Genomic DNA, 72,089 nt, shown 5'->3' on the forward strand with positions numbered 1-72,089 from the left:
ATATGAAGGTGATTCAAATTCATCATCATCACTATCACTATCACAATCATCATTGTTAGCATGATCATCACTACTACTATCATCATCATTTGATATCTTTCGTTCACCCTTGGCCATAAGGCATAGGTGTGTAGAGGATGATAGCGGTGGTGTCGATGAAGATGATGAAGAGTCAATCACAATGGCGGCCACCTTCTCATTATCACTATCATTATCAGATGAGCAACTTGATGAATCAATGTCCGTGAGCCAATCACCGACGATGTATGCCTTCCCACTTTTCTTCTTCTTGCCATTGTTCTTCTTGTGTGGCTTGTTTTTCTTCTTCTCATCTTCTTCTTCATTACTTAAGTCATCTTTCTTGCCCTTGTACTTGTTCTTATACTTGTCTTTCTTGGGCTTTATGCATTGGTGTGCTAGATGACCAAGTTATCCATAATTGTAGCAATCCATCTCCAAGATTGACTTCCTTCTAGAGCTAGTGAAGAACTTCTTTTTTTTGCCATCAAACTTGATGCCACTCTTGTTAAGCTTCTTTAGCATCTTGGCGGTTCTTCTCACCATGAGAGCAAGACTTGCATCATCAATTTCATCATCACTCGAGCTCTCATACTCAAGCCTTGCTTTGCCCTTCTCTTGGCTAGCTTTGAATGCTAAGTCCTTGTCTTTCTTCTTAGTAGAGGATGAGCCATCTTGTGGTGTGATGTGCATGTACATCTCATGAGCATTGATCTTTCCCAAGATTTGTGTTGTGTAGCGGTGAAAAGATCACCTTGATGAAGCGCGGTCATAATATGCCCATATTTATCAATGAGGAGAACACTCAAGATCTTTCTTATAACATTGGATGGTTGCATTTGAGTGAGTCCAAGCCCATTGACTTCCTCTACAAGAACATTCAAGCGTGAGTATATTTTATTAGCACTCTCTTTAGGAAGCATTTCAAATGAATTTAGCTTTTCATGACAAGATGATAGCGTTCCTCACGCTTGCTCTTTGTGCCCTCATGGAGCGCACAAATATCCGACCATAGTGCATGGGTGTCTTTGTGGTTCCTCACCCGGTTGAACACATCTTTGCAAAGGCCTCTAAAGATGATGTTTCGAGCCTTTACATTCCATTTCTCGTAATTTACCTCATCGCCTTGTAGGTGTGTGGCATCCCAAGGTTTTGGGAAACCTTGTAAGGCGGCTCTAAGTATTCCAACATCTAGAGCTTCTAGATACGCATCCATGCGGATTTTCCAATATGGAAAATCATCCCCCTCAAAGATAGGAGGAGGTCCATCCCTGTGAGACATCTTTCTCTAGGCGGTTAAGCCTAAATACGTGAGGACGAGGCTTTGATACCAATTGAAAGGATCAAGATGCCCAAGAGGGGGGGGTGAATTGGGCTAATTCTAAATTTCTTTCAATAATTAAGCCCTACTGTTAGCCCAACTTCACCCCTTGTGCCTAGAAAGTGTTTCTAATGTTCTACCACATAAAAAGACTTACAACCTAAGTTCCAATCCTACTCTAACATGGAAATTATATGAATGTAAAGACAAGAATTAAATTGCTCAAAGTAAAGAGAGAAGGAGGAACGTGGCGATGTTTTGCCAATGTATCGGAGAGTCACCACTCCCCACTAGTCCTCGTTGGAGCACCTGTGCAAGGGTGTAGCTCCTCTTTGATCCGTGCAAGGATCAAGTGCTCTCTACGGGTTGATTCTTTGACACTCTGTCGCAGTGAATCACCCACAACCACTCACAACTTGAGTTGGGTCATCCACAAGCTCCGCCGGATGATCACCAAGCTCACAATCACCACCAAACCGTCTAGGTGATGGCGATCACCAAGAGTAACAAGCATAAACTTTCACTTGACCACGACAAGCATAATAAGAAGGGTGGATGCATACTTTGCTACTCTTGCTTTCACTAATGAGGTCTCACTCTTGGATTGTCAAATCTCAATCACCTCACTAGGACCTTGCTCTTCTTGGCACTCTCAAGGGTGTTTCTCAGCTGTTGGAATGAGCAAAAGTACCCCCTCACACGAATGAAGAAAGTATTTATACACCTGTGTTCAAAACAAACCGTTATGTGCCTCTACGGGGTGACCGGGCGCTCCGGTCATATTGACTGGACGCTACGGCCAGTTCTCCCCGAACTCCAGTGTTTAAGTTGTGATCAGACGCTGAACGGTGTCCGGTCAGCACTGACCGAACGCGTCCAGTCATGATTTTTCCTCTCTGGAACCTTACTAGAGTCGACCAGACACTGCACCCAGCGTCCGGTCACTCACCTCTCAGCGTCCGATCACACCAGACGAAATCACCTTGATCAAATGAATTGACCGGACTCTACGCCAGCGTTCGGTCAGTATTTGACCATCCATTCACTTCCAACTCTCAATCATACGTGAATGAAGTTTGCTCCAATGGATCTAAGGGCTTTTTAGGAGCTACCTAGTGCTAGATTTAGCAAGTGTGCACCACACCTAACTCACTAAACTCATTTAGGTCAAGCTACCCGTCCATACCCCCCTTAATAGCACGACCAAAGAAAAAACAAAGTCCTAAACTACTCTAAGTGTCTCCTCAACACCAAACGACACTTAGAACTAGTCCATCCTTAACCTTGTCGTCCATCCTTTGAAAACCGAAACGATGTCCATCGTAGGGGCATGACCACCATGATAGCCCAATCAATCTCCATTACCATGACCTAACTTAATTGCCTCTGCAAAATACATGTTAGTCACAGTAATCACGTATTGACATTAATCACTGAAACCCAACTAGAGGCCTAGATGCTTTCAACTATTGATGCCTTAGAGGCACATGGGGGGAGTCTTACCATATTTGTCTGGTATGAGAGTTGATGGCGCCCACAACACTGTAGGAGAAAATATCGGCGCCTACAATACTGCTTGCGTTCTATCATGCTAGGGAGGTCGTAGGGTACTGTCCTGTAGATGTACAAGGTACGGTCCTTGGTATTATGGTTGACTTGAGTGTGCTGCCTTACTCTCTTCATCCGTTTCCTGGTCCTTACCGAGTGGGCGTCCCCGATTGGTTAGTCCCAGTCGGCTCTGATTGCGCCAGTCAGAGAGGAGCTGTGGGCAAGGGTTCAACGCATTCTCGGTCGGAGAAGCGGGTCAGAGTCGAAAGTGATGTTTTGGCCAGGCCTTCCGGTCGGAGAGGCCATCTGGTGGCGGGCTAGGGTTGGAAGCCAGGCCCTCCAGTCGGAGAGGCAGACCAGAGTCGAAAGTGGGCGTCGTTTCTCCTCGGTCAGGCCTTCCGGTCAGAGAATAGATTGTTCTTCTGGCCTGTCGCTTAGGTGTTTGAGCCGGCCTAAGAGTTGCGCGTCGTTCGTAATGTTGTCTGCTGGGCTGAGCCTTTGCTGGGAAACCGATCCATGAGGGACCCCGAGTTTATGAACCCGACACAAATTGTCTCTACAAACTTTTCAGAAACTTTTTTGGCTTTTTCCTAGAATTTGTTCCCACTTTTCTACTAGCATAATCTAATTTTTAGTAGCTCCAAGATATCTTTTTATGAGCTCTAAATACCGAGAATTTTCCCAGAATTTTTCGGAGCTTTCGGAGCGATTTTCGTGGCTAAAATATCAATTTTGGACTTTTCTGAAATTATTTTGTTCTTGAAATTATTTAAATCCAAAAATAATAATATCTCATTTTTCCACTGGCCTCAAACCCTATCGCTATATATATGTCGGTGTTGTGCTCGACGTGCTGATTCCATATCTAAAATCCTTTTTTCGAGCTACCACTTCTAACGCGCTACATCTAGCGCCAAATTTCCGACCAGTTAGGTTTCCAGCGAGCTTTTCCGGCCACCTCGGACGTCTCCGGCGAAACCCACCACCGCCACAAGGTAGCTCTTGTCATTCTCTACGCCGTAGTGTATTTGTTTGTATCAATCCTTCACCGTATGATCATTTCCGTTCGTTTCTTTATCTTCCGGTGAACTTTCCGGCGAACCTCCCTTGACGACCACGAAGCTTCTTCGTCTCCGGCCGCGATCTCCCTGTGCCGCCCGCTCCTCGTTGCAAGTCGCGTGCGCGCCGGTATTGCGCAGCAGCTGCCTGCCTCCCGTAGCCTCCGCCATGCCGCCGCCAGACGCCGCGCTCTGCAAGGCTGCGGCCGGCCCAACGCTTTGCGTGCGTGGCCACGCTCTCTGCTGGCCCAACCGGAGGGGCCCTCCCGCGCGTTGGCCATCGCACCACCGGCAGCCGGCGGACGAACCGCCCCCTCCCAAGAAGCCCCACGGCCGTGAAGGCCCCTGCAGGATACGGCCATGGCCATGGAGGTCACATACGTTCTGCACATATCTTCCAAGAAAGAAGATGCTGGTAATTACGAAATTGCCACTTGATCTTTCTAATCTCAACCGTTTAACTGTTTTAACTCCGATTTAGTTCGTTCTTATTGCGATAGGATCGTGCCGATGCGAGCTACATGTTAGTGTTGATATTTACCATAGGGAAATTTTGGGCTGGCACACTAGGAAAATGTTGTTTTGGCTGCGGCACACCGCCAACTGCGTTATTGGCTGAGATACATTGCGAATTCAGGTTCCTTTGTTGTAACACACCGCGCGCAGTAAACAATCATTTTTCCTTGTTTTGGACAGAGAACATTAGGTGACTGTACGAGTTTGCCCCTGGCTGAGTCAAGTGGTGCGACCCAACCCAATAAGCCCCACCCGGTCGCTGCCTCATCCCCCACACCGTCTTCTTCTTCCCCAGTCGGTCGTCTTCCTCTCTTCTCTCTCTCGCTCTTGTCCCGTGAAACCCTAGCACTCGATGCACCGACAGGAGGGGAAGATGGCTTCGAGCTCGAAGACAGAGGCTGCCTCGAGCACGCCATCTTTGGACGCGTTTAGGGATGGCACAAGCAACCTTCCCCTGGTCGATTGCAGCAAGTGTGGAGCTCAGTTGATTGGTCTAGTGTCAAAGCAGGACAAGAGCTTTGGGCAGAGGTTCTACAAGTGTCCTCTAATTAACCATGTAAGTTGGTAGATCTGCAATTTTATCCGCCTATTGATGTAGTTGTATGGCCGATTTCATCTGAGCATTGTTCCTCATCTTCTTTTGTTAGTTCTACATGTGGGAGGACCAATACGTTGAGTACCTCATCGGCAAATCCAAGCTTCCACGATGTTTCTCAAAGATCGGTAGAGGGTCGCCGTCTCTGGGCTTGACTCAAGCCATGGATCCAAGGATGTCCTCTCAGGAGCTGATTCAAGCCATGGAGTCTTTGAAGGAATCAATTGGAGGATGCACTACCCTATTAGAAAGCACAACCGCATCTATGAAGGATGCACATGCCGCTTTGAAGAAAATTGTTGATGGCAATCAGTCAATAGGGAGCAACATCGACAAGATAGGCGATCGTTTGCTTGTTTTAGGTCTAGCAATTATGTTCATTGTAGTGCTACTTCTCTTGGTGGTGTTAGTGAAGTGAGCATTGATTTGTCAGAGTTAATGTAGGCATCCTGTATGAACTTTTAGTTGATGTCTATCACTTATGTCTCCCTTATGTGTCAATGAATGCTATTGTATGTTCTGATGTTCTAATTTGGTTGTCAATGAGTGTATGTGTTTTAGTGCATGGCAACTACAAAATAGATCAAGTGCAAGTCAATCTAGTCTTAACATTACAAGCCATCAAGTTTGGCTTCGAGCCAAGTTACATAACAGCGACAAGTCTAAATTTAAGCCTTCAAGTTTGGCTTATAGCCAAGTCACATAACAACGAAAAGTCTGAATTTAGGCCAATTATGGTTGATTACATTACAAAGGCTACAAAAGCATAGTTCTAGACAACATTAGAAGTCATCTTCCAAAAGCATCATCAGCAGGTTGCAAACACTACACTTGCAATTATTTCACTCAACAAGCACATCCATCACCAGCTGCTTCTTGGCCTTGCCCAGATCTTTCTTCGGCTGCACCTTGTCTCCCTTGCATTGTTTTGCCTTTTTTCCATTCACTCCCTTTGTACTCTGTCCATCAGTGGATTCTGCACCATCTCTTTCCATCTTCCTCTTGCGACTGTTAACAAATGAAAGACATTAGTACAGTAGAAGCAAATTGTTACAAGTTCAAGGGTAGTGAGATATGTAACCTCCTAGTGTTGCCTGCAGGACTGTTGGTTAGTAGTGGGGCTATAATGGTGATGGAACATGCTCTAGTTTGGGATTGTTGGGTTGATGCAGTGCTTGCAGCCTTTGTCTTTTTGTTCCTCTCTTTTTTTGGCTTAGGTGCGGCTGGAGGTGGAGCATCACTGTCATACACTGTCTCATTGTAAGTCTTCATCATGTGACCAAATTGTCCACACCTCTTGCACTATCTCATTCCACTGGTTCTCCCTCCTTCTTCTGCACCCTTCATCCTTCTTGTTCTAGGTCTGCCAGCTGCCCTCTTTAGGATTGGTGGCCATAGTTTGAAACCCATGTCTACCTTGGGCCATTGGTTCCTATCTGTCATAGGCATTACAATTCCGGCATATGCCTTCTTGAACACATCAACAGAGTAGTAGTCATCAATATAGTCCTCTGCACTCTTGTTTCTCAGTGAGTTAATGAAGCAAAGGGCATGAGTGCAGGGGAGCCCAGTGATCTGCCACCTATTACAACTACATGTTCTGTTATCTAGATCAATAGTGTGTCTCCAGGTCTTCAGCTCTTTAGTTGTGCCTTGAATCTCAGCTGTGTTGTTGTGTCCTCTATGAATGACATAGTTCAGGTTTCTGCTTTTTGCATTCAGATCTTTAGTTACATGAGGAAGGATCTTGTCTATCATCTTGTTGGATAACCTTCTTCTAAGGTCATGCTTCTCCATGATCATCTGCCTTATCCTGTCCATCAGTGGGATGACTGGTTGTGCTTTCTCCTTTCTGATCCAACTATTAAATGTCTCTACAATATTGTTTGTGACATAGTCACACTTGCTATCCAGTGAGAATCTCCACCTGTTCCACAAATGTTTGTGGTTCTCCTCTATCCATTTTATTGCATTTGGAGAAGCTTTCTGCATGGTCTTGTAGTGATGCTCATAGTGCTTCTTGTTAAAAGCTCTACATGCAGGCCAAAGGTGTTTCTTGAAAACAGCCCCTCTATACCTCTTCTGAAAGTTCTTCACTAGATGCCTCATACACTCTCTATGTTCCACTCCATTTGAAAACATAGCTGTAACTACACTATCTATACCCTTGCCTGCATCTATGGATATCACAAGTCCAGGAGGTGAGCCTATTGCAGTCTGAAGCTTTTCAAAAAACCACTTCCAGCTATCTGTGGACTCTGACTCAAACACCCCATATGCAACTGGAAATAGCCAGCCGTGACCATCAACTGCTGAAGCTGATGCCAATTGACCCCTCCACCTTCCTGTCAAAACAGTGGAGTCAACACCTAAAAATGGCCTGCAGCCATTGAGAAACCCATCTACACAAGCCTTCAATGCAATAAACATCCTAGTAAACCTCATCTTTTTACCAACAGGAGCATACTCTATCTCCACTATGCTTCCAGGGTTGGTCCTCTCTACCTCTGCTTTGAAACTAAAAGCATCAGCAAAATTGTCATTCCACTTTCCCATTATTTGCTCTAGAGCCAACCTTCTCCCATCCCAAACCACGTAGTAAGATAGCATGATCTTGAACTTCTTCTCTAAATCTTTCTTTAGTTCTGCAGCTCCAGTATTTGGTTGATCCCTAAGAATGTCAATGACTCTGTCTCTGACCCATTTGTTGGTAGCCATGCAGTTCTGGTCAAGCTTGGAAGTGCTAGCACAGTTATGCTTAGCATGGAGCTTTTTTATCTGCAACAAAAAAGAAGGGCTAAATCAACTTACAAGGGCATGAAACAAACAATACACCACATATAACTGTAAATTACATAGTTAAAAGCAGGTATGGTGACCTGCCATGTCTTGCCATCCTGCAGCTCAGAAGCATGAATCCTCCACCTACACTTCTTCTTTTTGCTATTTCTGCCCTTGCAGAACCCTCTGTACCTTTTAGCCTCACTATAATGTGCATCAATTTCAAACTCATTAAGAACAGCAAACTGCCTAATTGCCCTCTTAAAAGTATCTCCATCTTCAAATGTGACACCAAGAGCAATGGTTGGGTTCTCCAGGTCAGTCACATGTTCAACAATCTCACATCCAGCTTCATCATCAACAAAAAGGTCATCCAACTCACTACAGTCACCATCAGTTGATTGCCCCTCATGTTCTAGCTGTTCTTCAACATCAGATAAATACGGATGCTCATCATTTAGACCCACATATTCTACCTCATCCTCATCCCATGGTTCCTCGTCATCTGAGAGATCCCTTTTCCTTCCCTTACCTCTCTTAGACTTAGCCTTGGTTTTGGTAGTCCCTGTCTCTGCATTGTTAGCTACGACATCTTCTGTCTCATCCTCAGCAACATACTCAATCAAAGCCAGAGGGAGGGGCTCTGTGGCAACACTAGCACTGCCGACATGGTGTGTAGAAGGTTCAACAGATACACTTTGGCTGTGCTCAACTGTCACTGTGTCATAAACTGCCACAAACAGAGGCAACCTCCTCATCTCCCAATACAGGTCCATTGCATCCATCAAGCTGGCATCAGAAGTTACATTGGTGAAAGCGGACACAGTCCTGTTCCAATAGCAAACTGATATTCCTTGATTCGAACCATGCTTCACTCTCTTTGCTATTTCATCTTTTATGTCCATCAAGTTGGTTGAATCACGATCAACAATAAGCTCAAGATTTGAATCTGGGTGCACTACATGACTACCATCATCGCAAACCTCGACATAATTTGGAACGCGCGCAGCAATTCTGCACGCCGAACTACTATCCATCCTAAAACAAATGAAAAAAATGGTAGAGAACAATGAAAAGTGATTCATAATTGCAACCCTAAATCGACCCTAAATCGACCGCGGCTTTAACGCATATTGATAACGCCAAATAGAACCAAATCACTTGATGGAGATACACTGAAATAGTTAATTGAACAACTTGCACATCAAATGGACAAAAATGCTTACCCTTCTGGAACCCAACCAAGATTTAGGCCCTTCGATTGCCATTCATTCCTCGGTCCCAAGCGATTCCTATGTTTCTCTGGTGCCATCTCGTCCAACTCCTCTGCTTGGATCTATGGACACATAGCTGCGGAGAGGAAGGTGGCGCCGATTGTGGACAAGGAGGGAGCGCGGGTGCGGAGAGGAGGGCGATGGCTAAACTGGTGGCGGCGGTGAGACTGATGGCGGCCAGGGATGGGGAATTGCAAGAGCAGCTAGGTCAACCAGGCAAGTCAAGTCGACCCAGGGGCACCCATTGTCATTTCCAAAAAGTTCTCTGTCCAAAACCAGGGAAAATGATTGTTTACTGCGCGCGGTGTGTTACAACAAAGAAACCCGAATTCGCAATGTGTCTCAGCCAATAACATAGTTGGCGGTGTGCCACAGCCAAAACAACGTTTCCCCAGTGTGCCAGCCCAAAATTTCCCTTTACCATATCATATGTTTTTGAATATTATGATTTAAATCTTAATTTGATTAATATTTATGCAGACACGTTTATAAATAAAAGCAACATAGATTATATACATCGCTCTTTTACAAATAAGTTTTTAACGTGATCAATTGCTAACATAATCATATTTCTAAATTATAATTTGTTTAGCTGAACCCACGTCACATTCAGTTATAGTAGATGCTCTCACATTTTAATCTTTTGCAAGCTATAGTTTGAGTGACTTAAATAAATATAAGACATATATATAGAAATAAAGCGTGACTAGATTTAGCTCAGTTTCTAATTAAACTGTATAGTGACTAATCTGAATTAATAATTTACACATTGTTTTGTTTAATTAAAATAAATCAAGTATGTAGGCTTTTCTATTCTTTTATAATATAAAACTTTCGGTAGTCATTTTAACGATAGTTCCGTTTACGTCGTTTATTGTAATCTTGTGACCATAGCACCTAGCTCTCTTTAAGTACGTTGTTTTACCTTGTGTGGTGTACTGTTCTTAGTTGCTTTTATGTGTTACTTGTATGTTTGTCTATATATGGTGCTTGCTACAAGTAGAATTAGAACCATTTGTAAGCGCTGAAGATCAAAAGATGAAGATTAGAATTGAAGCAAAGTATGAGGAATTTTGAGCAAGACAAGTATAATATGAGGCTTTCTCGTTACCTAATAACATTATAATAATCTTTTCATATGCATGTGTCCAATATGATAAAACATTAAGAATCTTACCTAGTATACTTTTGTTACCTTGTTCCTTGTTACCTACTGGGTTTATGTATATGGGTAGTTCTTGCTAGTTGCTCTACTGTAATGATGAAACCTCCATAATATTGGCTAATGGCATATGCATTAGTGTTTAAAATGTGCTTAGCAACATGGAATCATAAGGACTTATCTGTCAGTAAAATCCAGGACTTACGGTACAACCATGAATGTTACGTGGTTCTAGCTTTAGTTTAGTAGGACATTTTCTAGCTTGTTAGTGGTTACCCGAAAGAACGCAAAAGGGGCTTGCCGAGCTGGGTATAGTGCAGCCTCGATTCCTAAGAGTACTTCTGCATGAGTGTGCCTTTCGAAAGGAGGGCACTATATCCCCTTGCTGATTGGAAACCTGTAGCGGCCACTAACTTGTTAGATAAACCTTTGAAAGACATCATAGTGAACCCTGCCGATCTTCTTTAGAAGCGGGTCAAGAGATTAGCTACCTCGGGCGAAAGGGTAAATCATGGCTCATGGTGAAAGTGCACAACCTCTGCAGAATATAAAATTGTTATAACAGCCGTACTCACAGTCACGAGCGGTTTGAAAAACTCACAGAATTATGGGTTCTTATTGTACTATGGGCATGTTTGCTTGTGCTATTCAGCCGGTTTTAATCCACACAAATCAGTCGTGGAACCGTGTTTTTCTCTCACAACAAATCAACCGTACAAATCCAGCCGAACATGTTTAATCATTATTGTCATATTGCCATTGTTTATGATCATGTGAAAACTGGAGCTTAAGCATAATTTAGCAACTCAGGTTCTAATGATAAAACTTGATCTACTAAAATTGCTTATCGCAGTTCAGCCGTGTTAAACCTTTTGAGCTTACATCCTCTCATATTATGCTTGTTAAGCGGTGGTTTGCTTATGCTCGCTTTACTTTTCAATTATTTTGAAAAAATCCCGGATAGATACTAGATGGTGGAGCTAATGAGTTTTCTGAGAAGTGCTAGGCGTATGGACCCCCAGTCAACCGTCCCTGTGGTGTTTGGAAGCCTCGCTTGAAGATTAGAATTTATATGATTCCGCTACTTTGATACAAGCTTTGTCTCTATGTAAGTGATAATGTTATATTGTTATTCGTTATGTAATAAAGCACTGCCTTTTGATACTATTGTAATTTGTCGTTATATGTGTGATTTGACTTCCTAGATACACATATGGTGTACATCTAATTTTGTTCTTAAAACTGGGCGTGACAGCCTCCAATGGCAAATTGCAAATAATATAGTAGTCAGATCATTTAAAGGTGTTTTAATCACCATGGCTGCGTATGATTTCAATTCAATGTGCCCATTCTGCTCATTAACATTTTCATGAGCTAGTCTATCTCTCTGAATGGTCTAGCAGTGCAAGTAATTTCATTTCCAAGTGTTCCTTTTATACCTCTGCTTTACACACGACAAAATTGCTATTGTTATCTTTGTTTGCTTAGACCAAAATTCTTCTTTTTTTTCTAAAAGAAGAAAATAGCGCATAATAATTTTCAGATAAAGGATCTAATGCATAAGACCAGGTTTATTGTCTAAATAAATGATATATCACACATTCACACTAGATTACTCAAGTGGCACTATAGTACATTGTGCCTTGAATGGCAGATTGCACACAATAGCAGTTAGGTAAGCCAAAGATGCTTCAATCACCATTGTTGTGTATGGGTTTTGTGGTGTGCATTATGCTCATTTAGATTTCCCTGGGCTAGGGAAACATGCTGTGATTGATCTAGCAGTTAAAGTAACATTGTTTCCAAGATAGTTCCTTCTATACCCTTTGCTTAAGCCAAGTTCTACATAGGGATTCAATGCATAACTAAATTCCTATACATTGTCTTCAATAGTTATATACTGGACTAGAAACCATCAGCAAAACATCTACGATCACAGACTAATGCAAAAACATGTCACCTAAAGGATGTACATTGCATTCAAAGGGTGAGCTGGGTAGCCATGATACTGCCGATACAAAGAAATACCTTTGTCATCAAACAAGCCAAACTCTATCAACAAGCACCCTTGCACCACATAGAGAAGGAAGTTCCGCCAGTAGCCCATTACAACTTTGGTATTCTTAGTTAAAGGAAAGCAGACTTGATTTATGTGCCTGAAAAAACAGGATAGAAGTTTCAGCATATTTTAATGATGTTGATACTATATGAAATGTTCATGTTGGCCATTTGCAAAGGCTAGTGATACAGATTAAACACAATTTGCCATAACAATGTCACAACTCGCGACAAACATCACTGAAGTGGAGTTGGTAGATAAACGTAATTGTACAAAGTTTGTTGTCAATAACACTACCTGTTATGACAATACAGTTGGGTATAGCATCAGTGATGCTAAATAGCATAGTTCACTATTTGAAGGCAAAAATGCAGCGGGGAATACAAGGAACTCGCACTACTGTAGTGTAGTAGGCAATATTCGGAATAACAAGTCTCGTTAACCAACACAACTGCTCAGGATAGCCACAAAATAAATGGTCATTTAGGCATATAGAACCTTAGGGGTGCAAGCGGGGCAGGCTGCGACAGCGGACGGTCCTTTTTGCGGGCTGTGTGGACACCTGCCACACAAACGCTTGCAAACCGCATGCACCCGGCGGGTCTAGCGGCAGTCTGCAAAGCCCACTTCAGCCCGCTATAGCACATTCCTATCTAATGGTGGCATACTGGCATATCGAGGCATAACTTGAGCTAGAACCAGCACATTCAAAATAAAATAAAATAAAATAAAATAACATCTGGCACAGTATTATCCATATATTGTAAGTCCATAAAAATCATTAGGCGCTGAGGATACAAAATGGGTGCATGTCTTAATCCATCGTGTAAAGATTTTAATTTCTTTTATGAACCTTAAACCATATTTACATGCTCCAGCGTAGCAAATTGTACAGTAACTCTGTAAGCAAATAGCAGTGATTCTCTTGAGGTACAGAAGAAGGGATCTATTGCAGAGATTTGACGAATAAAACCAACATGAAACTCTTCAGAGTTCAGACAATATGCTACCAGCTTCAGGAACTTAAAAAAATGACTAAAGGCAGAGATAATAAAAAAAATCTTGCATTCATAAATCAACTTTAACTAATAATGTTTGGACAGAGTCAGGATCATGCCAAGAAACAACTTATTGCGCCTCATCAGCTGCACACCTACTACACTGTACTAGATAGTATTAGTAACAAATTCTAGTATTAGTAACAAACCAGCAGGTCAATCATTGTTCGTAACAACCAGGCGCTAGGCTTCAAGTGTTCACTGCTTTTGAAAAATGCAACCACATGGGAGGCAATTTAATTTGAACCCTGCAGCACAGATCACTCTAAGAGGATATATAGAGTCTATCCAGCCTAATAAGTCCTCCAGTAAACTATCCGAAAGGAGAAAATAAAGTACATGCAGTTAGCATTAGTATACATTTTGTCCTTTTACTTCTCTTGCAAATGTTTTACGTGAATACGTGATGTTTAGAATTTGCATATTAGCACAGAAAGCAGGAAATTCACACAGAAATAAATCTAAAATTTGGAAAGAAACAGAAATGGATTAAGTGAGATGGACATAGATCAGGCATTTGTTGCTTGTAGCTTCTTCAGTCATACTCCAATGGGAATCAGCAGGATTGATACCAACTCCATGTATCCAGCATAGCAACCCAACAAAGAAAACGAATGCAGGGACCCTTCTATTATTCCCATTCAGACTTGGAAGCCGTCGATTATTTGAAACAAATTGATACTTGTCTGCTGAGTCAATGCAGTCGGCACACATGGCAACATTTATCAGGGTCTTTCATCTCTTCACAACAACTATAACAAGAAACACACTAGAGTAATAGGCCCTGGCATAGTTCAATCTAGGCTTTTGTTTTTTAATATTAAATGAAAAAAAGGCCTGGTCTGTTATGACTGCTTCTCTGATATCGTTGTGATGATTCTAGCTGCTCTGCAGTTTCTGAACAAACCTACACGATGGATCACAATCTGGATACCAGCAGCAAGGGGGGAGAGGTTACCAGGATGAGGTCACAGTCAGAGTAGTCCTTGCTGCTGCTGCTGCGCACACTTTTGGGCTTAACCTGGAAGATTGAAGCAAGCATTAATTTTGCAAGATCCACAGATCAAGGAAATCAGATAAGGAATGAGAAGATGAACACCAAAGGGGATACAGTGCATACCTGGGAGAAGTTGTGTAGAGACCTTGCCATGATGTAATTGAGCCACAGGCAACAGGAGATAGGTGTTACCACAGGGCTCAGTGACAGTGTGAGGCAGTGGTGGAGGCGACGATGCTCCTCAGAGTCGCACGCAAGCGAGCAGAGGGAGGTGAAGGACGGGCGATGGGAGTCCGAGCCTCTTTGAGGGCCTGTGCACGAATGAGCGGGCTTTGCTGATTGTCCACTTGTGTTAGCAGTACGGTCCACTTCAATCCACAACAGAAAAACAAGCTGCCCGCAGGGCTTTTTTTGCGGGGCAGCCTAAGCAGGCTTGTGGGCAGGCCCGTGCCGCTTGCATCCCTATGGAACCTCCAGAATCTTGTAATGCCTTTTTATACCAGGTTAGACTAATTAGCTAACACACTTGGAAAATTTAAAACAAATGAGACAGATAGTATAAGTGAGAATTATTGCAAACCATTGTCAATGGCTGGGTTATGATTGTGGACATTATTATTAATATCACCAAATAAATTGATGCTCTCCGTTTTCAATTCCACATTTACTCATATGCTAGGTAATCCAGATAGACTCATTAAAAATTTGAATATGATACAATTATTTCTTAAAAGAATAGTCACAAATCACAATCATCTACAAACTCTCAATAATTATGAGTTGTCTATTGTCTTCCACAAAAATGCGCAAAGACCCCTTTCTTAATGACATGCAACACCATTATATTGAATGTGTTGGCTGAAGCATTTCTGCCTTTGTTGTAATAAACATAGCAACTATACATAATCTAGTTTGGTTTTGGATTACTAACTTTCAAGCAGGAACAACACAAAATTGCAAAACAAAAAAAAAACATATTACCTTCTAACAAACTCCACAAATATGATTTTTTTCAGAGTTTGTAAAGATCCATCCATACAGCAGATAATTAAAAAGATCCTGACCAGTGCATATAGCTTGAGTTGAATCTCTTGCTCTCATGTCAACCCAATCCATTTCTTGAAATTTATTGCTGCTTCTCGCCTTTTTAGTTGTGCTTCTGTTTGCACCTTGGGAGCCTTACCTTTGTACAATGTTCTGTGGTATTTAAGCCACAATGACTTGTATTTGTATTTGTCTATAAACATCTCTCTTTTCTCCATCATCTCTGTAACTTCCATGGCTCGAAGGAAGAAACCACCTCTCACAAAGCAATACAGCAGAGAGTCTAAGAGCTCCTGATCAAATTTCATAGAACTTGAACTAGCCAGAAGTTTCATTTCACCCCACAAATCTGTCACTTCCACATATTTGCCACCAATGGCAGCATAAGCAGTTATTAAAGAATGAAAAGTTTGTGCATTTGGCACATGGCCAGAAGCTCGCATCTTGTTCAGTGCTCTGTGAGCATCATGCATCAATCTCTTCTTGCAGAAGAAATGGATAACATTATTCCATTCATGAACAGCATGATCAACCATATGACCACTCCTGACTTCCTCCACTAGCTTGGTCATCAAAGCAGCTTCATTGTCATCTGAGCCTTGCACTAATCTCTGAAATTCCTTGTGACCATCTTTCAGAACATTCAAATTCTTTAATTCTTTAAAAAGATGGAGAGCACCTGTGGTGTTACTGTGATTCACCCTAGATTGTATCAAATCCTCATAGCAGCTTGCATCAAGCTGAATGCCAGCTTGTTGAGCATCCTTCAAAAGTGCAGTTATGTCATCTTCATGTTGTCCCTCTTTGCAATAGGCTTTTAGGAGTGATGAATAAATGGATGAACCAACCCTAATTCCAGAAAATCTCATTTCATCCAGAAGATCATGTGCTTGCTCTAATAACCCAAGAGAAATGCATGCATTTATCACTTGAACAACAAAGGAGCTTTCAACAGAAACAGGAGAATCTTCTTTGCTTGCTTTCACAAGAAACGATGCCAATGCACTGATCTTATCTGCTTCCAGAAAAGCTTTAACAAGCTTGGCATACATTGTTTCAGTTGGATGGAGAATGCCATGCTCAGATTTCACCAGTCCAACCTGTTCCTGCAGCTCATCTGTTAATAGCCTGACTAATTCTCTTGCATCCAATTCAAGTCTCGCAAAGCTGTTGTCTTTGAAGAATGAAGCATAACTTAGCATTTGGCTATTAGAAGAGCATGGGTTTTCAGCATCAGTTTTCTCATAAGGAAAATAAAATTTTCTATTTTCAACAGCTTCAAGAACGGCTTTAGCTGCTTCCAATGACCGCTTTGCATTCTTACCTTTCCTAAGCATATCCAACACCATATCAACTGCATGATCCAAATGTCCAAATTTCAAATGACAGGAGAGCAGGCAATCATAAAACTGCCTGAACTCTGATTCACTAAGACCACAAGCTTCATCAACATGCCTCTTTAACTTCTGAATCTCATCTCTGCGCCCATTCCTTTCATATATGTGAGCCATAACAATCAACAAGTTGACTTCAGGCTTCACCCCTATCCTAGGCATTAGTTCAAGAAGCTGCTCTGCTTTTCTTGTAGTGCCAAACAAGAGGGATGCAGTCAAAACTATGTTGAATGTAAATGAATTGGGTTTCATTGATAGCAAAGGACGGTTACTCTTCTTCCGTGGATCAACTCTATTATTCTGGAAAAGATAACCAAGCTCCATTATGAGGTCTGCACCGAGAAATGCACCAGTGTTAGTTTGACACATATGAGCTAAAATTGCCGACCATGCTGCAACAGGTGGGTATGCTTCCATCTTTACCAACTTCCTCACAACATTTATAGCAAGATCAGGCAGAGCACAGCGTGCAAGACTGAGGGATAGGTAAATTAGGGGTTCCTTATCCAACAATTCTTGCTTCTCTTCAAATGCATGACTAACCACATTGTAGGACTGCTTAAGCCGGTGAGGATCACAGCTCTCTGCCAAGCCAGTGATGAGCTTGCTCAAAACAGACTTTCTTGGAAGTCCATCCATGTGAACATGCTTCTCATAAGCCCTCCATGCATCGTCAAATCTCTGCTGATCAATTGCATTCTCTATTTCCAATGCTAGCTGAGATGGATCATGAGCTTGGACTAGAATAGTTCCTGTCACAGTGGAAAAGCAAGCACCACAACTACCAATATTTAGCTCTGGTTTCAAGATTTTTGTACTATTATCCCTACTTTGGTTAGTCCCATGACACTTGGAGTCGACGTAGTGTGGGCTGTCACGAGCAAACAAACGTCGTGGACCAACAAGTAATGAAGATACAGCATGGCTTGAATAATATCTTGAACTTCCAACACAAAGCATTTTCCTGCAACATATAACTAGGGTCAAACAGAATGAACTCAAAACAATGAGTCAATGCTATTTTTGAATGCAGCAGGTTACACCGTTAGAATCGATGGACTTCAATAATACCCCATCTCAACTGCTAGGACAGTAAGCGAAACAAGGGGAATACAGCAGGAAATCAGAACGCTACGTAGCGAGACAAACAACTGAAACTGGGCAGATGACACAGCCAATTTAGCTAAAGGGGTACATTGCAACCAAAGTGGCTTTACAAGGGTAGCCATATATGAAAAAACTTTCCATGTTAATGTTCACATCATAATTGGTTTAGCACTCTGTAATGGGAATGTATCTTTTTGGGCCAGTTTGGCTCCTGCTGCACGTCGCTGTGCCGCAAGTCTGACCGCGCCACAAGTGTGGCGAAAAAAACAAAACCACACATTTGGCAAGAATCAGCATAGGAATACACAGTGAAGGGCGCAATGTAGGACTTTCAGCACACACGAGATGTGGCATGCCACAGTTTGGTCATGGCGTGCTGCGGCCATGAGCCAAACAGGTCCTTTGGGTGAAACTAAACTGCTGCTACACCTCGGGTAGACTGATAATGCCCCTGAAGAAGAAAAGCCTAAATGAAACAAGGACGGGTAGGACAGTTCATCTTCTTCATGCTGCACTTTTAGGCCTTGTTTGTTGTAGCTGCAGATTGTAAAAATTAGCTTCTACATTGCTGATAGTTAAAAGCTAGCTTGTAATAAGTTGGACTGTAACTTGTAAGAGGGTTTGATTGCTGTTTTGTTGTGCAACTGTCTATAATAACCCCAGCTGTTCTGAGTTTATATTAGTTGGAATCCTAGGCCAGGATAGTAACGCGAAGAGAGGCAGAGGAAGACCGAAGTTGACTTGGGTAGAGGCAATAAAAGGAGACTTGAAAGGATGGAATATACCCAAAGACTTAGCCTTAGATAGGAGTGCTTGGAAGACAACTATTCACGTGCCTGAACCTTGATTGCTTCTGCTGGGTTTCAACTCTAGCCTACCCCAACTTGTTTGGGACTTAAAGGCTTTGTTGTTGTTGTTGTTGTTGTTGTTGTATCCTTTTGTATCATTGTTTTCCATATTTTCTCAGACTCCCACATGTTTGAATTACGATTTTTTTTTCCAATTGAAATATCAAATGGTATGCCATTCCCACAATAGTACCTTTGTCCTTACAAATGGCCTCTCATGAAAACTACTGTCTCAAAGGCATAGCAAAAAAAGCTCATATTGTTTGAGCACATCCTGTTGACTACATGCAATCTTAAATATAATCTCATCCCCATATCCCACTACTTTCACTTGAACTCATCTACAAACAAATTTACAAAAAGTTACAGGTAAAAGTAGATAATAGCTTGTTTTATGAAACAACTATTTGTTGGAGGTAACACAGACTTGATCAGCCTGAAAAACCACACACCCCAGGCCATCTCCTTGATTATATATAGAGATAGACATTGCATTGATTACAAACAGCTCACTAGAGCATAGCTAATCAGATAGGTGCCTTGGCAGCCGTACACACCTCTTGGGCTGCCCAAGGTCTTTAATGACTGTAATTAACTAGCATAGTTATCTAGGAAGTGCTTAGGAAGCCGGGCTTATTAACTACATTTCTCCCCCTAAGACCTGCTTCAACTAATCTTGATCTCCTTGATCCCAATCCTGCTCCTCATCTCTTCCAGCTTGGTTTTGCCCAAGGCTTTAGTCAGTATATCAGCGAGCTGATCTGCAGTGGGAATGAACTCTGTCTTGATGCTACCTTCTTCCACACAATCTCTGATGAAATGATGCTTGATTCTAATATGCTTGCTCCTGTCATGGAAAACAGGATTCTTTGCCAAAGCCAGAGCAGACTTATTGTCTACTCTGAGTTCCACCACCTCAACTTTTCTTCCCAACAAATCTGCAAACAGTCTTGACAACCACAAAGCTTGGGTTGCAGCTGTTGTCATCGCCACATATTCAGCCTCACAGCTAGACAGAGCAACAACTCTCTGTTTGACAGACTGCCAGCTGACCAGGCTGGTTCCAAGGAAGAACAAACATCCAGTTGTGCTTTTGCTTGAATCAACATCTCCAGCCAAATCTGAATCACTGTAACCCACAAACCTTGCTTTGCCTGTTGTTCTGGTGTAGCAGAGCCCATGATCTAGAGTACCAGCCAGGTATCTCAAGATCCTCTTCACATCCTGAAGATGTTCAGTTGTTGGCTTCTCCAGAAATCTGCTAACATACCCTACAGCGAAAGCCAAATATGGTCTTGTGTGCACTAGGTATCTCAAGCTGCCAACCAGTCTTCTGTACTGAGTTGGATTTACTTCCTTTGCTGTGCTTTCCTTGCTCAATTTCAACCTTTCTTCTATGGGTGTGGTGGCTGGATTACAACATGCCATACCACCAAGCTCAAGTATCTTCTTAGCATAATGGGTTTGCTTCAGAGTGATGCTCCCCTCTGATTGTCTCACCTCAACTCCCAGATAGAAAGACAGAAGACCCAAATCACTCATTTCAAAGGTTTGCTTCATCTTTGCCTTGAAAGCTTCAATCTTCTGCTGATTGACTCCTGTGATGATCAAATCATCAACATAGACTCCAATTACCAGTAGGGAGTCACCTGATCCCTTCCTGTACATAGCAGCTTCATACACATTCTGCTCAAAACCCATCTGCTTGAGAGTCAAGTCAAGCTTGGCATTCCATGCCCGAGGAGCCTGTCTTAGGCCATACAGAGCCTTGTGCAGCCAGTACACTTTCTTCTCCTCTCCTGGTACTACAAAACCTGAAGGCTGTGTAACATAAACCTCCTCCTGGAGTTCTCCATTCAAAAATGCAGACTTCACATCCATGTGATGTACTGCCCATCCCTCTTGTGCTGCTAGGGCAAGCAAAACACGCACTGATTCCATCCTTGCAACCGGTGCAAAAGCATCTTCATAATCAACTCCTTCCTGCTGCACAAAACCACGGGCCACAAGTCTTGCCTTGTGCCTAATTACAGCTCCATGTTCATCCTTCTTCAGCTTAAACACCCATTTCAGTGAAATTGGACGGTGACCAGGACGGGGAGAAACAAGTTCCCAAGTCCCATTCCGCTCTACTGATCTCAGCTCCTCCTTCATCGCTGCTTGCCAATCTGGATCATCTTTGGCTTCTTCATAGCTTGTAGGCTCACCAGAATGGGTGAGATTCAGTTCTGCAAACAGCCGCTGCGCCGGCGGAGGGGTTGGCTGATCACCAATAATGTCATGAATCTTCCGATAGCGGAGTTCTTCATCGTCGTGGCAGGCATCCACCCTTTCATCATCATCCTCCAGGGGGGTCACATGCTCAACCTGAGGACTTGCTAGAGCTGGTGTAGGTGTTCTGGGCGACGCAGGCGCCTCTGCCTCCGCTGCGGGCTCCTCTGCTTCCGCTGCAGGCTCTCCTGCATTCACCGGAGAGAAACCAGGCGATGCAGGATGTGGCGGAGGAGATAGTGAAGGCGACGCTGAACTTCCTGTTTCAGGGAGTTCCTCCGCCCATGGGAATTCAACAGTAAACTCACTGCTCGCTGCTTCTGGTGTGCCTGCTGCCGGTGATGCCCAGTCCCAGCCGCGGCCTTCGTCGAACACCACATCGCGGCTGACACGCACGCGCTGGGACACTGGATCATAGATACGGTATGCCTTGGCCCCTTCCGCATAGCCGATAAACACGCCAGCCTCGCCGCGGTCATCGAGCTTGCGAAGCTGAGTAAGCCGCCGGGTATAAGCCACACAGCCAAAGACCTTGAGGTGGCCGACTGTTGGTGCCCGGCCGTGCCACGCCTCATAAGGAGTGGCATTCTTCAGCGCCTTCGTCGGGGATCGATTCAGAATGTGCACAGCCGTCATCACAGCCTCCCCCCAAAACCGAGAGGGCATCTGGCGTTGCTTGAGCAAAGCTCGTGCCATGGCCACCACTGTTTGGTTCCTGCGCTCAACAACACCGTTCTGTTGCGGTGAATAAGGGGCACTGAAATGCCGTTTAATACCTTCATCAGCGCAGTATGCAGTAAACTCCGCGACAGTGAATTCGCCGCCATTGTCGGTGCACAGGACCTTCAACTTGCGCCCGCTTTCCACCTCTGCTGCCACCTTGACCTTCTTAATTGCTTCTGCTGCTGCGTCCTTGGATGGCAGCAACACAGCCCACATAAAGCGGGTGGCGTCATCGACGAGCAGCAAGATATAACGGTTGCCCGCCGGTGTCGCTGGCGTGACCGGACCGCACAGGTCACCGTGCACCAGCTCAAGCTGACTCTGGGCACGGTATGCTGCTGCAGCCGGAAAAGAACGCCGCCTCTGCTTGGTGGTAACGCAGGTGTCACACACCTGCTCAACATGGTCAACCACCGGCATCCCGCGCGCCATCTCCTCCTTGCTGAGTCGCCGGAGTGCGTCGAAGTGCAGATGGCCGAAACGCTCGTGCCACTGCCACGCCTCTTCATCCTTGCGTGCCGCGAGACAGAGAGGTTGTGCAGCCTCAAGATGCAGAATATACAACCTATTCTTCCCTCTGTGTACCTTGGCGAGCAGACGGCGGCTCTTGTCCCAAATGCGAAGCACGCCATCGTCAATCACAACCTTGGATCCTCCTTCATCAAGCTGTCCCAGACTTAGGATAGAGTTCTTCAGCGCCGGAATGAAGTAGACGCCATGAAGAACCCTCTGCTCACCGGTCTTGGCTTGGAAAACAATAGACCCGACGCCCTTGATTTCTACCTTCGACGCGTCCCCGAACCGGACCGTTCCTCGAACGCCAGTGTTCAGATCAGCAAAGAACTCTTGGCGCCCGGTCATGTGATGCGTCGCGCCGGAGTCCAGGTACCAGCCGCTGTCCACCTCTTCTTCGTCCACGCCGAGATAGGCGCGAGCACGTGGCTCGGAGAACTCGACGTGCTGCGCCGTGTAGCTGTGCGCCAGCGTGCTCTGTTCCAAGCTAATGAAGCCATGTGCCAGAAACAGAGCGCCATCTTCATCGCACTCGGCGTACTGGGCGCGCGCCTCATGCCTTCCTTGGTTCCCGCCACGCTGCCCAGCCTGATTTCCGCCGCCACGACCTCCACCACGATTGCCACCACCGCGGCCAGCACGGTTTCCACCTCCACCGCCGCGCTCTGCATCTTCACAGCGCGGCTGGGGACACTCACGTGCCCAGTGGCCCTCCTGGTTGCAGTTGAGGCAGGTGTTGGGGCCGACGCGGCCAGCAACATTGCCATCTCCTCGTCCGCCACCACGTCCACCGCCTCTGCCTCGTCCTCGTCCACCACCGCGGCTACGTCCACCGCCACCGCGCTGGTTCCTGAATCCAGAACCACCGGCATCATCTCCCTTCTTCTCCTTCCTCCAGCGCACTCTCCACTGCTCCTCGGTGTACAGCAGCTTGCCGTTGATGGCCACCGGCTCGGTCAGCGCTTGTTCCTCGCGATTATCCACCGCCTTGAGCCTTCCAGTCATCTCCTCAAGAGTGAGCGCCTCAAAGTCGAGGAACTGCTCAATGGCGACAACAATCTGCGTGTACTTGGCTGGCACCGTGCGCAGAAACTTCTCCACCACACGCTCCTCAGTGATGTCCTTGTCACCATGAATGACAAGCTGCTGGTGCAGAGTTGACAGACGCAGGGCGAAATCCTCCACTTGCTCGCCGGGGTTGACGCCGATGTTCTCCCAATCGCGGCGTAGGCGCTGCAGCGTTGCTCGACGGACCCGGTCCACGCCGATGCGAGTCGCAGCGATGGCGTCCCATGCCTCCTTCGCCGTAGCCTTGTCGAGGAGTGGGATGCCCATCTCCTTGGGCACGGCCCCGACAATCACCTCCAGTGCACGCCTGTCATCGCGAAACTGGACAGGGCCGCCCTCGATGGCGTCCCAGAGATCGCGCGCCTGCATCCTCAGCTTCATGGTCTGACTCCACTCGTAGTAGTTCGACTTGTCCAGCATCGGCCACGATGTGCTGCTACCGGAGTCGCGGTACACCACTCTGCCGTGCGGTGATTCGTAGCGACCTCCGCCGCGGCCGCGCCTCCGGTCCCGCAGTGGTGACTGTGAGCGCCTCCTGTCTCGCGACGGAGTCCGCAGCCCCCGATTCCTGCTCTCCGCCTCCTCTTCCTCCTCCTCTGCATCCTCTTCTTCTCCCTTCTCAGCAGCAATTTCGGCCCGCAGCTCCTGCGCCGTCCTTGCTGCCGCCTCTGCAGCAGCCGCCGCCTGCTTTGCTGCCTGGACTGCCAGCGCTGCTGCTCCTCTGCAGCCTTCAAGCGCGCGGCACGGCCGGAGGAGTCGCCCAGCTCTCCATCGCCGGTTCCCTTGGCCTTGAGCCTGGCAGCGCGCTCAGCAGAGGTCGACATGGGGTGGAGAAGGTGAGGAGTTGGCCTCGTGGCTCTCTGGTGTCTAACCTAGCTCTGATACCAAATGTTGGAGGTAACACAGACTTGATCAGCCTGAAAAACCACACACCCCAGGTCGTCTCCTTGATTATATATAGAGATAGACATTGCATTGATTACAAACAGCTCACTAGAGCATAGCTAATCAGATAGGTGCCTTGGCAGCCGTACACACCTCTTGGGCTGCCCAAGGTCTTTAATGACTGTAATTAACTAGCATAGTTATCTAGGAAGTGCTTAGGAAGCATGGCTTATTAACTACACTATTATCAATGACGGTTGCAGGGTATTACAACAAAGTCTGATCTGACTCTTGAGCATAATTTTAAAGCATGGTTTTTGAGGCGTTGCGGCGTCCTGTGGCGCTGGGGGTACGCCTGGACGCCTAGACACCTTCTAGGTGACGCCTAGGCGATGTGGCGTAACTAAAACCCTGTGGCATCCTGCGGCGCCTGGGGACGCCTCAACGCCTAGGCGACGTCAAAAACCATGTTTTGAAGACACTGAATCTTCTCTTATATCTTCGAAATGTTTGAACATGATTTTCAAATAGCTTTCTGATACTACTGCTTGTGCTGTGACAGTTGAGACACAGTCAGCTGCGGTGTCCCAGGGAAATATGATTTGCAATAAGAAAAAGGACAAAAGCAAGGTTCAGTATTGATAGTTAGGGATCTATTTCTTTTTCTTTTGTTCGGTTAACAATCATAGCAGGTTAAGAATTGCCAATTTAGCTGATGGGCAGAACATAAAATTGGAATGGGTGCTGCTCCTGATTGATCTTAACCAATGGTGCATCCAGAAGCGGACCGGGAAAGGGGGGGGGGGGGGGGGGGGGGGGGGGGGGGCGTGGCTAATTCGAGCTTTTCTCAAAAGCAAAAGTGAGCACTTGGGGTCATGCGTACATGGCCGGTGCCTAACTCCATTTTGGCTATAAGCGCAGCAGCAACTATGACTTTTTGATGTAGGATTCCTGCTGGTTTTCTTTCACATTTTTCAGAGAACAAAAGTATTGAGCTGAACTAGGTAGTCCGTGCATTGTAACTAGTAGCGGTGGATAGTATTGGTACCTATTGGTCAGCAATTCCTTCGTCTAAACATATGAATTGTTTGTCAAAGTATATGTCAGAAACCATATCATCAATATACAAACGGCCACTTCTTTGTTACTGGGGATTGGGGCATTACCTTGAACGCGTCCTCATCGTCTCCAATATATATCGGGAAGACATTATTAATGTCAGCAAAACCTTGAGGAAACCATGGCAGGCAAATTATTTAGCACCTCATCAGCAGTGAGCAATTTCATGGCTCCAAAACCCAAATCCAAAAGGCAGGATTTGAAAGAGAAAAGATATGCACTCACCGAGAGACTCAAGCAAGAACTGAATGGCGTTGCCCTTGTCCCACTTGATGGAAGGCCAGATCTCCAAGAGTCGTCGGAGGAGGAGGGCGGCCGGGCGGGACCGCGGGGGCGACCTGGCCCTGGCGCCTGGCGGCCTGGGCACCAGCTGGCCGTGGCCGGCAGTAGGCGGGGCGGCGGGCGGCGGGCAGGACTGCAGGAGGCAGCGTGCCGGCTTGGGGAGGAAAGGAGAAGGGGCAGGCAGCGCCGGACGCCGGAAGCGGACGTGGCGACCGGGCGAGCGGGACTGCAGGACTGGCGCGGAAGCGGACGCGGAGTCGGGAGGGGGTGCGGCTGCCGGCTGGTGCGTTGTGGGCTGGTGGCTAGGTCTGGGAAGGGGTTACGAGTTGGGCTGTGGAGGGGAGTGTTGGGCTGGGTCTGAAGACCTCCTCCTAAATCTTTTGGCCCACGACCGGGGCTCCAGCCCTCCGCGCACACCACCACCACCCAGATCCACCCCTGACCTTATACATACAAACCTAATAATTGACTAGTACTATCAATTTTCAGAACCTAGTAATGGAATTGATTCTGCTCCTAAAAGACCAATGTCACTTAAAATGAAATCCATGAGGCAAATGAGAAAGAAACGTACATGGTTAGCCGGGATGTAGCTCGGGCGAGGCACTCCACGCGCTTCGAGTGGGGCGGAGAGGTTCCTCCAGAGCAGTGGGATGGCGCGGGCAAGAGCTTTGGGAGGCGCGCGTCGTCAGCATAGGACCTTGTCGCCCATCTGATTGGAAGAATGCGGGAGGGGAGGGGGGTGTCGGCAGGACGAGGCGCCGAGAGGAGGGCGAAGCGGCGTGGACTGACGGAGAGGGGTCGGTCGTCGGTCCGTGCGATGTTGGAAGCACAATTTGTACTAGCCCCCCAATTGGCGGCTTGGGGAATGTAGCTAGCACATGTCTGTTTGTTCAAAAGCCCCCTAAACCTTTTCAAGTCCAGGGTTGGCCAAAACTTGAGGACCACAGTCCCTAAAAAAAGTACTATCGGGCTTTCTCACTCGGCCAACCATTTTATTTTCTTAGGGACTAGAAAAATACACGTGCATTAGAGCATGTCTAGTAATTTCCAAAAAAAAAAATTAACTAAAACTTGATTTTAGGAGTCCAACAGTCCCTAAAATGAACTCTCAATCATTCTACGCTGATCCGTACTGCAAAACAAATGAGAAAACCACATGAAAAGATACGTGAGTCCACACGATCCTGTATCAAAATGACTAGTGCACGGACGTCCGACGTGAGGACGCGTCCAGACCCGTGCCCATGCCGCATGCCCCGCCTTTTCCAAAAGAAAAAAGCCTGCCCCACCTATCCTGCATGCAAATGCTACCCGTTTCGTGCCTACTAATGCATGCCTCATGCCTGCTGATGCACATGCAGGTGGGGACCCCATCTGCATGCGCTCGGTTCCTACGCCTGCTAATGTTGCAACATGAAAGCACTTCTGTAACATACATCTGAAACAGGTAAAACATTTATAAACATACTTTACAACATATGTGTATAGCAACTATAACATCTAGATAAACACATTTGCAACATACGTCTGAAACAGATGAAATATTTTGAATAAATGTTTGCAACATATGTATAAAACATATGCAACATTAGAACATATGCAACGTCCAGATGAAACACTCGCAGCATAGGTCTGAAATAAGTGAAACATTTGGAACATACACTTGCAACATACATATATAGCCACTGCAACATATGCAATATCCAGATAAAACACCTGCAACTTACGTTTAAAAAAGATAAAATATCTGAACATACACTTTGCAACATACGTGTATACCCATTGCAACATCTGCAACACCAGATCTACTTTGCAACATTCAGATAAAACATATGCAACATACATCTGAAACACATGAAACATACGGTTGCAACATGTGCTCATCTACTTGTTGCCCTCCATTGGAGGCTAGTTGATGCGGCACGGAGGGCGCAGCGCGAGGCGCAAGGCACGAGTGGGGGCGTGAAGCGCGAACAGCGTGAGACACGGGCGGGGTGCGCGGCACGAGGCGTGAGGGGTGAGGTGCACATGGCGTGAGGCGGGTCTGGTGCGACCGTGCGAGGCCTGAGGCCAGTGCAGGGGTGCACGGCGCGAGGCGGGGAGGCGCAGGGTGCGGGAAGCACGTGGCCCGAGGTGGGTCCATGTGACCATGCGAGGCACTAGTTTTTTTTTTTTTTTTTTTTGAAGAAAGTGCGAGTCGCGAGGTGCAGGCCGCGTTACCTATCCTCTATCTATGTTGGTGCGGACTTCTCCTCTCGTTGTTGTTTTTTCATGGAGCGCAAGTGTTTGCCGGTGCTGTCGACGGCCCTAGCTAGCTATTCCGACGATCCGTGGGTATTCTCACTGAGGCCGAGACGCAGTGGGCCGTGCCAACTGGCTAAGAAGGGTCCGATTCAGGGATGCCTCGTCTACTTGGTGCACATGGCTGATAGGATACATACTGCATTGCATTCTGACCAAGTCCAGTTTGACTGTAACAGAATAGCTAATGGGATATTTTAGGTTACTTTTTTTTTTGTAATGGCAGTGATGACTGCTCCCTCCATCCCTATTTAAGTGTCCCCGTGGGATTCAACCAGTTAAACTTTGTCAACTCTGACTCAGTTTATAGAAAATATAGGACTTGCTAATTCAGATGCCTAAACTTTAGTTTTCTTTTAGGCGATGGTTATTGCATATGTTTTATTCTGAAATTGCAGATTTCGTTCAATACAATTCCTGTAGGCGCAATCTGCAATTTTCGGTACTGAGAATAAACAATCCATTAGATAAAACTATAAATTCGACAAAATCTGATTTGTGTTGGCACAGAGACAATTTACAATTATTTCTTAATCAGACAAGGACAAAAAATTAATATGTTACGACACAAAGACAAATAATAAATCATAAAAGTAACAATTTACTTGTACTAGTTGGTGGTACAAGAGTATTGCCTGAAATTATCTTAAAATTCAGGCACCGGAAATATATGAGAAGTAAGTAAATATTGGCAATATTTGTACTTCTAAATAAATTTATTATGAAAATAGATTCAACAATATATCTAATGATATACTAACTATGTACTATAAATATTAATGTTTTCTTTTATATATTTAGTCAAAGTTAAATATGTTTGATTTCTTGAGAAGTGAGAACGACAGATAAAAAGGGATGGATGGAGTAATTTTTATTCTTTCTGGTTAACATATCAATTTGTAGGCCTTGAGAGCAGGTTTTTTGCCCAAGTATATGTATTGTATTTTTTTTGTCATATAATAACTATAGTACGTACGTACGTGTTGGATATAATAACGATAGTACGTACGTACGTATGTGTTGGATAATTTATGTTTTTCTAGATCCTATTACCATGTCAATCTGTAGGCTTGAGAGTGAATCAATAATAAGGAGGCTTCGTTTGTTAATTACGCAACGATACACCGCCTTGATCGGACCGGGGAGGCGACCGGTGGCAGTCCTAATAAGTGATCAACAGCTAATGCAGTGACAGGAGCACGTACGTTTTTTTTTTTTTTTTGACACCTGAAGTCTGAGATAACTTAAGAGTAACCTATCTAGCAGTAGTACTAGCACCAGGAACGCAGAACGAATGAAGCGCAGCTGCAGCATGTAGGATCGATCGGGGTCTTCTCCTCCGGCGCCCGGCGGGAGGCGTACACGTCTTGGATCTTCTGATGAAATTAAAATAAAATGCCACCACACCTTGGTTGGTTTCTTCAGCTGGATTCTTCTTCTTCTTCGTGGAAGAGCAGCATCTCGCGGTAGCGGCACTCGTGGCTGCAGAAGGCCATCTCCCCCCTGCAAGAATCCGCTTCACCAGTTTCAAGTTCAACAAGGACGGAATTGGAAGCACAAGATAATTAAAGCACTCACCTATACATGAAGATGTCGTTACCCTGTCCCAGGTCCTTGCTGCAGCCATGGCACCACCTCAGGAACTCGTCCTCCACGACGACGACGCGCTCGTCGAATATGTGCGTCGTCCTCGGGTTGGGCCCGCGCGCGATGACGCGGGTGTAGTCCTCCGACGCTTCCATCGTCTCCCTCGGCGACAACACGCACCGGCACCGGCTCCGGCTGCTGCTGCTTTCGGGGGAGCCCACCAGCGCGGACGACGAAGCGGAGCTCTGGTACGGCCGGATCCTCTGGCCTGTCGTCAGTACCGTCGCCGCCGGTGGGAGGGCGTCAGCTTCGCCGTTCAGGGCGCCGGCGAGGCCGACCCCGACGGGCCTCGCCTCCCAGGGGTGCTGGTGGCTCTGCTGGCTCCGGCTCCGGCTCTTGCACCCACGACGATCGTCTCCGGATGATGATGTCGTCGCCGCCCCGCTACGGGAGAACGGGACGGCCGTGCTCGCCGCAGGTGTGGGGCTGCCGGTCGGTGCCTGCAGCGTGGAGGTGGGGCTCACCATCACGACGACGGCCCCCGCTAGCTCCGGCGGCGGCGAGAACATTAACGCCTCCTCTCCGGAGACGACGCCACTCCCTGCAGCCAGGAACAGCTTCGGAGGCACCTTGGGAGGCGGCGGCAAATCAAACGCGGCCTCGCGCTGCCGCTGCTCCGAGACTCCGCCGCCACCTGGCCCAGCCATCCTCCCCGACATCTTCGTTAGTTCCCGCTTTCGGCGATAGTTACACCGTGATCACTGCGTGCTAGCTGCAAAAATGCCATGGAGACGCGGTCAGGATCATGCATGCTGTAAATAAAACTAATATATAGGTTGCATGGACACTGGTTTTTGCTTTGCTTACCAGCTAGTACTTATAACTGATTCAAGAAGAGAGCATGCAGAGTAACAGAGCAGAGCGGGCAGCCATAGAACGAAGAAATCAAGCAATGGGGGCAAGGCTGATGATGCCTGCCTCTGCCTCTGCCTCTGCCTCTGCCTCTGCCTGTTAAATACATGCATGCAGCTGACCCTTTTCAGTTTTCACATGCAGAGGGCGAGGGCGAGGGCGAGGGCGAGCGAGAGGAGGAGATGAGGAGCCCATGGCATGGCCATCCGATTGCATGCACTGCTGCAGTAGGACCACGACTTGCATTGAGCAGATGCAATTGCAATGAAACAAATTAAAATTAAAAGAGAGAAGAGACGAATTGTAGACGATAGACACTTATGGGCCCTGACATAAAGGCGATGGCCCACCTGGCGACTCCGTTAACTCGCTAGTTGCCGCGTGAGTGGCGCCCAAGGATAATCATATGCTGCAAACTGTGTACACTCATGCAGCCTGTTCGTTTCATCGTAAATGATCGTGGATTATTTACTGCTAGCTGGTATGGTGTGAGAGAAAAATAATATTCCATCTTATAATCCACGATCATATACGAGCAAGCGAACAGGCCGATGAGCCATAAGTCATGACTCGAGCAAGGAAAGTACACATCACTTCGGCATAGACACTCATCCTCACTTAGGGCGTCCTCGGTGGTGATGAAGAAATCACTAGCGCTATGAACTGCAGGAACAATAAAAAAGGACGCGAGAATGCATTTTATGAGAGAGGTTTTATTGGGAAACGTGCGAGACTAGGTAGGTCAATAGGATTCGATCTAGACCGTCTCTAGCCAATATGATTCAATCTAGACCCGCTATTTGATCCCCCTTGGGGACGACCTTAGCAACTCTAGAAATAGCCTTTGAAATAAGGATCTCTATTTTTTATCTGACAACTCTCTAGTCAGGGGCTATTTTTTTAGCCTCAACTTAAGTAAGGGACCCTACTTCCGAGCCTTCAAACAACTCTTCCAAGAGATGGTTGTCCCAACTTGCAAGAATACACAACTCTTATGAGATACGGCATTATGGGGATTTGATAGGTAGCCAACATCTGTATAACCCATTAAACTGGATCTTGGTTTCTTATGTAAAATAACCCAATGAAAGATCTCTTGTACCATTAAGAAATCTCAAAATAGTTTTAAATCCTACCTAATGACGTTTGGTAGGAGCAAAGCTTTGTCTTGCTAGTAAATTAATTGCAAATGCAATATCCGGCGAGGTGTTGTTAGCAAGAACCATAAAACACTCCAATGGCACTAAGATATGGAGCCTCTAGTCCCAAAATCTTTTCTCCTTCCTCGCATGGTCTAAATGAGTCTTTCTCCATGTCTAGAGAGACCTGACCACCATGGGAGTTTTTGTTTGCTATTACTTTGTCCATATTGAATTTCCCCAACACTTTCTGGACACAAGCAACTTGGTATAAAAAAATTACAGAATAAAGACACTCCAGTTGTAAACCCAATCAAAATTTGGCTGACCCAAATATTTCATTTCAATCTCTGTCTTTAGATGATGACGTACTTTATTAATATTGTGTTCATTGCAAATGATGTTTAGATCATCAATATACACCGAAATAATGCAAAATTGTATTGAGGATTTCTTAATGAAAACACATGGGCAATCATCATTAGTTATATATCGTTAAAGAATAAGGAATTCACTTAACCAATTGTATCGCATTGGACCCGGTAGTTTCAAACCATATAATGATTTCTGCAACCTAACACAATACGCGTGCGATTTACCTTAATATTCGGTATACTGAGGGACTATATGGTAGAGCTCCTCCAACTCTAGATTCTCTATGAAAGTTGATTCTCTGATAGAAGTGTTTCTCTGACTGAAAATGTTTCTCTATGATTCTCTAGTTTAAACTCTATACATACAATTATTCTGTGCGTGAATCAGGAGAAGCTAGTTTTTTAAGCTCCTAACTCCCTTGTTCATTTTAGAGAATCACTTTATAGAATCAGCATGAAATCACCTCTTAGTAAAGAACTGTGTGGCAGAGCTCCTCCTGGATTTAGCATGGAAGTTGCTCTAGGAGCTCTGCCTTACAGGGCTTGATTCTCTCATGGACTTTCATGTACTATCTCAGAATCCAATGACCCATACAAGTATGTGATGACTACATCCATCAACTGCATAGATAGGTGATTTTGTGATGCTAGTGATATTAAATATCAGAGTGTTATGCCACTCATTGCTAGAGAGTAAGTCTCTTTGAAATCAACACGGTTCTTTGCGTAAAACCTTGTGCCACAAGCCTTGCTTTATATCTCACCACTTCATTGTTTTCATTCCACTTTTGGATAAAAACCCATTTGTACCCGGAAGGTACTAGGGGGTGTTTGCAATACAACAAAAAAACACTTCCCTTTTATAAAGAAAGACAATATTTATTTCAATTGTATCCTTCCATTTATCCTAATCTGAGCACTTCTTGCTATCGTACATAGACTTAGGATCTAAATCACATCGAAGGATGTTTGCAATTGTTTAGAGAAATAAGTATCAACAATTGTGGCCTTACAATCGTAAGACTCTCTAGTCTCTATGAAATTCATGGCAATTTAATCAATCCTTAAAGGTTCATCGTGACTTTCTAAAATGATGGATCTAGGGTTTTCTATTGTTCCATTTTTAGTGTTTATGCACATAATTGAGCTAGCTAGATTATGGATCACATCTACTCATAGAATATTGAATATCCTCCAGGTGTCTATTAACCATAGATTAATTTGCACTTATAGCTTTCTTTTGCTTGCCAGCAATCAAATGACGGTCCTCGAGGGACATGGGGAAAAGGACTTTGGTTGATAGACCACTATGAGGGGTGAGTGTCATGCTCAAGGCATAAGGTTTAGTGCCACTTAGGCCTACTTCACAACTACTATAGGCTACTAATGGGCTAGGGTTCTTACAATATATTTTGACTTTGGCTGGTGGATAGGACTAGTGTTAGTCGGCCTAGTTTGTGGTGGCGGTGTTTACCTAAGACAGTAATTCGTCGAAGGTGTTCATGTGGGGTAATGGTATACTCTCCGTAGAGGTTTATAATTTATGCGTATAGCCGCGATCTCAGTCATGATCACTTAACTATGTGCATGACTCAACTATCTACTCTTCTCTTGTGTTGCTTTCTAGATCCCCTCCAAAGACAGGTCTGGCTTGAGGCCTTTGAGACGAGGGAAGTGCGAAGGCCACCTCATTGCTTAGACTGAGAGGATGGAGTGTTGTGAGGGTGAATGAGTGGTGAGATGAGATGTGAAGTGGAGTGTGGATGTGTGAATCAGAATGTGGGTTGGGATTCAAGAACATATATCTTATGCATACACTTGTTGCTTTCCCATATGCACTAAGGATGCAAACTATAGTCAAACTATTACCTGATCTCTTTATTTTCTATTTCCACTAGAGCTCATTGGTGCTGACCATTTCCTTCACACATCTGGTGTTGTGCAGATTTCTTGACTTTGTAGTGGTGCTAAGAATAGTAGTTGGTTTTCGTCCTACACTGAAGGATGCCTCTAGATTGGAGAATCGCCAAGCTTCACTATGATGTTTAGAATATTGGTGTTCTGTTTGATTTTAGCCTAGAGGGCTTGTATCCAATAATCTTATTATTGTAACACCCTCGGTGTTACACTGCACATCCTTTTGCTAAAACACTGCATGAGCATCATATTTATGTGTAAATGTGTGTAATATAGGGTGTAAAGCAATGTACGTAACTTGAAACGTTCATCGGAAACGCGAAACGAATGTTATATTTCATGTCGCGTTATATCACTTAGGGTTCTAAATGAATTTTTATTGAACGAGAATGTTGTAGAACGTATAGATGAAACTTTAATAAAGTTTGTAGTACAAACTTCGTAGGTGACGATGAAATACCTGCGATCACGAAAGGAATTCACTAGCTAGCATATCGAATAGCTTGGAAATCAAATTCGACGCGAATTCGATCGAGACTTGGTCGAATTTCCTAAGTCGGAAAACGCTTTGACGAAGCTAAGTTCGACAATTTTTGTAGGAGATTTGAGTTAAGTAGTGACAAGATGTTTTAGCTTAGTTTGGTAGCCCTATGTGTCCTCTTGATCATTGTGAAGTGGGTTTAGGTCGAGAGACAACCATGGGGTAGGATTAGAGGCTTTAAAATTCGTGCTTGGCATGTTCTTGGTGGGTTTGCAGGCAGTGCGCGGTCACCACGCGTGGCCCCGGCATCGATGTGCTGGCCTTGCCACGTGGCTGGCCATGGCCGCCCTGGCTGGGCTGGCCGCTATGCCTGTCTTCGGCTACTGCCCCCTCCTCAGCGGTCGCCGTGCTGTTGTCCCCTCTCCCTCTTACGCCGTGACCCCACCCAGTCACCGCCGTCGTCCTGGTGGGGTGGTGCTCACCTGAGGCTGAGTCACCTCTCCCATGTGCACCTGTCCACCATCGCCCATGTCTCGCCGAGGCAACACGACGCCACTCAGCCGGGTCTCTGTGGCTTGCATCGTGTCGTCGCTGCCGCTGCTGCGCGCGCCCGCTACATCGTCACATGGCCCTACCCACGCCATCATCTCGCACATGAATGGCACTGCATGTTGTCGTACTTGGCCTACTATGGTCGGCACATGGCCCTTGCCAGCGTCGTTGCCTAGCCCCGATGTGACCCTGCGCTTGGCCCGATTCCTTTATTGCGCAATGGCATGTGGTGGCACCGTGTGGGTCAAGCTCTTCCTAGCTCCCTCTTCCATCACCTCCATTCAGCGAGCCAGTTCGTAGCACCTAGTCTTTCCTGCAGTAAATGCTAGAGCCAGTCGAGAGTTGGGAAGCCTAATTTAATGCCAAGCCCGTCTACTGCACGGTCGGGCTCTGTCGAGCGCCAATTTGGGATTTCCCCCATCGCCCGCCACCATAAGACTAAGCTAAGTCATCCATCTAATTGGCCTTGCATAGTCCACCTCCGTCCAATTAACTAAGACCCAACTAGCTCTAGTAGTCAGTTTGCGATTGGAGTAATCTCAACGAGCTATCATCCTCCAGTGAGGTACTACGGAGCATTTTCCCCAAGGCGGTCCACCATGGCTGTCGAGGCGGGTGCTCGGCAAGGGCATCGTTCCTTACCCCTTTGTATCAATTGAGAGGTGCATTTGCATCTCCTTGACTCGGTTGCCCCTCCTATGTAACAGTGTCACCAGGGGTGCAGCGAGTCACCGAGAACGCCGTTGCCACGCTTGCCGTGAACCAGAGAAACCCTACGCACATGGCCAACCGCCTTTCTATGCCTCATGACTTCATCTAGGGCATCCTACATGTCTTTAGTGAGGCCCTCCTGCTCCTAGGGTAGATGGTTGAGTCGGTTAGGGCCGAGGCTCGCTGGAGCGCGTGGCCACCACCGTCGACGCAGTGTAGCTACTGTGTCTGTAGCCAGCTTGTTTGGAAGTAGAACGGGTATGTCTAGGACCTCTAGAATGTTATCATTACTCTAGGCATGGAGTCTAGGTAGTGCTGGTAGCACTAGGCTAGATGTTTTTCCCAGTGTCAGTGTCACCACGGCCAAACCCCATCGTGGTGCATGGCCACGCCTCTGTGCGGCACCAATCGTGGTGTTTTGTACCTCTATCGACTGCGCTTGCAATGAAGAGTGTCATGGTGGTGAGGTTTGCTGCCGAGGAGGTTTGTGCTCACCGGCATTTGGCCGGAGAGGCCGCAGCCTTTGTTAAGTTCTGGCTAGGGACCTTGAAAAATGGGAATTCGAGTAAGAGCAGGGTGCTAGATGCAAAGGTCATGACTCAGTTAAATAGTGTTGAGTTAGCTTCATGAATAGGATAGAGAACGGGGGCTCTTTAGCTAAAGAGCCAGCTTGCATGTGGGTTCCGCCGTGGCTGTGTAGCGTGGGCTACGTCCGCACGCCGCACACGTGGGCTACGTCGGTGGCTCGCGTTTGCGCGCATTGCGCGAGTGTGGGCCGAGCCGCGTGGGCTGTGCTGGAGTGCTGCACATGCGCAGGAGTGGGCCACGCCACTCGCTCGTGCGCCATGCTGTGGAATTCGGTTTCTCATTTTCCAGTGAATTAGTAATGGTTTATTCAATTTAGTTTTGAGCTAAACTTTGAAAAATTATAGTAAATTCTATAGATGTCTAAAAATAGTGAAAGAAAAATTGTTAGGTTCACAAAAATGCTATCTATCTATTGGTGTAGTTAGTTTATAGTTAGTTATGATAATGATAGTTTCATAAATTCAATTTATAAAGCTTAGTATTAGTTAGCTTAATATTTGTAGGAATTTTTGTGGCAAATCGGTGATAGCTTTAGCCATGAAATTTTTACAGTAGGCTCATTAGATTATTATGTGTTCACTGTAATTTTGTGGCACTAGAGTAGGATGGTAAATAGAATAGCTAGTACTCTTTGTTTTATCATATATAAAGTAAATCGATGTTAAGAATAGGGATTCCTTTAGTCGCTAAGTTAATACATGAAACGTCTCATACCTAGTTAGTGGGAATGACAGAGGACGTAGCATCTTAGTCGGTAGAGTTCGTGCCTACGGACGAAAAGGACTAGGAGGAGATTATTGAGGAGTACGAGGAGGACGTTCTCGTACAGGAGGGAGCCCTGGAGCCGTTCGTTGCTGACTTTGTTGACACACTATCTGCCCAAGGCAAGCCCTAGTGCATAACCCTTATTTTGAAAGATCACTGAATATATATGATGTGCATTTACGTACAGGCATTTTATGGAACCTACATGCATAGATATATCTACCTATGAGTCCTACTAGTATAGGTCGAGTAGCTGCTATGCTTAGGAGTTTGGTAGCGTGAGTAACCTGTCGTTACTCACAATAGGTGATAATTACGATCACTCATGATAAAATGGTGGAAAGGAAAATGGTGACCAGGCTGGGATATGGTTTGGGTATTGGTGGGTGTAAGAGGTTGTATCCTGCGGCCAACAGGGCATAGCTTGGTTACACTTTTTCCCTGTCTGTGTCAGTTAAGGACCGGTCGTTGCATTGGATGCTAGGAAAGTCACAGACTTATTATCCCGAGCACATACTTGGGTATGGGCGTTGGGAAGACTTGTTGCTCTCTTATCATGGGTTCCAGCTCTTTCCAGACCAACTGATTGGAGGCAGAGATGGTGGAGGTCTAAGCACCGCACTGAGTCCAGGACTTAGGAGCGGGGGCTTGGAGTCCAAGTTTGGACGGGGACCTGGACCCCGTGATAGGAGAGTGGTGGGTTGGTCCTACTTGTGCCTGGGGTACAAACATAGTGTGTGTTTTTGGGGTACCCAGCTGGGCACATTGATTCACGAATCGCCGGGCAATCCGGTACGGCTTGTCTAAACTCTGGCATCGTAATAAGAACTGAAGGATGAAAGGTGATGAAATGGAACTATTTGCTCAACCCTTGCTTTAAAATAGAATAAGTGCTTACATAGAATGGCTAGATAATAAATTAATCATGACTGCAAATATTAACTTACATAAGGATTCACTATTAGTATTGCTTTCTGCAAAAAGGAAACCAACAAACCATAAAGCTTATCATATTCCTTGGAGTCAGGAAATTATTCCCACTAGTCGGATAAGGCTTGCGAGTACATTGTGTACTTAGGGTTTATTTACCCATGTTGTAGGTACTGCTTGAGACGTAGCCGTTATGTGAAGGATACTTCTGGTGGGCATAGACAGATCCTTGATTATTATCGATAGATGTTTACTTGATGTTTATTTTCATTCCACTGTTTAATATTCCGCACTGTGACTTTGGTAATGTAATAATACAATTTTTAATAACCTTGAATGTATGAAATGGACTAAGTTTGTAACTCGTTCTTATTATTGGATCCTTGGGGAAAATGTGGACTCTTCAGGCTCTCCCTTGGGGTGTGCCCGACGGAACCCGTCCGCTGTAGCTTGCTTTCGGGGTGCTTAGTATCTGGTGGAAGACGAGTGCCTCCATAAGTGCGTTATTTTGGATGATTCTGCCACAGTTGGTATCAGAGCCAACAATGAGTTTACGAGTTCATCACTCTTTTCCAAAACCTAAAATTTGATGAACAAAAGTTTTGCAAAAAGTCGGTTGCGCTAAAATTATCTAAATAAGTATAAGCCCTAGCAATATGGTCTATCTAGGATAGCGGCACTAGTTTTATCTAATCAGTTTTCTATAGGTACACTGACTTACGTTGCGTAAGAAATCACTTAGCATACGGAAAGTGAGTGTGCGATGTGTTGAAATTTTGCGAATGCCACTATATTCCGACCTGAGTGAGCATATAGGCCGATGCCTGCATCATGATATGAGAATATTGCTAAAACTAAATCCCCCCTACATGTATAATTTAGATTAGTAAATTGATAGGATAAATTAAAAGAATGCTTTAATAAATGTCTTGTCATTTCTCTAATCCCTTGTTTCTGATCTAGAGGGTTGTTCTAAATGGATGGTTCCTATCTGTTATAGATGAACCTGAGGTCCAGTCGTGGGAGCAACGATGCCGGGGCGGGCCACGGTCTTGGTGAGGGCCAAGGTGAAAGTGGCTGGGGCAATGAGCATGGCAAGAGGGAGAGCCAAGAGGCTCCACTTCTGGCTCCTCCTCCTCCACCACCGTCACCTCCGATGACTCATGCGGAGATGATGGTGGAGATGTTGGCTGCTCGCCATGAGTTAGCCTATGCCATGGAGCTATTGGCACAGGCTATTGGTGGCTTTGCCCGTGGAGGCCACGGGGGCAATGGTGGGAATGGGGGTGGTGCTCGTGGTCCTGAGGGACCCTGCTCTTATAAGGATTTCTGAAAGACGCACCCACCCATGTTCACACCGATGGCTGAGCCCCTAGATGCAGAGCATTGACTTCACATTCTGGAGCAAAAGTTTCTATTGCTCACCGTGACTGATGAGCATAAGGTGCGCTTTGCAGCGCAATAGTTGTTGGGGTCCGTGAGTGCATAGTGGGATACATTCAATGCCATGCAGTAGGCAGATCATCGGGTGATCTAGTAGGAGTTTACATCGGTCTTCAGAGAGTATTATATTCCTACTGGTGTTCTCAACAGAAAGTTGATAGAGTTTCTAGACCTTTGGCAAGGAAGTATGACCGTGATGGACTATGTCAACAAGTTCAATCACTTATCATAGTATGCTAGGACTCATGTGGATACAGATGAGAAGAAGAGGGACTGCTTCTATCGTGGACTCTACTGTAGCTTATAGAAGGAGTTATATACTAGGAACTATCAGACCTTTGGGGCGATGATGAACGTTGTCATTGCCATGAAGGGCTTGCAGCGTGACTCATAGGCAGAATGGAAGCGTAAGCGGGTGGCTACTGGGTCTTCTAGTCACCCCATGCCTAGAAAGTACAGGTTGTCAGGTGGGTGCCCTATCATTCCTCGAGTAGGCATTCATTTCGACAGCCACATCAGACTTTTCAGGCTCCTTCCATGCAGTACCGTGCACCTACTCAGCAAGTGCAACACTAGCAGCCCCAAGGATAGCAGGTCCCATCTCATTTGGATAGGGAAACAAGTCGGGTGCTTGTTTCAAATGTGGCAAGAAAGGCCACTATGCCTGAAAGTGTCCACAAAACCAGCCAGCCCAGTCTGCTCAGCCATCAGCTAACTTCAGGCTAATCAAGAGGACAGTGATCAAGAAGAAAGTGCCAGTCAGCCAATCTGGACAGGTTAATTTCATGTAGGCTGAGGAAATATTGCAAAATGAACTGGTGATGGCTGGTATGTTCACCATTGATTCCCATCCAGCTTATGTGTTATTTGATTCTGGTGCATCACATTCATTCATGAGCATGGGATTTACACACCGGCACAATATACCTCTTATGGCTATACCTTTTGCCTATAGAATCAGTACTCTAGGTGTGCAAATGTGCATTAATACTTGGACGAACATAGTGAGCTTAGTATTAGCCACTCATACTTACTGTCTCCAATTCATGGTGCTGCCTAGGCAAGGCATTGATGCAATTCTGGGAATGAACTGGTTGCGGGTATATGGGGTAGTCTTGGATCTAAAGTAGAGAGTTATCGAGTTACGGCTTCCTTCTTCTGAGAATAGGATGTGTCTTCTTGTACCCTCAGATCTAGTCTTACCCGTTGTTGCTCATGCTAAAGCTTCTCCTAATCTTGCCTCTATTCTAGTAGTATGTGAGTTCCTAGATGTTTTTCCTAAAGATCTGCTTGGGTTGCCACCGGACAAAGAGGTGGAATTCTCCATTGAGTTAGAGCCTAGTACTGCTCCTATCTCCCGATGCCCATACCGCATGGCCCCAAAGGAATTGGCTGAAATAAAGAAGCAATTGGAATAGTTGTTGGAAAATGGCTTCATCCGTCCTAGCTCTTCACCATGGGTGTCGGTGTAGAAAGTAACCAACACGTAAATATTTGTAATTTTGATGTACGTTGTGATCGGATGTGGCCTAGCAGTCAATGACATAGGGTTTATGCTAGTTCAGGCAACATGCCCTACATCCAGTTTGAGTTAGTCGGTGACTTTATTCCTGAGCCTAGGTGCTCGAAGTTTGCTATGGGGTTACAAATGAGAGTGAGTAATATGGGGGGCGCAAGAGGTTCGGTCAGACTCTGGTCTAAAGGGTCGAGAGCAACGGGAGCTCCTAGGTGCGCTGAGTGTTTGAGCGTGTGCTCGAGGTTTGAACCTAGTGGTTCTGTTATTGTGTTTGATTGAACTGATCCTCCCCCCTGTTGGGAGAGAGTGCATCCCCTTTAATAGATGAAGGGGATGGCCTTACATGTGAGAGAGGGAGAGTGTATGTATGCCAAGTCTTGTTGCTCACGCCATCGGGTACAAGATGATTGTAGGCGGCCATAACACTGTTAACGTCAAATGCATGTGGGAGGTTGTGTCGTCTTCTTCTAGTATGGTAGATGTTGGTGCCTGCCATACTGTTGATGCCTAGAGGCATGTGGGGGGTTTTACCGTGTTCACATAGTATGGGAGTGTTGAGGGTGCCCACAACACTGTAGGGCAAATGTTGGAGCCCACAACACTGCTTGGGTTCTAACATGCGTGGAAGGTTGTAGGGCACCCTTCTGACATGTCCTGTCGATACTGTCAGTGTATAGGGTATGATCCTTGGTATTATGGTTGACTTGAGTGTCCTGCTTTACCTGCTCCACCCATTACCTGGTCCTCACCAAGCGGGCATCCTCGGTCGGTTGGTCCTAGTCGGCTCTGACTATGCCAGTTGGAGAGGAGCTATAAGCAGAGGTTCAGGGCACCCCCGATCGGAGACACAGGTTGGAGTCAAAAGTGGCATCGTTCCTCCTTGGCCAGGCCTTATGGTCGGAGAGGCGGGCTGGAGTCGGAAGTGAGGCCTTCTGGTCGGAGAGGCGGGCTAGAGTCAGAAGCAGGGCCTTCCAGTTGGAGAGGTGAGCCGAAGTTGGAAGCGAGGCCTTCCGGTTAGAGAGGTAGGCTAGAGTCAGAAGCGAGTGAGCGCCGCTTCTCCTCGGCCAGGCCTTTTGGTCAGAGACTGGATCGCCCTTTTGGCCTATCGTTAGGTTTTTGGGTCGGCCCAGGAGTTGTGCGTCATTCGTAACATCGTCTATTGGGCCAGTCCATGAGGGACCCTAGGTTTATGAACTCGACATGAGCCCCCGGGTGATTTAAGTAGAATCATCTAGGAGATTTTTGTCTTGATGGTAGGTGCGCGCGAGCGCACTCGCGGGTGTAGCCTACGAGCCCCCGGGCGATTCGGGTAGAATCGTTTTGGGGTTTTTTCATGTTGCTAACGGGGAATTTTTTTTTGTTTCGACAGTGGATGTGCACGAGCGCACCCACGGGTATAGCCCCCGAGTTCCCAGGTGATTCGAGTAGAATTGCTTGAGGGGTTTTGTCAGTGGGTGTGTGCATTTTGGTGGGCATAGCCTCCTCCTTCTAGTTTCTGACCCATCGTTTTTAGGAGCGCGGTCCCAGGTGTTTGGTCAAGGCCGAGGGACTAGGCGGGACAGAGTCATTTAACAAGGGTGTTGGGCGCACCAAGGGGCAGTCGAGGGATTGAGCGAAATGGACTCACAAACCCAGGCATTGGGTGCGGCCGATGGATCAGGCGAATCGGAGTTGCAGATCCAAGCATCGGGCGCACCGAGGGATCGGGCGAGTCGGAGTCATGAATCCAGGCGCTGGACGCAACTAATGTCATGCCAAGGTGTTGGTGTGTCCTAAGCCCCTGAGCCTTGTTGGGCTTGGTAGGGGTCAGCTGAGTTTCATGCGTTACCCCGTCCACGGTTTCTCGCAACCAGAGGGGCTGAGCTAACGTTGCTTGCCTTGATGGCTCGAGTGACGCGCTCGGTGAGCTCACTAACAGGCATGTTCAAGTGAAATCCGGGTCCGTCGTTTGTGATGGGGTCAGCATAGCCATCATGTGGCATTCCACTGCTCCTTAACCCACAACCCAACAGATGCCTGGGTTGTTCCAGAGACCGACCCGGGTGGCTTGATGGCCTCCCCTTGATGGAGATTCTATGGGCATGGCTTGAGGTTAGGATTGAACGAGAAGGTTGAGATGATCCTATCTACTTCAGGGTAGACTAGGTGAGGGCCGCTCGAGGCTCATCTATAGTTTCTCCCCTGGCTCTATTTGATGTGAGGTAGCCTCGAGCCCTTTGTGGGTCGGCCTTCGAACCCCGATCGGTCATTGCTCATGTTGAATGAGGCAACTACCGCTTCGTGACGCAACAGGGAGCGTTGTGATACATTTAACTGCATATGCGGTGCCTCGGATGTTTGGGATGAATGAATGCGTGCATAGATGAATGTGTGAATGTGTTGTATGAATGACAACAGATGAATGAATGATCATATAAAGAAATAGTGGGGGTTGGTAATGTTACCTCGATGACTCGAGTGACGGGGTTTGAAGAGCTCCTATCGGATATGTCCGACTGGGATCCACGCTCGTCATTCATGATGGAGTCGACATGGCCCACATGGGGCATCCCTATGCTCTTTTACCTATCTCTCGGCATTTGCCTAAGCTGTCCAATTGACTCAGGAAGCCCGTTGGTCTCTCCTGGGCAAAGATCCCATAGTTGGGCCTTTCCAAGTCTCGCCTAGGAGGGTGGAGGGCTGCCTATGTGTAGTGGTGACTTGTTTCTCACGCTCGACGTGCGGTAGTGGTGGGCCATACCCTAGCCACGTCCCGTCTAACCAGGCACCGTTCCATCGGGCAGGGTGCGTCCCATCGATCTGGGTGCATCCCATCGTATCCCATCTGCATTGAATGGGGAAGGGAGAGGGTTTTTTGTCTTTCCTCAACTGCTCTGCCTCTTCTTTAAATAGGGGAAGGGAGAGGGCTTTCGCTTTGTTCCTTCGCCTATTCCTCATCTGCCGCCTCTTCTTCTCACCAAGAGCGTCTGAGTGCCCCGGTGGTTCCTAGGAGAGAAAGGGTAGAGCGATGGAGAGGAGAAAAATCATAGATCCATTCATGAATCTAGAGTGAAATGTTGAGCTAGAGGTCATCCATTGTGAGGGAGTCGATGCTGGCTGCTTTTGCCGAGAAGGGGGTGCTGCCGTCAAAGGAGGTGGTGCACTGGAGGGCTCCTATAGGGGAGGATTTCCTACAACCTTGGGCTAGCAAGGTTGTTTCCTTCCTCACCTTCCATGAGCATGGGTGAGGATACCCTGTGCACTAGTTCCTATGCGGGCTCCACAATGAGTGGGGCCTAGAGCTACAGCAACTCAATTCGACTAGGGTGCTGCATATCGTCGGCTTTATCACCGTGTGCGAGGCCTTCCTTAGGATGGAGCCGCATGTGGACTTCTTTCGGCGAATGTTCTCTGGGCGAGCTTTGTCGGAGGGGAAGCTGCTCATGATCACACCGGTGGGGGGCTTCATGCTGTAGAAGAAACCGAGCGTGTTAGGCTCGTACCCTATGTACACCCCCTGTGATTCCAATCGGGGGTGGCACGGGGAATGGTTCTACATTAGGAACATGGTGGAGGCACCATTCCCGCCTTTTACCGATAGGAGGCCGGAGAGGCAGGAGAGCTGGTCATGGGGCCTCACCAGTTGGCAGAAGAAGAAGCTGGAGATTATTGGGGCAGAGCTCCAGAAGCTAATGCGGCGTGGCCTTAATGGGGTACGGGTGTTTCATACCTTCTTCTGCCATCGGGTCACCCCGCTGGAGGAAAGGACGTGACCGATGTGGATGTACTCCGGCCCGACGGACCTCGACCGCGTGTCGTTGGAGGAGTTGGCGATAGATGAGGTCTGGAGTCGTCTTGATCGGGTGCTGCAACTGAGGGCCATTGAGATCCTTGATGGAAAGCCTGGACCTCTACATGCTGTGAAGATGTCCACTCTGGTACGCTCCCCTCTCCTTTACTCCGTGTTCTTTTCCCCTTTTGCTCTCCCATACCTTGACTTTGAGTCGTCCATTTTGTAGGGACTTGGAGTTTATAAGTCCCGGCCGCACCTTCCGAAGGGGTCAGAGGACGCGGCTCGGCAAGCTGCCCTAAAAGAGGCGGCGGATGCCAAGAAGAAGAAGAGAGCTGAGGAGACTCAGAGGAAGTACCAGAAGGAGCAGGATATCGCCCGGCACATGAGGGCTAGGGAGAATAGGAGCGACGTCGAGGCGGAGCTCGAGTCGGAGGACCCCTCGAAGGTGGGTGACAACTTGATCTCCTCCGAGGAGGCGGGAGACCGGGAGGTCATGACTTTGGTGGTGTGTCACAAGCCTACGATCGCGTCCGCTGGTGGCGAGCGGGAGGCAGATAGGCGCGGCAATGTTCCCGCGCCAAGGAAGCATGCCACGAGCACAGACATCATCGACGAATGGGAGGCGAAGCAGACGTAGTCACCATGCCCTTCGGAGGCATCCCGGCCTTGTTCCCACCTACTTCGGGCGAGATGGAGCAAGCCAGGCGATCGGAGGAGCAGGCTCATACCCATGCATCTTCAGGGCTAGCGTTGGTGCGTGACCCACAATCGAGGGATGCCCTGCCGGCTGCTTCGATCGGCGCATCTCGAGCCAGCGGTCGTGGCGATGCGTGGGCTGAGAGGGAGCCAGTCAAGTCAACTCTCCCCTTGGTTGAAGTGAGGGGGTGTGGGGCACGGCCCAGGGGTGGTCCTCGCCCGACGGGCATATTGCTGTCCTATCGGGGCTTCAGAGCCCTACCACTTACATCCTGGTATGCCTTCTTTGTTTCTTTTCGATATCGCTGTTGAGTTTTTTGGAGTGCGACTGATCTATACTTTTTCAACAATGGCCAGATGCTGAAGGGGTTGAGCATCGCACCAACTTCCATGCGGGAGGATTGGAGGCCCACCCTACAGTGTGCCATGGCGAGCGGCAGGGAGAGCTGGGTGGTGGCAGCGCGTCCTTCCCCTCCGGGGGTGGTGCCTTCCTAGCTGGTCACTAGTACGGCGATAGCGGTAGAGGTGATGGTGGCAATCCCGGTGGCCACGGAGGATGCATTGGAGGTGACCCTTGTGGCCCCTCCACCACCGACTGTGGTGGAAGAGGAGAGGGAGACCGGGCTCCCTGCCTCACCGGGCGGAGGGCCACACGGCTCACCCTCCTGGTCAGAGCTGGAGGTGCCGGGGAAGATGTAGCTGGGCCAGAGCTGGAATGTCTACCGGTGGCCCATGAAATCGAGGTGGTGGAGATCCCCTCTGACGGCGAAGCAGGTGATGAGGTGGAGCCATTGGCACCGTCGTAGGAGCTGGCGATGGTCCGGTTGTCAGTTGGGCCTTCTAGTAGGCTAGGGGCCATAGACCTGGTGTGGCCCTACCCTGAGGATCCGAGGAAGGTTCGGTTCATCCTTCGGGATGAGCAGGAGTGTCAGCTCTAGGATGTGCTTAGGGGGAGAGTGTAACAGAACCGACCAAATCATAAGAACGTAAGTACAAAAACAATCACCAAAGCGATCAAATTCCTGTACTTAAGCTCCCATAATCCCGGTAGTCCGGAAATCACGAAGGATTTCAACCAACTCTCGACATAAAACCAAGATCGTAGTGATTCAACACAACACATCATCTGTTACAACATTTCACAAATAGCATTCGGATTACCTCCATCAGAGTTGAAATAGAATGTTACAAACCAAGTTTGAGTGCGCGGAAGCAACATAGTTTAGTACAAAACATCACGGTTTTCAAATACATTGCCAAGTCTGAGTCATGTCCCACAAAAGCATTATCAGGTACGAGAACTAGTAGAGACCGCGCCCAACGGTCTAGTCTTCATCCCCAGCAGGGAGAAGGCAGTACTTGCAGCAACCAAAGAAGAACTGGTCATCTACAACAGGTGGGAAATAAACCCTGAGTACGAGAAGGTACTCAGCTAGACTTACCCGATGAAAATCAGAAATAAAAGACACCAAGGATCATGCAAGGCTTTTCAGGTGGGCTAGCTTGACACAGTTGCATAAAAGAGCTTATGATTACAGTAACCAATTTAAACTTAGCATCAAGCTTATCACTATTTACCTGTCCACTAGATTAGCACCTATACTAGAGCACTCACTTATTAGGAACAATCAATATTAACCATAGCAGGTATAATAAGGCTGTCATCATCATATCATCATTTCCGAACCATTATGTTATTAAGTGTATCTACATTGGAGATAAGCCTATCAAGTTCTCACTAACCGGGAGAGACGGCGACTCGAATCGAATTACAACTCAGCTGAGGGGGTATTCCTAACTCTCACCCTGGCATACTTTGCAAGGGTAGCCGTAGGTCACCTTTGGAACATCTCAGGAACCAAATTCGCGGGTTCGATCAGCGCCAGCACTCTCAGGGATTACCCTTCTGCCAGGACGATCAGGACTTTTAAATCACCTGCCCTTGGACTCACGCCTATGGCTCCCTTCCAAGGCGCACTTTATACTTATCGACTCCCGGCCTGAGGTGAGCTACTCGGCTTCGCGGTCGGTCTTCAGGCCGGCCAACTAAGAGAGAGGCATGCATTCAACATGAACAGGAAAGGCTCCAAGATCTAGTCCTTAATCGACATAGACGGAGTCACTGCAAACCGGCAAGCCTCCGTCCGGTCTTCATTTCAAATTAAGACTGGTTCTTTTCCACGATAGCAAATATAGCCAACCGTGCCACATGTATCATCCTATATCTCGCAGGTGACAGGAAATCACCCGACTTCTACCGCGTTTAAGCAGGGCTAAGCACTACTCGAGCCTGAGCTACATAGGATTCAGGGTAACAATATCTGGACAAGGAATGGGTAACCAATGCAGCAAGTGTTTGCATCCAACACCTAAACTTAATGCAACAATATATGTAATAATAATACTGTAACTGTAGTTCGGAAAATAGGAGGCTTAATATGCTCCGGGGCTTGCCTTTCACAAAGTTGCAAGGACGGTGGTCAGGGCACTCAACGGCGAACTCGCCTGGCACTTCTCCTGAAGGCTGCTCCTCCTGAATCTCCGGTGTCGGCTGCTGCTGCTCGCTCGGTTCCTCGAATTCCAGCAGGGTTACTCCTTTCGGTACACCTATTGCATGCCGATGCACAAGATAAATATCATGGATGCATAAGGAATGACATGATGCTCATGATGAATGAATCACAATGGGTGTTTATGAAAACATCACTGGACACTCGTTTACTGAGTAATTAGCTCTATTCAAATCACTTTAAGCATGTATCCAACTTAACTTAAATAACAAGAGCAACTTACCTAATTTGCATAACCTAAGATAAAGATGCTCATCTTCAGTTAAAGGCCTAACACCTAGGAACAGTACCATGAACTTAGAATAGTAACGACATACTTAAAATAGCAGTTAAAGCTTCATATGCAACAAGTAGTCACTTAATTCTATCATAACCAGAGTTCTATAACTCCAAATGACTTGCAAGAGGACATTCTGGAAAGCTTATGAAATTCTCTACAATTTATTTGTAAACATCAAAGCATGATTCTGAAGTTGACCGAATCCAATTCCAGTAGACCTAGAATCTGTCCCGCAATGACAGGGTTGCTAATTTAATTATTTAATGATGGTGCAAAAGCCTAATTTGACCAAACCAAGTTTACCAACTTGTTTTTCATACCTAAGAAACATCAGAAAGTATAGTGCTAACTTCTAAATAAATTATTTAATATCCTTTTCTAATTTATCTAGTTAATTAGGTGATTAAAGCAATATATAGTAAAACTGTTCAGAAAAATCTACAAAAATTACAGTAGCTATCTCATGCTTCACATAGACTACCATAAAAATTTCAAAGCCATTGAGTAAGTATAACAGTCTACACAAAAATGATAAGGCATACTAGCTTAAAATGGCATAATTAAGAAATCCTAATGAAAAGTGTCAAGCAACAGATTTCCCATTTTTCCTAGCATCCTTCTATCATAAGAATAGCACCCATCAAATTTCACCTTCACTGGATCTATAGAAAAATTATGAAAATTCACACAAGATCCACCTATTAATAAAAGGAAATTCTATAACTTAAAAACTACACATGCACTAGCTCTGAAATTTTTACCAGAGCTTCTAATAAACCAAAATAGAGGACCCACAAAATTTCATAATTTTTGGACCACAGAAACTCAAGATAAAATTCAAACAAGTTTGCATGCTTCTAAAAACACATTTCAAACTCCTATTTAATTCATCCAAGTTTTCTAAAACAGGTGCTCATATAATATTTTTCTTAAATACTAGACAATACTATGAACTCAACAAAATTAGAACCATAGCATTTTGATCTACCATCTAAGAGCTACACATTTTTGAATATGTACATAAATCTATGGAATAATAAAAACCAAAACAAAATCGAAAACAAAACTCAGCTACTGTCGGGCCAGCCCAAGGAACGGCGGCCCACGAGTGCACAGGCACGGCCCAACCGAACTCCCGCCTCAGCAGCGACGCTGACAGGGAGGACCCGCACGTCAGCGAGGGAAATAGGGGAGGAGCGACGGCCGGTGGCGTAGCTTGCCGACGGCGGCTTCTCCGGCGACGATGACGGCACCAACGTGACCGCCTCAACCTCACGCGTCGATTGATACCCTAACCCCAAACCCTACCAGTCTCTAGGTGCGCCGGCCATGGAGCTCGGCGGCTCGGCCATGGCGCACGGCGGCGCGCGGCCATGTTCCGGCTCAACGGCGGCGAATCCAGTGACTACGTCTTCGAGGTAGACACTACGGCTCCTAAGGGTCCCCATGCGCGCACTAAGAGAGGCAGGAAGGGAGCGGAGGCGGCCGGCCACAACGAGCGCTAGCTCTGGTGAGGTTCGGCCATGGCGACGACGTCGGAAAAACGGCCAATGGCCCTCACCTAGGGCTCGGATGTCGCGGCTAGAAGGCCGACGAGTTAGAGGAGGGCACGGCGGAGCTCTGGACGGAAGCTAGCTGGCGGTGGTGACCCGGCGAGCAGGCGCGAGCACGACGGAGCAATGGCAGAGCTGCTGGTCAGTTGCTGCTCGCGGTGGAAGGCGAAGGAAAAACAAAATGGGACGGCGAGTGCGTTCGGCAGGCGCGCGGGGTGACTTCAGACACGGCTCCGATGCCAGGAGGTGCACGGCACGTGGCTAGCGCGAGCAGGAGTCCGGCGACGGGTGGCGGACACGCGGCGTCGTTTTTCTAAAACTTGATCACTGTAGCCCCGATTCAGTGCTCAATTCCGAGGACTGACAGCGCCCATTCGACGATCATTAACTCCTAATCCGTGGCGATCCAGGTTAAGCCGTAGTTAACAAAGTTGGAGACCTACATGAGTACTACAAGTTTGCTAATTGGAGCTCGAGCTAATTCGGCTTGGTCAGTGAGATACAGTGCTCCAAACATCAGCTCATGAAACTGAAATCTGCTTGGGACTTAGAAAAATTTGCTAAGTATGAAATCAGCATGTACATCTGACTTGTGGGCCATGTTTGAGCATGTTCTAGCCATTTTCATGAATTGGCCATAAAACAACTTTTGTTCCTTGATAAATTATCTACAACTTTTGTAAAGAGCGCACAGCCATGCAAAGCTTCTAAGTTGGACTTTTGAATCAGTCAAACGATGACACTCCATGGGTCAATTTAAGTCAAACTTGCACTTGAGGACATTTTGGTCATTTTGGTCTACATGAACAATGTTCCAACAAGTAAACTAAATGTAGTTAAGGTGTATTAGACCATGATCAACCATTTTACAAAGTTGTTATACCACTTCTACTGATCACATGTGATAAAGAAAGTAAAACAAGCAATTCATACATATGTTTCAATACAATGTTTCACATGTTGCATGACCTTGTTGTTATCCTATACTTGTCACATTACTACCATATTGCCATGTTTCCAAGTATGAGAGTTTCATGTAACATTCACATGTTGCACTACTACCATTCACAACAATCAAGCATGAAACATACACAGTTGAAAATGTTGCATATGCACGTTTCAGTAACAATGACATGATGACATAGATAATGCACATGTTTATGAAATGACATGCAATTTAGTGGAAGCCAAACACCTAGGGTGTTACAGCCCTCCCCCCTTAGAAAAATCTCGTCCCGAGATTTGGAAAGCGTACCATTTAATATAGAAAGCTGGATAGTTTTCTTTTAAATAATCTTCCCGCTCCCAGGTTGCATCCCGTTCACTATGATTACTCCAAACTACCTTGTATAACTTAACCACTCGTGTACGAGTCACTCTTTCTTGAGTATCCAGAACTTGCACGGGCTTTTCCTCATAAGAAAGATCAGATTTCAAGTTGACTTTCCTTGTTGCTATTCTTTCCTCGGGAATACGAAGACACTTCTTCAGCTGGGACACATGGAATACCGGAAATATAGCGCCCATTTCACGGGGTAAATCGAGTTTATAGGCTACTCTTCCACTTTTCTCGATAATGCGGTAAGGTCCAACATATCGAGGCTCCAGCTTCCTTTTAATTCCAAAACGCTTGACTCCTTTCATAGGGGATACCTTCAGATAAACATGGTCACCTACTTCAAACTCAATAGGTTTTCTTCTTTTGTCAGCATAGCTCTTTTGTCTAGCCTGAGCTGCAGTCATATTCTTCTGTATAGCTCGGACTTGCTCTTAGGCTTCTTTTACAAAATCAATACCATAGAATCTTCTTTCTCCGGGTTCCACCCAGTTCAAAGGAGTTCTACACTTGCGGCCATAAAGAGCTTCAAAAGGAGCCATTTTGATACTTTCTTGATAACTGTTGTTATACGAGAATTCAGCGAGAGGTAACCAGTCTTCCCAAGAGCCTTTGCAAGAGATAAGACAAGCTCTAAGCATGTCTTTAAGAATTTGATTAACACGCTCAGTTTGTCCTGATGTTTGCGGATGATAGGCAGAACTGCGGATTAGATGAGTGCCAAGATTCTGATGTAAGCACTCCCAAAAACAAGCCGTGAATTGAGGTCCTCGATCAGAAACAATGGATTTGGGTACACCATGGAGACGTACCACTTGTTGAAAATAAATCTCAGCATAATTGTGAGGATGATAGGTAGACTTGACCAGAATAAAGTGAGCAGATTTAGTTAGACGATCTACGATAACCCAGATGGAATCACAACCCTTTTTGGTAGTGGATAGTCCAACAATAAAATCCATGCTAATTTCTTCCCACTTCCAGCCAGGAATAGATAGTGGCTGCAATAGTCCGGGCCTTATGTGAATAGCCTTGACTCTGCAACAGTTATCACACCTTGCCACATAAGCTGCGATTTCTTTCTTCATCTTGGTCCACCAATAATACAGCTTGAGATCTTGGTACATTTTACTACTACCAGGATGGATGGACAGTTTAGAAGAATGGGCTTCAGCCATAATTTGATTTCTAAGTTCTTTATCTTTAGGTACCACAAGTCTATCATTAAACCAGAGAATTCCCTTGTCATCGACTTTAAAGTGCTTGGTCTCTTTCTCTTTCATTTTCCGCTTGATGTGAAATACACCCACATCCGTCTTCTGGAGTTCGATAATTCGACTTCTAAGAGAGCAATCCACAGTGATATTGTGGAGTACTACAGGATGAAGGAGGTGTGCCAGATGAAAGTCTTCACTAACTAAGGAATTGCAATGGGCCTTTCTGCTTAAGGCATTAGCAACAACATTTGCCTTACCAGGATGGTAGTGCACTTGAAGGTTGTAGTCTTTGATCAATTCTAACCATCGTCGTTGACGCATATTCAACTCGGGTTGAGTAAAAATGTACTTGAGACTCTTATGGTCAGTATAGATGTTGCACACATTACCAAGCAGGTAATGCCTCCAGATCTTCAGGGCATGAACAACTGCGGCTAGCTCTAAGTCATGGGTAGGATAGTTGACTTCATGCTTTCGGAGCTGGCGCGAAGCATAAGCAATTACTTGGCCTTCCTGCATAAGAACACACCCCAAACTGGTGCCACATGCATCGCAGTAGACATCAAAAGGCTTTTCGATGTCAGGTTGTGCCAATACAGGAGCAGAGGTTAGCAAGGTCCGCAAAGTGTGGAAAGCCTCTTCACACTTCGGAGTCCACACAAACTTCTCATCCTTTTGCAGTAGCCGAGTCATGGGCTTGGCGATTTTTGAGAAATCTGGAATAAAGCGACGATAATAGCCAGCCAGACCCAGAAAGCTTCGGACTTCGGTGACCGTAGTAGGTGCCTTCCACTCTAGGACTTCTTGCACCTTAGTAGGGTCAACCGAAATTCCATCACCAGATAATACATGACCTAGAAAAGGTATCTTGTTCAACCAGAACTCGCACTTGCTGAACTTAGCATAAAGCTGGTTGTCACGTAACCGAGTTAAAACAATTCTCAGATGTTCAGCATGCTCTTCTTCATTCTGAGAATATACCAGGATATCATCAATGAACACGACGACAAATTTGTCCAATTCCGGCATGAATACAGAATTCATCAGGTACATAAAGTGTGCCGGAGCATTTGTCAACCCAAATGACATGACGAGGTATTCGAACAAACCATAACGAGTAGAGAAAGCTGTCTTTGGTATATCTTCAGGACGAATTTTGATCTGATGGTAGCCAGACCACAAATCGATCTTGGAGAATACCTTAGCTTTAGAAAGCTGATCAAACAGAATATCGATGCGAGGAAGAGGGTATTTGTTCTTGATAGTAACAGCGTTTAGGGGGCGATAATCCACACACATGCGTAGAGACTCGTCCTTCTTCTTCACAAATATAGCCGGACAACCCCAAGGAGAAGAACTAGGTCGAATCAACCCTTTCTTCAATAGCTCATTCAACTAACTCTTCAGCTCGGCCAACTCATTGGGCGGCATTCTATAGGGCCTTCGAGAAATAGGAGCCGTACCTGGAATGAGTTCTATCTTGAATTCTACATCACGGTCTGGAGGTAATCCAGGCAAGTCATCAGGAAAGACATCTGGAAACTCATAGACAACCGGTAGATCCTTAATGGCTTTGGCTAGGGTAGCATTGGCGGTATTGTGGATAGAAATATCACGAGGTAACTGCACTAGAAAACCTTTCTTATCCACAGGATCCCTCAACATAACCACACGGGTTGATGTATCGATCAACACTCCATTCCCGCTCATCCACTTCATTCCTAGGATGACATCGATTCCTACCCCTGGTAGAACTACAAGATCCACAAGGAACTCTCGATCCCCGATCTCAATCTTTACATCTTTAACTACTTGGTTAGTCATGATATTATTCCCAGCAGCACTAATACAATAACCCCCCATGACAATTGTAATCACATTCATCTGATGCTTAGATGCAAAAGTAGAACTCACAAAGGAATGCGAAGCACCAGAATCAAAGAGCACAACTGCAGGGTGATCATTAACAAGGAACTTACCAGCGGTGACCACTTCACCAGTAGGAATTTCCTCCACTGTAGTATAGTGAACACGCCCCTGACGGACGTTTCCTTGAGCATTCTTGGGAGGATGGGGACATCTATTTGCCCAATGACCAGGCTGGTTACAGTTCCAGCACGGCCTGTTTGCTGGTGGAACATTGGAGCTACCCTGCCCCGAGGTATTCTTCGGCAAGGAAATTGTATACCCCTTGCGGAAACCGGTTTTAGCTTGGTTCTTCTTCTGCGGTGGGCGGTACCAGACATTAGCATTGGGTGGACGGTATGGGGCCTTAGATACCATTGGAGCCTTGGACTGGGAAGCACCAGCCTCAAAGTTTCTTTTTCGGTTCTTGGAAGCAGCATATATCTTGCCATTGTTCTCCTGAGTCATAGTGTCACTAATAAATTCATTGAAGGTGACACACTTGCAGTTGCCCATTGACTTCATCAGTTTTGGGGAAAGTCCCCTCTTGAAGCTAGCTATTCTCTTGGCATCAGTATCAACGAACTCAGGAGCATACCTTGCTAGGTTGTTGAATGCCTGGAGGTACTCATTGAGACTCCTGTTGCCTTGGGTGAGCTTCATAAACTCAGTATGCTTGATGGCCATGAGACCAGGAGGGATAAAGTGTCCCCTGAAGGCTGCCTGGAACTGGTTCTAGACGATCTCAACGTTAGCAGGGAAGGTGGTCCTGTGATGGGTCCACCAGATGCCTGCAGGGCCTTGGAGCTGGTGTCCTGCATACGTAGCCTTCATGCCTTCAGTCAAACGGAGCAATCCAAATCTTTGCTCTATCGTGCTCAACCATTCATCCGCTTGTAAGGGTTCTTCTGCCTCACGAAAGATAGGAGGCTTTGTGTCCATGAAGTCCTTAAAACTGCTATACTGGTTCAGCTCGGGTCCCTGGCGGACATGCCGATCCTCACGGTTAGCCATCTGGCGCATAGCCTCAGCTAGCATGCGTTGACTTTCCACAACTGTCTGCATTAGCTCAGCTGGTGTGGGCGGTGGCGGAGGTGGTTGTTCCTCATTTCCCATGCCACGACCGCGATGAAGGTTATGAGCCATCTGCAAAATGTATAGCCAATGAGCACTGACGATGTGGAAATTTTGTAGATGAATCGTATAATTATGCCAAACTGGGTCCATTGGAGGGAATGTATTTAAATAATCAACAGAGGCACAATCATTCATCACAATCACACAACTCATCAAGCGCATCAATTGACATATAAATGCGATGAACTTAACCAACAACGAGATCCATAGACCGCAAAGGCGAAATTCCACAAAAGCTCACATACGTGGAGCATAATACGTTCGATAGGTTACATCCAAACCATAGTGGTTCCAACTTACATAAAGGGTAACATAGGGTTCGATATTACATCCCAACGATTAACTTGCTACAAAGCTACTCGTTCATGCATGAGGATCAACAAAAGACTAGATCTAGCGCATTAGCTCAGTAGTAAGCTAAACTACGCATCGTCCTCGGAGTCAGTGTCGAGGATCTCTCCTCCATCTTCATCACTAGGAGGCTCTAACTCCTCATCTTCCTCCTCATCAGGTGGAGCGTCCTCAGGTCCATTGACTTCCATGTCATCATCACCTTCAGCCATGATGACACCAGAACCCATCTCATTCTCATCATCAGGTGGCAGGATAGGGTGAAGTTGATTGTGCAGTAGGTGAACCTCCTCATGGAGATTGTCATTGTACTCTTCTGCAACCGCCAACTGCTGCTCTAGCTCAACCTGCCTCGCTCTCAACACATTCTCCTCGTGCCAGGCTTCATTCCGTTGGTTCAGCATGTGAACCAACATACGCTCACAGTTGCGGTGAGCAACTGTCAACCTCTGAACCTCCAGGTTCTCTTGATCCCGTTCCTGTGTGACTTGCTCCAAACGCTGCTGAACTGCAGTCCTTTCAGCAGTCACCTGAGCCAGCTCTGCCCTCAGCCTTTCCGCCTCAGTAGGCTCAGGACGGGGCTCATGAGGAGCTAAACGGTGATGAGGCGCCCTACCTCCAGCGGACTTGCGAGCAGTGCGTTTCGTGCGCGCCATCTGTAGCAAAAATTACAACGTAAGGGGAGAATCATTTAAGGGATACGAAATTTAATTATTCAGGACCATCAATTTTAAAGGAGGGAGTAATGCATGAAATGCCATGTATGCTTGAACATGATGCATGCACGATCCGTACGTCCTCACAACCTAGAAAAAAAAATTTAAAGGCTAGCGAAATATACGGTGGCATACATACGTTCTCTCATGTACGGTAGCTAGTCGATCTACAACGATACATTGTTAGTGTACCTGCAGAAAATTTCATTTCAGCCCAATAATTTCCCAAAAAGTATAAAAGCAAGCAGTACACTAAATACTCTCATACATACATCCCCTGATGCATATACTCTAGTATCACAGCTACCCGACAGAGATACCCACCATTAAGTACTCTCATAGATACATGATTAAACATGTAAGTATGCGAGCAACCACAACTACTCTCCCCTAGACCGACGGTTGGATGGTCATGCTCTCACAACTCACACTTACCAGAGCGTAGAGGTATTTTGATCCATACATTACCACCCAAGCGGATGGCATCCATACAATAGCACGCCGTATGGACGACGAAACAGAAACAAGCAGGAACCCCCAAGTTAGTACTTTAATAAGCCACCTAAGAGTCCTTATTTGGGCATAAGGGATATGACCACTGGCAATACTTAGTATTTAATTTAGGATTTTCACAATACTTTTGTTTTAAATACACAAATGACGTGTTTAGTGTCAAATCTTGCTCTGATGCCAGCTGTAACAGAACCGACCAAATCATAAGAACGTAAGTACAAAAACAATCACCGAAGCGATCAAATTCCTGTACTTAAGCTCCCATAATCCCGGTAGTCCAGAAATCACGAAGGATTTCAACCAACTCTCGACATACAAACCAAGATCGTAGTGATTCAACACAACACATCATCTGTTACAACATTTCACAAATAGCATTCGGATTACCTCCATCAGAGTTGAAATAGAATGTTACAAACCAAGTTTGAGTGCGCGGAAGCAACATAGTTTAGTACAAAACATCACGGTTTTCAAATACATTGCCAAGTCTGAGTCATGTCCCACAAAAGCATTATCAGGTACGAGAACTAGTAGAGACCGCGCCCAACGGTCTAGTCTTCATCCCCAGCAGGAGAAGGCAGTACTTGCAGCAACCAAAGAAGAACTGGTCATCTGCAACAGGTGGGAAATAAACCCTGAGTACGAGAAGGTACTCAGCTAGACTTACCCGACGAAAATCAGAAATAAAAGACACCAAGGATCATGCAAGGCTTTTCAGGTGGGCTAGCTTGACACAGTTGCATAAAAGAGCTTATGATTACAGTAACCAATTTAAACTTAGCATCAAGCTTATCATTATTTACCTGTCCACTAGATTAGCACCTGTACTAGAGCACTCACTTATTAGGAACAATCAATATTAACCATAGCAGGTATAATAAGGCTGTCATCATCATATCATCATTTCCGAACCATTATGTTATTAAGTGTATCTACATTGGAGATAAGCCCGTCAAGTTCTCACTAACCAGGAGAGACGGCGACTCGAATCGAATTACAACTCAGCTGAGGGGGTATTCCTAACTCTCACCCTAGCATACTTTGCAAGGGTAGCCGTGGGTCACCTTTGGAACATCTCAGGAACCAAATTCGTGGGTTCGATCAGCGCCAGCACTCTCAGGGATTACCCTTCTGCTAGGACGATCAGGACTTTTAAATCACCTGCCCTTGGACTCACGCCTACGGCTCCCTTCCGAGGCACACTTTATACTTATCGACTCCCAGCCTGAGGTGAGCTACTTGGCTTCACGGTCGGTCTTCAGGCCGGCCAACTAAGAGAGAGGCATGCGTTCAACATGAACAGGAAAGGCTCCAAGATCCAGTCCTTAATCGACACAGACGGAGTCACTGCAAACCGGCAAGCCTCCGTCCGGTCTTCATTTCAAATTAAGACTGGTTCTTTTCCACGATAGCAAATATAGCCAACCGTGCCACATGTATCATCCTATATCTCGCAGGTGACAGGAAATCACCCGACTTCTACCGCGTTTAAGCAGGGCTAAGCACTACTCGAGCCTGAGCTACATAGGATTCAGGGTAACAATATCTGGACAAGGAATGGGTAACCAATGCAGCAAGTGTTTGCATCCAACACCTAAACTTAATGCAACAATATATGTAATAATAATACTGTAACTGTAGTTCGGAAAATAGGAGGCTTAATATGCTCTGGGGCTTGCCTTTCACAAAGTTGCAAGGATGGTGGTCAGGGCACTCAACGGCGACCTCGTCTGGCACTTCTCCTGAAGGCTGCTCCTCCTGAATCTCCGGTGTCAGCTGCTGCTGCTCGCTCGGTTCCTCGAATTCCAGTAGGGTTACTCCTTCCGGTACACCTATTGCATGCCGATGCACGAGATAAATATCATGGATGCATAAGGAATGACATGATGCTCATGATGAATGAATCACAATGGGTGTTTATGAAAACATCACTGGACACTCGTTTACCGAGTAATTAGCTCTATTCAAATCACTTTAAGCATGTATCCAACTTAACTTAAATAACAAGAGCAACTTACCTAATTTGCATAACCTAAGATAAAGATGCTCATCTTCAGTTAAAGGCCTAACACCTAGGAACAGTACCATGAACTTAGAATAGTAACGACATACTTAAAATAGCAGTTAAAGCTTCATATGCAACAAGTAGTCACTTAATTCTATCATAACCAGAGTTCTATAACTCCAAATGACTTGCAAGAGGACATTCTGGAAAGCTTATGAAATTCTCTACAATTTATTTGTAAACATCAAAGCATGATTCTGAAGTTGACCGAATCCAATTCCAGTAGACCTAGAATCTGTCCCGCAATGACAGGGTTGCTAATTTAATTATTTAATGATGGTGCAAAAGCCTAATTTGACCAAACCAAGTTTACCAACTTGTTTTTCATACCTAAGAAACATCAGAAAGTATAGTGCTAACTTCTAAATAAATTATTTAATATCCTTTTCTAATTTATCTAGTTAATTAGGTGATTAAAGCAATATATAGTAAAACTGTTCAGAAAAATCTACAAAAATTACAGTAGCTATCTCATGCTTCACATAGACTACCATAAAAATTTCAAAGCCATTGAGTAAGTATAACAGTCTACACAAAAATGATAAGGCATACTAGCTTAAAATGGCATAATTAAGAAATCCTAATGAAAAGTGTCAAGCAACAGATTTCCCATTTTTCCTAGCATCCTTCTATCATAAGAATAGCACCCATCAAATTTCACCTTCACTGGATCTATAGAAAAATTATGAAAATTCACACAAGATCCACCTATTAATAAAAGGAAATTCTATAACTTAAAAACTACACATGCACTAGCTCTGAAATTTTTACCAGAGCTTCTAATAAACCAAAATAGAGGACCCACAAAATTTCATAATTTTTGGACCACAGAAACTCAAGATAAAATTCAAACAAGTTTGCATGCTTCTAAAAACACATTTCAAACTCCTATTTAATTCATCCAAGTTTTCTAAAACAGGTGCTCATATAATATTTTTCTTAAATACTAGACAATACTATGAACTCAACAAAATTAGAACCATAGCATTTGGATCTACCATCTAAGAGCTACACATTTTTGAATATGTACATAAATCTGTGAAATAATAAAAACCAAAACAAAATCGAAAACAAAACTCAGCTACTGTCGGGCCAGCCCAAGGAACGGCGGCCCACGAGTGCACAGGCATGGCCCAACCGAACTCCCACCTCAGCAGCGACGCTGACAGGGAGGACCCGCGCGTCAGCGAGGGAAACAGGGGAGGAGCGACGGCCGGTGGCGTAGCTCGCCGACGGCGGCTTCTCCGGCGACGATGACGGCACCAACGTGACCGCCTCAACCTCACACGTCGATTGATACCCTAACCCCAAACCCTACCGGTCTCTAGGTGCGCCGGCCATGGAGCTCGGCGGCTCGGCCATGGTGCACGGCGGCGCGCGGCCATGTTCCGGCTCAACGGCGGCGAATCCAGTGACTACGTCTTCGAGGTAGACACTACGGCTCCTAAGGGTCCCCATGCGCGCACTAAGAGAGGCAGGAAGGGAGCGGAGGCGGCCGGCCACGACGAGCGCTAGCTCCGGCGAGTTTCGGCCATGGCGACGGCGTCGGAAAAACGGCCAATGGCCCTCACCTAGGGCTCGGATGTCGCGGCTAGAAGGCCGACGAGTTAGAGGAGGGCATGGCGGAGCTCTGGACGGAAGCTAGCTGGCGGTGGTGACCCGGCGAGCAGGCGCGAGCACGACGGAGAAATGGCGGAGCTGCTGGTCAGTTGCTGCTCGCGGTGGAAGGCGAAGGAAAAACGAAATGGGACGGCGAGTGCGTTCGGCAGGCGCGCGGGGTGACTTCAGACACGGCTCCGACGCCAGGAGGCGCACGGCACGTGGCCAGCACGAGCAGGAGTCCGGCGATGGGTGGCGGACACGCGGCGTCGTTTTTCTAAAACTTGATCACTGTAGCCCCGATTCAGTGCTCAATTCCGAGGACTGACAGCGCCCATTCGACGATCATTAACTCCTAATCCGTGGCGATCCAGGTTAAGCCGTAGTTAACAAAGTTGGAGACCTACATGAGTACTACAAGTTTGCTAATTGGAGCTCGAGCTAATTCGGCTTGGTCAGTGAGATACAGTGCTCCAAACATCAGCTCATGAAACTGAAATCTGCTTGGGACTTAGAAAAATTTGCTAAGTATGAAATCAGCATGTACATCTGACTTGTGGGCCATGTTTGAGCATGTTCTAGCCATTTTCATGAATTGGCCATAAAACAACTTTTGTTCCTTGATAAATTATCTACAACTTTTGTAAAGAGCGCACAGCCATGCAAAGCTTCTAAGTTGGACTTTTGAATCAGTCAAACGATGACACTCCATGGGTCAATTTAAGTCAAACTTGCACTTGAGGACATTTTGGTCATTTTGGTCTACATGAACAATGTTCCAACAAGTAAACTAAATGTAGTTAAGGTGTATTAGACCATGATCAACCATTTTACAAAGTTGTTATACCACTTCTACTGATCACATGTGATAAAGAAAGTAAAACAAGCAATTCATACATATGTTTCAATACAATGTTTCACATGTTGCATGACCTTGTTGTTATCCTATACTTGTCACATTACTACCATATTGCCATGTTTCCAAGTATGAGAGTTTCATGTAACATTCACATGTTGCACTACTACCATTCACAACAATCAAGCATGAAACATACACAGTTGAAAATGTTGCATATGCACGTTTCAGTAACAATGACATGATGACATAGATAATGCACATGTTTATGAAATGACATGCAATTTAGTGGAAGCCAAACACCTAGGGTGTTATAGAGAGGACTTGTGATGGAGTCCGATCTCGCCCAAACTTGGGTGAAGCTAGAGGAGGCCCTAGATTGGGGCAAGTCTATCCAGTAGGCGGTCTTGGTTGACCTGCCTCATGTCACAAAGGTGAGTTTTTTGTGTTCGTCCTTGACTCCTTGGTCTTTTGTTGGTTGCCTCAGCATGCTTGCGTCTTATTCTATAGGGTCTGGAGAAGATGTCAAGCCGCAAGTCTTGTTTCCTTCAGATGGAGCATGCTTGGGTCGCTGAGCTCGAGCACGAGCTAGAGTCCGCTCGCTGTGAGTCCCAAGACCAGGCGGTGGAGCTGCTCGTGGCGGAGCGGGCGACCGCCACTGAGCTAGGGCTTGAGGCGGCAAAGGTCCGCCAGGCGAAGACCGAGGTAGCACTGCAGAAGTCCCTAATGGAGACCTAGGTGGTGCTCCAAAGTACCCTAGAGACCCTGGAGATGGAGCGGAAGGCCCTGGAGTTGGAGCGGAAGGCCCGATCAGAGGTCGATCAGGAAGTGCTCGCGCTCTAGGGCTAGGTGCATGGGACTAAGGAGTTGAGTGCTCGGTTGTGCGAGCAGGTGTCTCAGTAGGAGGAGGGACTCTCCATCCTCAAGAACACCCACCTTGGTACATACCCTTTCTGCTTTTGGTGTCTTGGTTTTTTCCTTTAGCCTGCTTCTGAGCTTGTTGTCCTTCTTCCAGAGCTGGGCGGAAGGGTGGAGTTGCTAGACAAGGACCTAGAAACAGCCAAGGCGACGATGGGTCAGAGCGCGGAGGCACTAGCCAAGTCCCTTGAAGAGTGATGTGCTCTCAAGGGGGAGCTTGACCAGCTCTACAATGTCGCCCAGGTCATTGTCTTGGAGGTGTTCGGGTCGGCGTCGAGCACCAGCACGCCCGCCATCCGACTGGCAGAGGTCCCAGATGAGGTTTGGGCCCTCATCACCGACGGGATGTTCTATAGGACGCCGGGGGTGCTGACTTTGGTGGCGATGCACCACCCAGACCTAGACTTCACCGCCATCTGCAGTGGGTACACCGATGGCTAGTGCACAGAGGACATCCACTCGCTCGGGGAGAGCTTGCTGCCACACGCATAGTTGGTGGCCGAGCAAGTCTCCACGTAGTGGGTGATGGATGCTCTCCATGCGAACATGGCCGAAGGTGCGCATTAGGAGGACATCGCCTAGCCTACAGATGGAGTGGAGCCTAGGTTGAAAGCGGATGTCGCCCCACCTCTGACCGAGCCAAATGATGCCTAGACGGAAGATGAGCAGCCCCTACCCTCGCCGGTCGAGCCGGTAGCCGATGCCGCAGGGGAGCCACAGTAGAAGTTTTAGAGTAGAAATACTTTAGCAAATGTAAAAGATAATGTCGTGGGGGAGCCCCCTGTGTAAAGTGTTTTTGTGTAATCATGAATATAGCAACTTTGTTTTTGTGTTGGAACTACTTTGTTCGGGGAAGCTTGTCCCGTCCGTTCCTTATTTTTGCCTTTGCATAACTTTGTTTTTTATTCTTTCTTTTTCGCACCTGCACATTCATCCCATAGCCTACAATCTTAAGAGCCCGGGCATGGCCCGTGAGGCTCAGCTGCTCGTAATCATAGGTAGAGGTGGGGTGCAATCGGCCGGAATATTTAATCAAAGTTACGTAAGGTAATTAAAGGAATGGCCTACCCTTTCATTCAGGAAAAATGTATTTGTCATATGATAGTAAAAAAGAGAGGTGGCATCGCACCCCCATGGAGCCCCCGAGCGACTCGGGCCAAAAGTGTTTAGGCCAGGGTGCTTTATAGGAGCAAACATTAAGTGAAAAGATGATAAGACCGAATTTTTAAGGGAAGAAACGACGTAACTATTCGATGTTCCAAGTGTTGGTGAGAACGTCATTGTTGTCGTCCTTCAGTTGGTAGGTGCCTAGTTGGATCACCTTGGTTGCCGTATAGGGACCTTTAGTCATCCGGATCCTTGCCCACCATGCCCCCTTTCTTTGCTACTGCATCCTTGCCTTTTCCTTCCTTTGGCCCACCAGCCTATCGCAGAAAGCGCTTGAGGAGCTCACAGTCCTTGTAGAGGTGTTTGATGAGGTAGGCGTGGTTGGTGCATAGGCTCTCCATGAGCTCGTCGAAGTTGTCAGGGAGGCCCTACTGGGGCTACTTGCCTATGTGATCAACCACGGCGACCAATGCGGAGTTGGCTGATCGGCGCTGATCTTTCTTGTTCTTTTTGCCCCTCTGCGTGGAGGGGCCCTTGTCTTGATCCTCACGCTTGACCTTGCCTTTGTCCCAGCCTCCATTAAAGACTGCTCCAACCACCTCCTCACCAGAGGCATGGTTCGTGGCGATGTCGAGCAGGTCATGGGTGGTACGGGGCTTTAGGCAGCCAAGATTGTGGATCAGGGACTCGCAGGTTGTCCCGAAGAGGAATGCGTTGATGACATCCATGTAGACAACATCAGGAAAGGAGTTGCACCACTTCGAGAACCTACATGGACTCATTGGGCTCCTGCTGGCAGCTCTTGAGGTCCTAGGAGTTCCTAGGGTGGACATACGTCCCCTAGAAGTTCCCGACAAAGACCCTCTTGAGGTCCGCCCAGTCATGGATGCTGCCATGTGGGAGGAATTCAAGCCACGCTCGAACATGTTCCCCTACATAAATGGGGAGGTACTAAATGATGAAGTGGTCATCATCCACTCCTTCGGCTCGGCAGGCAAGCTGAAAATCTTCAAGCCATATACCGGTGTTTGTCTCCCATTATACTTGGTGATGTTGGTGGGCGGTCAGAAGCACTATGGGAACGGCACTCTCTAGATGCATCGGCAAAGGCCCGTGGTCCCGGGCCATCTAGGCTTGGACTCTGGTCGTCCGGCCGGTGACCATGCCTTGGGTGTGTTCAACTGCTCCCCGTGATGGTCTGGCCGGGGTCTATGTCCCTTGCCCTCATGGCCGCCCAATGGACGTCATCATCATGCCGGGCCCAATGCCGGTTGCTGATGATGTTGTGAGCATCTTGGTTCGGCCTGAGCCACTCACGCACAGGCGGCTGGTGAGGAGCGGGCGCCAGGTCAGGCCAAGGCATAGCTACGGCCTCCTATGCCGCGCTAGGTAGCTGTAGCGGTGAATGGATGGAGTGATTCGTCTAGTGTGTCCCCACTCCCCTAGCGGGGAGAGAGGCCATGAGTTGGTGTCGTGATGCGGAGCTCTCCGCCTATTGAATGGCAGCGGCTTCCACCAGTGCCCGGAGGTTCCGGTGGATCGCCTGTTCCTAGGGTTCATTCAGCTCGAGAAGGCCACATAGAAGCATTGCTGTGGCGGCGATGTTCTAGCCAGCCCGAGCGAACTATGGGGGATCGTTCCCCTCGCTCATGATGTTGCGCTAGACCTGGCGGGGGTGACCCTAGGTGCCGCTCGACGGGTTATGCGCATAGAGCATAGTGTGGTGTGTCGAGCGTGTCAGTGTAGGTGGCGGTTGGTTCTGCCTCTATTGTCGTAGCTCCTCGCCATGCTCTTGTGCAAGCACGAGGGCCCCTGCACAAGGGTCCGGAGGGGTGTGAGTCTACAAGGACTCGACTACCACCGACAACTATCCCAGAGCGTCCACCATAGTGCACTCCTAGGATGGACGGTGGCTAGGTGCCACATCGCCGGTGCTAGAGCCGTCGCTCTCAATCCCGTCATCTAGGAGTTCGTGGAAAGTGGTGGAGCATAGCTCGCCATTCCCACAAATTTGGATGTGAGAGGGGGTGGCACCAGCGTCCTTCGGAGCCCCCGAGTGTACACGTCCATGAGGGACATGAGGCTGTAGGGGAACTAGTCGCATGGTGATCGTGGTGCGGACAACAGGGTCCCTCCAGAGAATCAGCGAAAGATAGTAAATAGCGAGTAAATAACAAAGCGTACGTTACTCACAGCGGGGTTTGAGCAGAGCATATGCTCGGAACGAAGTGTAGGTGCCTCACCATTGAAGTCATTAGGTGTCCCAGAGCTAACAAAGGGTGCCCCTCCAACGGGCACCAAAATGAGTGCCTCCTCGTGGAGGTGCAGCATGCCGAGCCGATCGGCGATGAAGTCTAGGCTTCCAAAGAGGAAGGCCTGGGATGGCTCAAAGATGGGTGGAACCGATGTCCCAATAGGTGGGAGTGAGGGAAATTCTAGTGAGCCAAAGCGAGTCATATCGCTTGAGCCCGCCATGGCGAAGATGGCGGAAAAGTGGGCCATCTGATGACCAAAAGCGTGAACATACATCGTCTTCCCCACGGATGGCGCCAACTATCGATGCAGAAAGTGACCAACACATAAATATTTATAGTTTTGCTATACATTATGATCGGATGTGGCCTAGCACTCAATGACCCAGGGTTTATACTGGTTCAGGCAACGTGCCCTACGTCTAGTTTGAGTCGGTCGGTGACTTTATTCCTGAGCCCAGGTGCCTGGAGTTTGTTGTGGGGTTACAAATGAGAGGGAGTAAGATGGGGGTGCAAGAGGTCTGGTCGAACTCTGGTCTAAAGGGCCAAGAGTGATAGGAGCTCCTTCGTGCGCTGACTGTTTGAGCATGTGCTCAAGGTTTGAACCTAGTGGTTCTGTTGTTGTGTGTGAGTGAACTGATCCTCCCCCTTGTTGGGAGAGAGCGCATCCCCTTGTATAGATAAATGGGATGACCTTACAAGTGAGAGAGGGAGAGTGTACATATGCTAAGTCTTGTTGCTCACGCCATCGGGTACAAAATGATTATAGGCGGCCATAACACTGTTACTGTCAGATGCATGTGGGAGGTTGTGTCATCTTCTTCTAGTATGGCAGATGTCGGTACCTACCATACTATTGATGCCCAGAGGCATGTGAGGGGTTTTACCATGTTCGCCTAGTATGGGAGTGTTGAGGGCGCCCACAACACTATAGGTCAAATGTTGGTGCCCACAATACCTCTTGGGTTCTGACATGCCTGCAAGGTTGCAGGGCACCCTTCTGACATGTCTTGTCGATACTGTGGGTGTATAAGGTATGGTCCTTAGTATTACGGTTGACTTGAGTGTCCTGCTTTACTTGCTCCACCCGTTACTTGGTCCTCACTGAGTGGGCACCCCCGGTTAGTTGGTCCTAGTCGGCTCTGACTACGCCAGTTGGAGAGGAGCTATAAGCAGAGGTTAACGGCATCCCCGGTCGGAGACGTGGGTTGGAGTTAGAAGTGGCATCATTCCTCCTTGGCAAGGCCTTACGGTTAGAGAGGCAGGCTAGAGTCAGAAGCAAGGTGTTCTGGTCAGAGAGGCAGGCCAGAGTTAGAAGCGAGGCCTTCCGGTTGGAGAGGCGGGCTGAAGTCAGAAGCGAGGCCTTCTGGTTGGAGAGGCGGGCTAGAGTCAGAGGTGAGCAAGCACCGCTCCTCCTTGGCCAAGCCTTTCGGTCAGAGACTAGATCGCCCTTTTGGCCTATTGTTAGGTTTTTGGGCCGGCCCGGGAGTTGCACGTCATTTGAAACATCATCTGCTAGGCCGAGCCTTTGTTTGGGAAGCCAGTCCATGAGGGACCCTAGGTTTATGAACCCAACAATGGGGTTGTCCAGCCATTTTTGTGAAGAAGAAGGATGGCACTCTTCGGATGTGTGTGGATGACCGCCCTCTCAATACAGTAACCATTAACAACAAGTATCCTTTACCCCGCATAGATACTTTGTTCGATCAACTAGCTGGTGCCAAGGTGTTCTCCAAGATTGACCTTCATTTAGGCTATCATCAAATCAAGATTAGACCACAAGATATACCATTATACCATAAGATATACCAAAGATAGCTTTTTCTACTATGTATGGGCTGTATGAATACCTAGTCATGTCTTTTGGTCTCACCAATGCTCCTGCATTCTTCATGTATCCGATGAATTCAGTCTTTATGCCGAAGCTAGATAAGTTTGTTGTGGTATTCATTGATGATATCCTAATATATTCCAAGGACAAGGAAGAGCATGCCCAACACCTTCGGATAGTACTAGCTCAATTGAGGGAACATGAGTTGTATGCTAAATTCAGCAAGTGTGAATTCTGGTTAGATCGAGTGCAGTTTTTAGGGCATGTTTTGACACCTGATGGTATCTCTATTGACCCCAGCAAGGTGCAAGATGTGCTAAATTGGAAGTCTCTCAAGTCAGTGCACTAGATTCATTAGTTCCTTGGTCTAGCTGGGTACTATTGGTGTTTCATCCTAGATTTCTCTAAGATAGCTCAGCCGATGACCAAGCTGCTCCAAAAAGAAGCCAAATTTGATTAGAGCCTAGCCTATGAAGAAGCCTTCCAAGCTTTGAAGAAATTTCTGACCACTGCTCCTGTCTTGGCCCTACCAGATATTGATAGACCTTTTGATGTATATTGTAATGCCTCGAAGATGGGATTGGGATGTGTGCTTTTGCAGGATGGGCACGTGATAGCTTATGCTTCACGCCAACTAAAAAAGCACGAAGTGAATTACCCCACTCATGATTTAGAGTTGGCTACTGTGGTCCATGCTCTAAAAATTTGGAGGCATTATTTGTTGGGCAATAAAGTACACATCTTTACAGACCACAAGAGCCTCAAGTATATTTTTACTCAGTCCGAGTTAAATATGAGGCAAAGTAGATGGTTGGAATCGATCAAGGATTATAATTTGGTGGTACAGTATCACCTCGAAAAGGCCAATGTGGTAGCTGATGCCTTAAGCCAAAAGTCATATCAGGTTGAAGAAACACCTTTGTCTCTCAACCATGCAGATGTGCTGGCTCACATTGCCTTGGTCTCAGAATTGCTGGAGCAGATTATTATGGAGCAAAGGCAAGACCCTTTAGAAATTCCTCACATCAAAAAATTGATTGTCGAAGGGCATGGTCCTTAGTTTAGTATTGATGAGCAAGGTGTAGTGAGGTACAAGGATAGATGGGTGGTTCCATCAAATGAGGAGCTAAGAAGGAAGATTTTGAATGAAACCCACCATTCCAAGTTGTCTATCCATCCTGGTAGTAACAAGATGTACCATGATTTACGCCACTCGTATTGGTGGTCCAACATGAAGCAGGGCATCACCCAATACGTCATGGAGTGCGACACTTGTGGGAGAGTTAAAGCAGATCATATGCGTACCTTGGGATATTTGCAGCCCTTGCCCATTCCTGTTTGGAAATGAAAAGATATTTCCATGGATTTCATTATGGGTTTACCCCGCACATCCAAGGGTTATGACTCTATTTGGGTCATTGTGGACCATCTCACTAAGTTTGCTCATTTCCTTCCGGTGGACACTAGATATACAACCAAGAAGTATGCTCAGATATATTTTGATCAGATCGTGACCCTGCATCGAACTCCCCTTACTATCATCTCTGATAGAGGGTCAGTTTTTGTCTCTTGTTTCTGGGAGCAACTGCAGCAATGTCTTGGTACTCGTCTCCTCAGAAGCTCAGCATATCATCCGCAAACTGACGGACAAACTGAAAGGGTGAACCAGGTGCTCAAGGATATGTTGAGAGCTTGTGCCATTTCTTTCCCTGAGAAGTGGGATGAATGCCTAAAGTTAGCCGAGTTTTCTTATAACAATAGCTATCAAGAGAGCATTCGTATGGCACCATTTGAAGCTCTGAATGGAAAGAAATGTAGGACACCACTTAACTGGGTTGAAGTGGGAGACCATGGATATTTTGGGCCCGATTTCATCAAAGAAGCTCGAGAGCAAGTCAGCATTATTCAGAGTCATTTGAAGGCAGCTCAGAGCCGATAGAAAGGTTATATGGACAAGCAAAGAAGGCCCTTGCAGTTTGTAGTTGGGGATTATGTGTACCTCAAGGTATCTTTTATGAGAGGGGTGCATCGATTTGGTGTCCATGGAAAGCTAGCTCCCCGATACGTGGGTCCTTACAAAATTTTGAAGCAATGTGGCCCAGTTGCTTATCATCTCTAGCTTCCCAATATTTTTATTGGCGGTACATGATGTGTTCCACGTATCTCAGTTGAAGAAATGCTTGTGGGTGTCTGATGAAGCTATGGAAATTAAAGGGCTTCCCCTCCAACCTGACTTGAACTATATTGATCATCCTGTCAAGATATTGGATGAATAGGAAAGAGTGACAAGGAACAATGTGGTGAAGTTCTACAAAGTGCAGTGGCAAAACCAGTTAGAGGATGAAGCCACATGGGAACAAGAGAGCTATATGTTGAAGCGTTACCCCCACCTTCTCTCTAGTTCCGACAGGTAGCTATTTACTTTGAAATGTAATTCTTATCCCTTTTCCCACACTAGACACATGAAATCTCGGGTTGAGATTTTATTTTAGAGGGGTAGATTTGTAACACCCTCGGTGTTACACTGCACAGTCTTTTGCTAAAACACTGCATGAGCATCATATTTATGTGTAAATGTGTGTAATATAGGGTGTAAAGCAATGTACGTAACTTGAAACGATCATCAGAAATGTGAAACAAATGTTATATTTCATATCGCGTTATATCACTTAGGGTTCTAAATGAAATTTTATTGAACGAGAATGTTGTAGAACGTATAGACAAAACTTTAATAAAGTTTGTAGTACAAACTTCATAGGTGATGATGAAATACCTATGATCATGAAAGGAATTCACTAGCTAGCGCATCGAATAGCTTGGAAATCAAATTCAACGCAAATCCGATCGAGACTTGGTCAAATTTCCTAAGTCAAAAAATGCTTTGACGAAGCTAAGTTTGACAATTTTTGTAGGAGATTTGAGTTAAGTAGTGACAAGATGTTTTACCTTAGTTTGGTAGACCTATGTGTCCTCTTGATCATCATGAAGTGGGTTTACGTCGAGAGACAACCGTGGGGTAGGATTAGAGGCTTTAAAATTCGCTCTCAGCATGTTCTCGGTGGGTTTGCAGGCAGTGCGCGGTTACCACACGTGGCCCTAGCGTCGCCATGCTGGCCTTACTGCATTGGCCAGCCATGGCTACCCTGGCTGGGCTGGCCGCTGTGCCTGTCTCCGGCTACTGCCCCTCCTTGGCCACCACCGCGCTATTGTCCCTTCTCCCTCTTACACTGTGACCCCACCTAGTTGCCGCCGTCATCCCGGTAGGGTGCTGCTTGCCCGAGGCCGAGTCACCTCTCCCATGTGCACCTGTCCGCCATTGCCTGAGTCCTACAGAGGTAGCACGGTGCCACTCAGCCGGGTCTCTGTGGCTTGCGTCATGTTGTCGTTGCCGCTGCTGCGCGTGCCCGTTGCACCATCACATGGCCCTACCCACGCCGTCGTCTCACACATGAATGGCACTGCGTGTTGCCGTACTTGGCCTACTATGGCCGGCACATGGCCCTTGCCTATGTTGTCGCCTGGCCCCAATGTGACGCTACGCTTGGCCTGATTCCTTTATTGCGCATTGGCGTGTGGTGGTGCCGTGCGGGTCGAGCTCTACCTAGCTCCCTCTTCCGTCACCTCTGTTTGGCGAGCTAGTTCATAGCACCTAGTCTTTCTCATGGTAAATGCTAGAGCCAGTCGAGAGTTGGGAAGTCTAATTTAACACCAAGCCCATCTGCTGCCACGGTCGGGCTCTGTCGGGTGCCAATTTGGGATTTCCCCCATCACCGGCCACCATAAGACCGAGCCGAGTCGTCCATCTGATTGGCCTTGCATAGTCCACCTCCGTCCAATTAACCGTGAACCCAACTAGCTCTGGTAGTCAGTTCATGATTGGAGTCATCTCAATGAACCGTCATCCTCCAGTGAGGTACTACGGAGCATTTTCCCATGGTGGTCCACCATGGCCGTCGAGGTGGGTGCTCAGCCAGGGCATCGTTCCTTGCCCCTTTGTCTCAATTGAGTGGTGCATTTGCGTCTCCTTGACTTGGTTGCCCCTCCTATGTAATAGTGTCACTAGGGGTGTAGCGAGTCACCTAGAACACCGTCGTCGCGCTTGCCGTGAACTAGAGCAACCCTGCGCTCGTGGCTAATCACCTTTCTATGCCTCGCGACTTCATCTAGGCCGTCCTACATGACTTTGGTGAGGCCCTCCTGCTCCTAGGGTAGATGGTTGAGTCGGTTAGGGCCGAGGCTCACCGGAGCATGTGGCCGCCACCGGCAGACATAGTGTAGTTGCTGTGTCCATGGTCGGCTTGTTTAGAAGTAGAACAGGTATGTCTAGGACCTCTAGAATATTATCAGGACTCTAGGCATAGAGTCTAGGTAGTGATGGTAGCACTGGGCTAGATGTTTTTGCCGGCGTCAGTGTCACCATGGCCAAACTCCATCGTGGTGCATGGCCACGCCTCTATGCGGCACTAATTGTGGTGTTTTGTACCTCTATCGACTGCGCTTGCGATTAAGAGTGCCACGGTGGTGAGGTTTGCTGTCGAGGAGGTCTATGTTCGCC

At 46.7% G+C, this 72,089-nt stretch overlaps 2 protein-coding genes and 1 pseudogene across 6 annotated transcripts; all 3 read right to left on the minus strand.

The window, feature by feature from the left end:
• Positions 1-5,898: 5,898 nt before the first annotated feature.
• Positions 5,899-8,470, minus strand: LOC136536686 (uncharacterized; annotated as a pseudogene).
• Positions 8,471-11,890: 3,420 nt separating this feature from the next.
• On the minus strand, positions 11,891-26,313 carry LOC136525808 (pentatricopeptide repeat-containing protein At1g03100, mitochondrial). 5 transcript variants are annotated; one of them, XM_066518677.1, is made up of 6 exons: positions 25,585-25,888; positions 25,407-25,468; positions 15,369-17,789; positions 14,511-14,877; positions 14,349-14,411; positions 11,891-12,429 (listed from the first exon to the last, which is right to left on the minus strand). In XM_066518677.1, exons 2-3 carry the CDS (start codon positions 25,448-25,450, stop codon positions 15,485-15,487), a joined length of 2,349 nt encoding a protein of 782 aa, XP_066374774.1. In that variant the 5' UTR covers positions 25,451-25,468; positions 25,585-25,888; the 3' UTR covers positions 11,891-12,429; positions 14,349-14,411; positions 14,511-14,877; positions 15,369-15,484. The 5 variants fall into 5 exon arrangements, with proteins under 5 accessions (XP_066374774.1, XP_066374777.1, XP_066374781.1 ...); XM_066518680.1 differs by lacking the exon at positions 11,891-12,429 and adding an exon at positions 13,005-13,638; XM_066518684.1 differs by lacking the exon at positions 11,891-12,429 and adding an exon at positions 13,742-14,079.
• A 2,648-nt stretch (positions 26,314-28,961) lies between these two features.
• LOC136539073 (FCS-Like Zinc finger 8-like) lies at positions 28,962-30,554 on the minus strand. Its single transcript, XM_066531007.1, has 3 exons — positions 30,400-30,554; positions 29,524-30,304; positions 28,962-29,448 (listed from the first exon to the last, which is right to left on the minus strand). The coding sequence occupies exons 2-3, from the start codon at positions 30,249-30,251 to the stop codon at positions 29,367-29,369; spliced, it is 810 nt and encodes a 269-aa protein (XP_066387104.1). The 5' UTR covers positions 30,252-30,304; positions 30,400-30,554; the 3' UTR covers positions 28,962-29,366.
• Positions 30,555-72,089: the final 41,535 nt, after the last annotated feature.

This window comes from Miscanthus floridulus, chromosome 2 (genome assembly GCF_019320115.1).
Source record: "Miscanthus floridulus cultivar M001 chromosome 2, ASM1932011v1, whole genome shotgun sequence".
NCBI lineage: Eukaryota > Viridiplantae > Streptophyta > Magnoliopsida > Poales > Poaceae > Miscanthus > Miscanthus floridulus.

Excerpts from the sequence above, each read along its gene's own strand:
- LOC136539073 (XM_066531007.1), bottom strand. The coding sequence starts at position 30,251 with ATGTCGGGGAGGATGGCTGGGCCAGGTGGCGGCGGAGTCTCGGAGCAG. Across the intron at positions 29,449-29,523 it reads AACGACATCTTCATGTATAG|GGGGGAGATGGCCTTCTGCA; the intron begins GTGAGTGCTTTA and ends GGATTCTTGCAG.
- LOC136525808 (XM_066518677.1), bottom strand. The coding sequence starts at position 25,450 with ATGTCTTCCCGATATATATTGGAGACGATGAGGACGCGTTCAAG. Across the intron at positions 17,790-25,406 it reads ACGATGAGGACGCGTTCAAG|GAAAATGCTTTGTGTTGGAA; the intron begins GTAATGCCCCAA and ends TATATGTTGCAG.